The sequence below is a fragment of the Lepidothrix coronata genome, unplaced genomic scaffold (assembly GCF_001604755.1).
Source record: "Lepidothrix coronata isolate B3197 unplaced genomic scaffold, Lepidothrix_coronata-1.0 Scaffold147, whole genome shotgun sequence".
In the NCBI taxonomy this organism is placed as follows: Eukaryota; Metazoa; Chordata; class Aves; order Passeriformes; family Pipridae; genus Lepidothrix; species Lepidothrix coronata.
Window position 1 is genome coordinate 1,979,665 of NW_016690327.1, and position 60,948 is coordinate 2,040,612.

General features: G+C 52.8%; 3 protein-coding genes across 3 annotated transcripts; 1 reads left to right on the forward strand and 2 right to left on the reverse strand.

Moving 5' to 3' along the window:
• Positions 1 to 19,676: 19,676 nt before the first annotated feature.
• On the reverse strand, positions 19,677 to 21,655 carry CUNH1orf109 (chromosome unknown C1orf109 homolog). The gene is made up of 4 exons (XM_017828258.1): positions 21,357 to 21,655; positions 21,105 to 21,284; positions 20,914 to 21,032; positions 19,677 to 20,536 (listed from the first exon to the last, which is right to left on the reverse strand). Exons 1-4 carry the CDS (start codon positions 21,653 to 21,655, stop codon positions 20,469 to 20,471), a joined length of 666 nt encoding a protein of 221 aa, XP_017683747.1. The 3' UTR covers positions 19,677 to 20,468.
• A 50-nt stretch (positions 21,656 to 21,705) lies between these two features.
• Positions 21,706 to 25,513, forward strand: CDCA8 (cell division cycle associated 8). The gene is made up of 11 exons (XM_017828307.1): positions 21,706 to 21,855; positions 22,022 to 22,149; positions 22,224 to 22,352; positions 22,559 to 22,599; positions 22,744 to 22,819; positions 23,175 to 23,314; positions 23,593 to 23,666; positions 23,983 to 24,081; positions 24,291 to 24,417; positions 24,869 to 24,955; positions 25,284 to 25,513. Exons 2-11 carry the CDS (start codon positions 22,068 to 22,070, stop codon positions 25,338 to 25,340), a joined length of 912 nt encoding a protein of 303 aa, XP_017683796.1. The 5' UTR covers positions 21,706 to 21,855; positions 22,022 to 22,067; the 3' UTR covers positions 25,341 to 25,513.
• A 6,827-nt stretch (positions 25,514 to 32,340) lies between these two features.
• Positions 32,341 to 56,979, reverse strand: EPHA10 (EPH receptor A10). The gene is made up of 17 exons (XM_017828259.1): positions 56,487 to 56,979; positions 55,740 to 55,804; positions 53,853 to 54,522; positions 48,800 to 48,955; positions 47,704 to 48,045; positions 43,112 to 43,236; positions 41,364 to 41,526; positions 40,154 to 40,262; positions 40,008 to 40,063; positions 39,134 to 39,259; positions 37,806 to 37,991; positions 37,062 to 37,123; positions 36,771 to 36,974; positions 35,883 to 36,032; positions 35,489 to 35,682; positions 35,240 to 35,404; positions 32,341 to 34,888 (listed from the first exon to the last, which is right to left on the reverse strand). Exons 1-17 carry the CDS (start codon positions 56,977 to 56,979, stop codon positions 34,774 to 34,776), a joined length of 3,381 nt encoding a protein of 1,126 aa, XP_017683748.1. The 3' UTR covers positions 32,341 to 34,773.
• Between the last annotated feature and the right edge of the window lie 3,969 nt (positions 56,980 to 60,948).

Genomic DNA, 60,948 nt, shown 5'->3' on the forward strand with positions numbered 1-60,948 from the left:
TGGCTCGGGCACTGCGGGACTGGTGCTCAACAGGCACAGACCACGCACGCAGCCAGGAACCCCCTTCCAAAAGCCGTCTCCTCCCTGTTGGGCAGCTGCATTTTCATGTTGGGAACCTGGAGGGTCTCAGAGTGAGCAAGAGACTGGGGGACAAGAGGGAGAGATGGGGGACCCCATCTGATGTCCTGGGGCCAAGAGGCTCTCGTTTTCCCTGATTTGCACAAACGTGTCTGAAGACCTTTATGGTCCCCATTGGACACTCATCCTCCCTGCCCACAGACTGCCTATTTGCCACTTCCAGGGCATAGTTTCCCTGTTAATTGGAAGTAATTTTCCTATAAAAATGTGAAATTGCTTCTCCAAACAAGCCGTCAAGCACACGCTGCTCACCAGCGTGGTGAAATGCTGCGAGTGCGGCTCGGCGCTGGCACCGGGGTCACGGGCCGTGGGCAGGCTCTGCCTCGGGGGGGTTTGGCAGTTCCCACCAGCAGTGGCGGCTCAATGGACACAATGAGGCTGGTGGGCCCCAGGGCCGGCACCAGGCACTGCCCCTGTCCCTACCTACGGGATCAATGCGGGCCCTGGCTCTCACCGGCAGGGAGTGCGAGGAAGAAAGACACAAAAGCTTCAGAGAGTGAATAAACTCAATTAGATCGCTGTAATTGCAACAAGAATTAGTGTGGGGGTCGGGCACATGTGCCGGCACAGAGCAGTAATTAAAAGTGCCATGTTTGCCATGCTGGGGAGGTGGCCTGCTGGGTCCCAGCAGTGCCCTTTGAAAAGCTCCATGATGGAGCTTCGAGCCTGGATAAATACAAATGTCAGTGCCTCGCAGCCTGTGGGGGGACTCTCAATCCACACTCAGTGGGAGAATCCCCTGCTTTACATTCCCATCAGCTGGGCTAATTTCAGAGTCAGGCTTTGATGTGCTTTGGGGAGCCCTGTGTGCTACACACTTTCCCAGCAAGGCGTCCTCTCCCTTTCTCAAATGCTTTATTAATTTTCTCCTGTGGTTTTTTTTATCCTTTCTCTTGGGCCTGCCTGCAACTTCTCTTTTGTGCTCACCCAGCAGGGCTCATAGCGGAGAATTTATATCATTCTGAAATATATATAAAGAAGGGATAAAAGAGGAGATGGAAGAACATGCAGAGATCAGAATGACAATCTGTCTTGGGAGCCAGGGTACCCTTCCTCTGGCTACCAGCCCCGTGTGCCCCCAGTGCTGATAACACCAGTTTCCCAGCAGAACCCAGAGCTGCTCCTCCCCGTGTCTGCCATCAGCTCAGGGACAGGATAGCTGATGCCCCGAGGGACAGCAAAGGTGACAGTGGACTGTTAACAACCGTGACACTCCACAGCAGTGGGCAGGATGAAGTGGATGCTCAGAGGTCCCTTGGGGCCCAGCCTTTGCCACCTGCCCGCAGCCAGCACAGAGGGCAGCAGTGCCAGCAGTGCCACCAGCATCTGCCAAGCACTGGCAGGGCAGGCTGTGATGGGCAGGTGATGGCACTGCCGTGGCACAGGGTGCTCCTGGTGCTGCCAGACACAGGATCCTCACCACCCCACCCCCTTTCCAAGGCACAATGGCAGCGCTGGATGTGCCCAGCACAGGGCCCTGCCCACACCGCTGTGGTCCCCAGTGGTCCCCTTACCCCTGCTCCATCCCTGGTGCTCACCCAGAGCGGTCAGCACCCACTGGACACTGTGGCTGAGGCCATGGGAGCATTGCTGCTGGGGTGTGTGGCCTCCCTTCCGTGCTCCTCCATGGAACTCCAGCCTCCTCTGCCCCATCACTCTCCCCTTGCCTGCCCCCACACCCCACCCTGGGCTGCTGCTGGGTGACTGTGACACTGCACACTGCAGTGAGCAGCCCCGGCTGCTCAGCTCCTCCACAACTGGCATCCAGCTCCCTTCCTGTTTTTTATTATCAACTGAATTTGGCATGGAGGGGATTCTCTCCCCACATCCCATTGGCACAAAAAAGGCTCAAAAACCAGCAAAACCATTGTTTGTGCTCGAAGGGTGGGGACCAGGGTGAAGAGAACAGCATGTTTAGAGCCCAGAGCTAGGAACCATGAGAGCATCTGGAACAGTTAGTGGGACAGGGGTGTTACAATTAAATCAAAATGGGCGATTACAGAACCATTCCCTGGCTCTGACACACACAAGGGCAGTTGCAGCACATGCTTGAGCACAGTTAGAGGGGGTTCCTCTCCTACAGGCCCGGAATAAATGGAGTTTTCAACAGGAAAGGCTGAGGTTGGTGTCACTTCTGTGCATGGGACAGAGGAGCACAGTTGCCCTTTGCCAGGACGTGGTGCAGAGGCACGTGGCTCCAGTGAGAGGAGCCACATTCCTGGGGCCCAGAGAGGCCTCGGAGGAGCGGGAACACGGCAGCAGTTCCCACTGGCTGCAGTTCCCACTGGCTGCAGCCGCTGCCACAGCCAGGTCCCCTCACATGGCAGGGAGGCTCCTGTGCCTGCCAAGCTCCCTGGCCCCTCTGAGGGTGCAGGGTGTTCAGCCTTGGCTGTCAGTTTGCAGCTGGAATGGAAACTTCGAGCCAGCTTTCTCTTTTAACAAATCCCCGAAGAGCATTTGTGCCCCATCCCTCCAGTTCCTGCTGTTTGGAGGGAACTGGCAGGGTTGGACAGCGCAGCTTTTGCAGACATACAAGTCCTACAGAAAAAAATCCTACTGTTCAAGGACCTCAGCCCCATCCCCCGAAATGTGCTGTTTTCATTAAAGCAGTGAAATCGGATTTCAAAAAACCCAGGCTTTGGACAGTGGCCCTTGATTTGGGCCTGATGAACAAGATCCAGAAGCAAAACAAAGGCTGTTTCCACAATGGCTGAAGGGAAAGGGAACCGGTCCAATTGCAAAACTTGGATCCTGGCACTGAGGGAGTCTTTGTGTGCGAGACCTGTGGCAATGGATGGCAGTGACTTTGGGAAATTCAATACTCGCCTAGCTCATAAACAGAAAACAAGGAAAATAAACTTGGGCAGATGGGAGGAAGCACAGAGCCAAGCCGTTGATTTCTGCTGGGCTGGAAAGCAGCCTGGCTGTCCCCGGCCACGGGTCCTGAGCTCCACGGCTACCGAGGCCGTGTCAGGGTGCTCGGGGTCACAGTGGTGGGCACTGGGCACCGAGCTCTGGGCACCGAGCTCTGGGCACCGAGCACTGGGCACCGAGCACTGGGCACCGAGCTCTGGGCACCGAGCTCTGGGCACCGAGCACTGGGCACCGAGCTCTGGGCACCGAGCTCTGGGCACCGAGCACTGGGCACCGAGCTCTGGGCACCGAGCTCTGGGCACCAAGCACTGGGCACCGAGCTCTGGGCTGTGCAGCTGCGGGAGGCAGCAGCCACCCCTCCACCGCGGGCACCGGCTGGGAGGAGAGGCCACGGGGAGCCGGGGCAGGAGGGGCACGGCGCAGAAGCGGCAGGGTGGGAGCCCCTGCACCGCCAGACAGGAGCAGGGAGGTGCCGGTGCTGGTGCCCATCGCAGCTCGCCCCGGGGCGCGGTGGAGGCGATGGCGGCAGATTGCCTTGTGTCATTCCTTGTGGAAGCTGGAAACGCTTGACCGCGGCGGTGACAGGGGTGGGATAACCACTTGAATAGAGAAGAAGTTTCTCTGCCAGCCTCCTCCCGGAGCGCACTGGTGCGTGGTGGTGCCGCTGGATCCCTCATGCAAACCCTCTGGTTGTGCAACGTCCCGGGGCAGCTCCTCGTCTCGGCGGTTTCACCTCCTCCTGCCTGGTCCCGGCCCTTGGGCGGAGGAGGGCCGGGATCCGTGCTCAGTGCCCGGGGCTGGAAGTGGAGCCTTTTTGGCTCACACCACTCCCCGGGAACGCCGTGTGGAAGGGGAGCTGCCCCTCGGCGCACGCCAGGTGAGGACGTGATGGCTGAGGATGCGACGGGAGCAGGGAAGGGCTGCGGAGAGATGAGGGCAGCAGTTAAACGTTCAGTGAAAGAAATTACTTTTGAAAAAACTTTTGAGAAACAGAGACGATGACTCCATACAGCCTCAAATCTGCTGCCAGACGATGCCGCCTAGTTCAAAAACCCAAGAGCTAACTGTTCCCTCTTGGCCACAGACAAGAGGAATCAGTATTTAGACCATTTATGGGCCACAAAAGGTCAGCGGAGATATGAAATCTGTGGATTCATTGAATTCCCTCAGTACCACAACCCCACATTTGCAATTACAGATTCATGGAGCTCAGCATCCCTCCTGCCACTGAGCACTGCCTGTAACCCTGCTGCGTGCACAGCCCTGGAGCTGAGCTGGCTGCCCCACGCCAGGCACTGGCCTTGGGTGCACCCCAGAGGGACAGCATGACACAAGATGTTCCGCAAAATCTGGTACAGGGATGCTGGATTGTCCCAAGTCACCCAGCCGCCTCCACAGGAGCAGTGTGTGTGTGCAGGAAAACCTGCAGAGTCTTTATGATAAATTGACTTTCTTTTGGCTTGGGAAGAGAAGCATCTTCCTCCCCTCAATTTGGGCAATTACACTTGGTTATTTCATGTTTTAAACTCCTGGCTCATAACAGAAAACAACCAAGAGGGGAGCAGCACAGCTGAGCTGAGCACACTGGGACATGGTGCCAACACCTGAGACACTGGCCCACCATCACCAAACCAAGGGAGCAGGGTCCAAGCAGGGCTGGCACCACTGTCCCGACCCCAGCCTGCTCCTGTTGGTTTTTGCAGCACTGGGGCCAAGGGGCAGGACCCAGCCAGCCCAGGGCTCTGACTGTCCCTGACATGATGAGAAGCTTTTGCCTGTTCAAACCAGCACAGCCGGCTTAAAGAAATCCAAGCCAGCCACCTACTGCTGCTCCTTGGAAATTCAGAGCAGCATCGTGTCTGACCTTCCTTTCTGACACAGAATCACAGGAGAAATACTAGGGATAAAATACAGTGGATACTTCGTTGGAGAAAAAACCATCATAAATCAGTATGGGAAGTACACTTGAATTTTAGAGGAATATGTCAGATACACTGGCCAGCCATTAAATTTCACAAGTTCAGTTTAAGAACTTCAGGAGATTGCTGGCTTTGCCTGAAAGGGAGAAGAAAATTATAAACATATGCAGGGGGCTCCGAGTGAGACACAGGAATCTGGAGGATAATCCTTATCACTATCCAGGATATAATCATATAGCCACAAAAAAGAATTCCATTCACCTGCCTGGAGAATGACTGACCATAACATCTAATGCCAGCCTAATTAAAGACATTTCTTCAGAGCGAGTGGATCAGGAATTTGTCGACTGCCACAGGTTTGCTTCAGCCTTGCCCGGCCCTTCCCCACCCCAGCTGATCTCCTCCCGTGCCACTAGTCTGCAATGTTGCACAGCCCATCCCGCAGCCCAGCAGCAGAGCTCGCTGCCCATCGTGTGCCCGTGCTGAGAGCCCAGGGAGCCACGGTGCCAGGGCACGGGGACACGGGGGCAGCAGTGCCCAGCACTGTGCAGTCAGATCTGGCCTGTGGGGAGAGGGTGTGTGGGAAACAGGGAACATCACTGTGTGGGGCAGCTCTGGGAGGACAGAGGAGGAGATGCCATCTGCCAGAGTATGCAGAGGAAGTGAGGAGACAGTCACGGTGCTTTTGGGCATCTCTAGGCATAAAACTGGGCCTTTGGGAAAGCAGAGGGAGGTGAGAACTATGGAGCACAGGGCCACGCTGACTCCTGGGACACCCCTGTCCTTCAGATGTTCTTACAACACCCTCCTGCTCAGCCTTGGGCTCAGATGATGCTGAATGGCCACTTGGAGCACCAGGACATGGGATGCTGTACCCAGGGAGCACCAGGACGTGGGATGATGTACCAGGGGAGCACCAGGACGTGGGATGATGTACCAGGGGAGCACCAGGATGGGGGATGATGTACCAGGGGAGCACCAGGACGTGGGATGATGTACCAGGGGAGCACCAGGATGGGGGATGATGTACCAGGGGAGCACCAGGATGGGGGATGATGTATCAAGGTAGCTCCAGGACACATGATGATGTACCAGGGGAGCGCCAGGATGCAGCTCTGGAAATGTGCCCAAGAGCCCTGCAGGTCCAAACTCAGTCCTGGGAATAAGGATCTTGATGGAGCAGTGTCATATGGAAGTGAAGCACTGGGAGCTCAGAGAAGTCCCTGTAGACACAGTGGGAAAGCCGAGAGGCACCATCAGCAGGGACTGTGGAGCTGGAAGCCTCTGGATCCAAGGACATTGTTACTATACTTCAGATTATATAAATAACTCGCTGAATAAAACCACATGTGACCACATTCTGTTCTCCATCCCTCTGCTCTGCCGGCAGCGCACAGGCTCTTGCAACACTTGTTTACTGGGGAGACTGTATATAAAGTGAAAATAATTTGCTGGGTCTTATGTTTCCACTTTAATTCTCAGTGTATAAAAAAACCTGTGAATTTGCTAATGGGCTTTGAAAACGTATTTTTAAAGCAAGGGCAGCATGACTCGGTGAGTTGTTACAAAGGATTACAGAAGGAACAAGGTTTGCTAGGAAAATTATTCCCTTGAGAAAATCTGTAACAGTTGAAAGGCCAGAGCCTGCTTCTTTCCAAGAAAATAAACACATTTCTGCATGCAAAATCAAGCTTCATCTCAGGTATGGATTGTTTTCTGGTGTTTATGTGTTTCCCACAGGCTTTGGTGTTCAGTTTGATGTGTTTGAAGGCCAAACAGACACTCCAGTTCTCTCCCTGAAGGAAGATTCCCATTGCATCTTTGAAGCACACTTTTGGACAGAGATAAATGGCAACGAGCTTCGGGAGTGTCAGAACCAGATGGTCAATTGACATTCCTTTCTACATTTCTCTATTTCAACCCCAGAGATGATCTTGCATAAAAAATATTTTTTTAGCATTAGTTCTGACTTCTCTAGAGCAGGAGAATTTGCAAATGACCTGCTCAGGGGCCACAAACCCTTGGCTCACTCTTTCCTGGTCATTATAACCCACGTGCTTTGGGAGTTTTGTACCCAGGGCCAATTCAGAGCATTTGATTTGCTGGAGGTTTCTGTTAACAACGTCCTCATCCAGGGGAGCAGCTCCTCTTGTCATTGGGAGTGGGGGAATCAGTGTGAGTCTTGCACTTCTACAGGTAGTGAATTGTTACTGCTTACTCACCTTACCCAGGAGCCTAAACCTCCTGGGGAACAGTCCCTGAAATTCTCCACAAACATTTGCCAATTCTTCCTCCAACAGCCAGGAATACTCTGACAGGTGGGAATGCAATAAGTGGGGATCAGATTTATGATTTTACAATTTAATCTTACAAGGTCTGCTGGGGAAATACCCACATCCTCTTCCATCATTCCTGCAGTCCCTGATTGTCTGTGGGGGCTGAGGGGGCTCTGTCCTTCCCAGTGAGGGGACACGATGCCCACAGCTCTGTGCAGAATTGGGGTTTGGTCATAATAATCCAGCACATCTCCTGCCTCCAGGCAGTTTCACCATTTCCCCCCTTTCCACAGCCATCTTGGTGTCTCCCCAGCAGTGCAGGGAACACGCTGGATTTTCTGCATCCTGTTAATCAGAACCAGGCACGACTGCTGCCCCTGGGCTGGCGGGAGAGCAGGAGTTAACCCATCCTGCGGGATGAGGCTGTAATTGCCACTAGGCTCCTAAGATGAATGAGCTTTTAAGGATTGCCAACTTCTGAATGGAGGCAGGAGGACCAACAACAGCACCGACTCAATAACCAGCAGCCAGCGGCAGGAGCACATATGGAGGCAGCGTGGTTCAGCTGGAAATAAACCCCGGAGGTGTCAGGGCAGCGGATAAGGGCTGTGCTGGCAGCGTGGAGGTGGAAAAGATGAAATCTGACTGCTGGGGAAACAACCAAGGCTGCCAGGCTGGACATGCGTGTGAGCCTTGCTTCCCTGCTCCAGCCTGGGGACCCGGAGCCCCTGCACGGGGGTGACTCAGAGGCTGCTGGGCTGGGGGGGCGATCCTGGGCTGGGGGGGCGATCCCAGGCTTGGGGGAGCGATCCTGAGATGGGGGATGATCCCGGGCTGGGGGGGCGATCCCGGGCTGGGGGGATGATCCCGGGCTGGGGGGGCAATCCCGGGCTGGGGGGGCGATCCCGGGCTGTTGCAAAACAGCTGCCGGCTCTCGGCTCCTGCCAGGATACATCTCTGGCTGGGACTTGGATCCTTTGAACCCAGCTGAGAAGCAGCAGAGAAAACCATTAAATTAGGCACAGGGTTTGACCTCAGAAGACCATGGAGAGGCTGTGTGCCCTGGGACCCCACAGAGCAGCACCTGTGTGGGCTGGGCAGAGACCGAGGGCTGCTCCTGCCTGTCATGGGTGGGGTCACCAAGGGGCACCTGCCCTTCCACTGTGCCAGTATCACCACCTCTACACCAGGCCCTGTGGCACAAAGGGGTCCAGGGGACCTGTTGTGGCATTGCCCTGACTCTGAGCAGCTCTTGGAGCTCTTGCACAGCAGCAAACACGTTTAGAACATTGTACATCACCCTGCAAGCAGCTCCCTGAGCAGGGGCAGCGGGGCTCTTGTGGAGGAGTCACAGCTAAGCTTAAGCATCTGGCTCTGTGCATTCCTATATTGTAATAAAATAAGTCTTCCCACAGATTTCACGTCATCTTTGTCTGGGCATCACTGAACTGTGAAGAGAGGAACTTTTTTGTGGTTTTCCAAGGAACAAAGAGATGATCTGCATCTGGTGAGGTGTCCTGGCAGCCTCCTGCACTCCAAGCCTGTATCTCATGCTAGCCGTGCAGCCCGGTGTCCTGGGACAGCTGCCTGGCACACAGCACCCAAACTGCAGAGCCTGTGATCCCCCAGGCCCAGGGACTGTGAGAGAACCTCACTGCAGCCCACAAAGACCAGGAACAGCAGCCCTCAAAGAGAAAGAGGTACCAGGAACACACCTGCAATCTGGATCCCACCTTTTTGGCCCCTGTTCAAATGAACAGGCAACAAAGAACATGAAGCAACTGCTTAAAAACTCACAGTCCCAGTGAAGTCCAGGGAGGACCATTCCCTGTGGCTGACCCAGGCACCCACAGGCACAGCCTCAGCACCCCCTGGGGTGGGCACAGGGACAAAAATTGCATTTTCCCTGCAAAGTACGAAGCTGCTTGCACAGGTGGCTCAGCAGAGGGAGTGGGCACAGATACCTGTGGGGAATTAACAGAGCAAAACTGAAGCTGGATCAGATCATGCTTTGCATGGAACATGGAGCTGTCTTTGTTCCCCAGGAGCAGCCACGGAGCCCTTTGCTCCCACACTCATGTCCCACGGGGTCCTCCCTGCTGCTGCACCATGACTGCTCTGGTGCTGTTTACTTTTGATCATGGCCTGCTGACAGGTGCCCAAGTGGCCCAGTGGGCTCTCTGGCCACCCAGCATCCTGTGAGGACAAGTGACTCTCCAACATCAACAAAATCGTGAAGAGAGTCCCCTTCTCCTAAATTGGTCAATGCAGCCTGTAACCCCTCAGCCTGCTGTGTTTATTTGGAGCAGGCATGTTTGAGAGACCCTGAGCTTATTGTGAGTCTCCCACTTGAGCAGAGAAGACACACCCACAGGGCTGTCCAAGGTCAGGGGAACGTTTGGCTGCAGCCACCCCTTGCGGATGATAAATGGCTGATGGGGGAATGCAGCGGGAAATGGGATGGACTTGGCTGTAAATGTGAGCAGAGAAAGTGCGTCTGATGGAACCTGAGCATTCAAGGAGGGGAATGCAGCCTCCACTCCCAAGTCTCCTCCTCCCAGGGGTCCCTGCCCCTGCTCCCTGGTACACTCTTGCCTGTGTCCCCACAGATCAGCACAGGGAGACCCCAGCCATAAATCTTCAGCAGCCATTTTTCAGTGGGACTAGATTACATTTAGGCCATAACTTACCAGTCTGTTTGGGAAAAGGGATTTCATTCCTTTGCTTCTTCTTGTCAGAATGGATTTACTGATCCCAAACATGTTCCTCGCACTTTATTTAGGGCTTATTATGCATTATTTACATTGCTGAGCTGTCACCAGCCTGTCTGCACAGTACAGGCAGGCAGGCAATGCACTTTCCTGCCCTCTTGCTCTCCCTCCAGATGTGGAGCTGGGAGGATAAGGCAGTTAAGAGATCCCTTGTCAGATGCCATTTGCTTTTTGGGGGTTATTCCACTCCATGCAGAGGTCAAGGCAGGCTCAGCACAGATGGATATCTTCCCCCAGCTACATTCCCAGGAACAAGGAACCTGGAACAGGCAGTTTTGAGGGAGAGGGTTTGATTTTCTCATTCAGGGGTGCCAAGTGATGGCTCTTGAGCCCAGAACCTTTGCCTCAGCCTGTACTGGGACAGGAGGTTCCCCAGTGTAGACAGTGCTCACAGGCCACATTTCCTCCCTGGCAGCCCCTGCTGTGCAGTGCTGTGGGATCTGCCTCCCTACCCAGCACCCAGCATGAGGAACAGGCAGAGATCCCAGACCCCTCCTCCAGAGCCACTTTCTACCTGAAAGGATCCCATGGCTCCTCCCAGGACTCCAGGAACTGCCCTGCTGATCTCTGGGAGCTCTGACAGCAAAAGGAACAGTGGCATTAGATGTTAGATCAGTGATGATCACGTGGGAGGGAAAACACAGTTAGGATTTACATTCTGTTCCTTACGAATGCTTTGGCTGATGTACTAAAAGCTGGATGAAGCATAAAAGTGGAATTTATTCAAATTAAATGATTGCAAATGTCATACTGCATTGAGCCAGAAAATTCTCCTACACGCAAAGAGTGGAATTTTCCTGCTTAAAGCATGTGGGTTTTTTACCTGCTACTGCCCATAGCAGCCTGTCCTGGACTTCTGATCTCAAAAATAAAGAACAAACAGCACCATCTTGTCGTGGTGCCAGGATGTATCCAGAAAGATTTCAGAAAGGCAATTTTCAATTAGATGGCTGAACACCACGTGAATACCAAAGTTATCTTCAGATGTAACCATAACAGTGGCTGTTACTGTTCAGCATTTGCCCTTAGGCTCAGAACCTCTCACTCAGGAAAGGAAAGGGGCATCAGGCTGGTGATTAGGGGGTGCTGACCCCAGTGGGCCTCAAAAGGAACAGGTTAAAGAGGGGAGGATCTCCCTCCAAAAGGAAGACTCCTTTGAGGCTTTTTGAGTGAGGAGCCCAGATAAGAGACCCCAGAGCCTCAGGACCCATGAGGAGGTGACATGTGTAGGATGTCCTCTGTCCCTGGGCAGAGGTGACAATCCTCATCCCTGCTCCTCCTTGGCCGAGGTCCTCTCCAGCCCCGGAGAACACTCTCAGGAACCAGCTCTTCTTTTGGGGGACTCTCGGAGCAGAGATCAGAGCTCAGCACCCAGGGTAGAGCTTCCCGCTGGGGCTGGGCCCCCCATCCTTACCTGTTTGTTTTAGCCCATGACTGCCTGACTGCAGACAACTGGATTATCCTTCTGCCTGCTGTTAAACACACACCAAAGTTCGGCGTGTCCCAGGGCTGCACGTGCTGGGGGGCCAGGCCGGGGCTCTCACGGACACGGGGGCACCCCCAGCTTTCATCACATGTGCCAGAACACGCAGGGCCTGCTGAAAACAACGGCTTGTAAATGCAAAGCCCCATCTCCAGTTACTGCTCCCCTGCATCAGCCCGTCCCCTGCTCTCCGTGAGATATGTTCCAAATGATAGCATTTGTCTTTAATAAATGGGCACTACATAAACTGGCTCCTATGGGAAACCTGGGGGTTGTAAGTAAAACCTGATGTTTCCATTTCATTATAATGCATTTGCTCAGAGATGAATTCCAATCCATTCCCTGTTTAATATCAGCCGAAGGTGTGCAGTGTGTTTGTATTGCTATTTATGAAACTCATATCGCTGGGTTTAATCTGTTTCAGATTCCCCAGCTGTCTCTGTGTCTGTATCAGCTTGACCTGAAACAAGGATGTTCTTCTGCTAGAGTCACTGATATCACCAACATTCAGGGAGGATAAGGGGCAAAGCTACTTCCATGGCTACAGAATATCTGACTGTAGATACAAGGTTCTTATCCAAATGTTTCCTTACGATATCTCCTGGGATGCTTCCTTTTAAGGCAAATTTTGTCTGTATTGGTCCCTACTCCAGAAAGGAGTCTGAGGTGCAGAACCACTTCTGATGTCAGAGCAGCATTGCTGCCACCCTCCTGCACATGCTGTAAACCTGAGGAACACAGCAGGCTGCAGCACTCGGCGTCCTGGGCCTTCCTGTGTGCCCCTTGTATGCCCCTGGCCTTAAACACACTGATCTGTGTGCACAGCTTGGACCTTGACATGCTTCAGCAGAGAAACGCTTCACAGGTCAGTGATTATTTCTCAGCCACTCGACAGACACCCATCACATCACGGAGCACAAAACCCACCCAGAGGATAACAAAACAGCACAGGGAGGAGCATCTGTGCTTGGTTCAAACAGATGGAAACCATGCACTGAGCGATCCCTCGAGTCCAGGGCTTGTGTCTCATCCATCCATCATGTCCTGGTGCTGCATCGCTCGGGCATTTCTGACAAAAGTGATGAGATAATCTCTGCCCCGTGGGAGCTGCTCTGCTGGTATCTCCTGTGACAGGAGAGGGGAAGCAGAGCACTGCCTCCTCCCCTGCTCATCTTTGCAGAGATCCCTGTTCTGACTCAGCCTCAGCAGGGAATGCAAGTCCCTCAAATAACCTCCAAAGATTTGGAAATCAGGCTCAGGGAGGCACCATCGGTTTGTGTCACTGCTGGAGAGGGAAGGTGTTACCTGAAGTTGCACAGAGTCATGAACAACTGGATGAGAAGAAATACATATTGCAGCTGGATTTCTCTGCTCCCCGTTAAAAAACCACCACCACAGAGAGTAAATGACTGAAACCATAGAGCCATTAGCTGAACTCTCCAGCCTCAAAGCTGTCCCACTTGGGAAGGTCTGGACAGGACAGCTGCCTGTGGGGACCCTGCCACACATTGACTCATGAGCTGGCTGCCTTCATGAACCCTACTGAGAACCTGAGTTTAGTTTGTAGCAAATGTCCTCTGGGGATGGAAAAAATAAAAATTAAAAAAAAAAAAAGAAAAAAGAGAGAGAGACTGACCCGTTTGAGTTCCATCTGTTGGGGTTTATAATGTTCTCCTTATAATTGCCAACAGACAATGTGAATTGCAATTAGCTAATTGCTTGCTAACTTTCCGTTCTAATAATAGTCATGTTCCAGTGTTATACAAGCTTGGAGGCTGCTGCTGTTCCCTTGCAACTGGCAATAATAAATAATATCGTATTCCCTCAGCTTTGCCATTTCTTCCAAGTTTCATCCCCATGCAAATTGCTCCAGCATGTCCTAATCCCTGACGAGATGGCAGAGGCATCAACAGCATTTATTTGCAGTTCCCTGCACTGGGAGGGTTCGACACTTGCACGAGGATGTGGCACCAGGAAGCTGTGACTCCCGTGTGCCATTTGTCCCCACTGCAGGGCCAGGAGGTGCCTCTCCTCATGGCAGGGCAGCAGGACCAGGATCTGCACCCCTGGAAATCCAATCCCTCCCATCAGAATGTGCATGGTTACAGCTCTTTGGAAGTTTTGGGTTTTGTTTGGCTTTTCACTTTCCCTCTGCAGAATCAGATGTGGCCCTGGCCCCTGTAGTGACATATTTCATTACCAGTAGCTTCAATAATGTCAGCACAGACCCAAACTGGAGCTTTCAGGAACACACACTCTCCAGCAGCAGAACAAGCTGTACAGTGTCACTGCTGCAGTGATAAGGGGGGACTGGACCCTGACAGGGCTCCTGGGGGGCACAGGGGTCCAGTTGGGTGCTGAGGCCTGGCATCCCCAGGATGGGAGCATGGAGAGCTCCCTTCCACATGGGTGAACTTTTCGGCACCCCCTCTGCAGGCTGTCTGACCTCCAGCTCATTACTGCCGTGCAGATGCAGCTAATTGAGAAGCAGAGCAGCAGCCTGATCCAGTGAAGTCAGGGCCAATGAAATGAGCAACATCATTCCCTGGCGCATGAGGAACTACTGAACAAGGAGCTGCCAGCAGGCTGACATCTCCAGAGCTTACAGACTAATCTCATTAAACTCAACCAAAAAGCCTTTCAGAGCTGGGGGAGCCACGTCCAGCAAAAGCTGGGCTGGATTATTCACCTCAGGGGTTTTTCCACACGCCTGGTTCCCTGTCACCCCACCCCACAGGCAGAGGAGTGTGTGCCCCAGCTTCAAAGCAGCCCAGGATGGGGGGTATCTGCCCAAACCCCACTGTTCCAGGGCTCAGCCTACAAGGGCTCCTGGCTCCCCATATGGGACTTGCACAGAGGGCAGCAGGGGCTCTTGCTCAGGTTCTTCATGAGCAGAACTTTCTGTCACTGCCTCAGGTGCTCTCCCAGCCCCTGCTCCCGTGGGCTCCTCAGCTTCAAAGCTGCTTCAGGCTGTTTGTCCTTTGGACACTACAATCCCAACTTTTCTGCCCCTGACTTCTCCCCTTCCCTACTCCTGTTTTCTGACTCACAGGTAGATATATGAAGTTTAAAAGCACTCTGAGCAAGCCACACTCCATAGCCCTGTCTTTCCACTCTCACAACCTGCTCTCACCCCTCCCCCAGGGCTTGGGCAGAGGTATCAGAACTGTACCATGAAAGGGAATTCTCCTTGGCAAAGCCACACCAAGACCTCTCCCTTGCCTTGCTCAGCAACTGGAGATTGCTGTCCCCTCCCCACAGCTCAGGTGCACAGGGCAGGAGGAGGCTGCTCTTGCTCAAACCAAGTAGCAGGACATGAGGAGCTGGAGGAATCCAGCCAAAGGAACAGCTTTGCTCACTTCTGCTTTGGCTTCCTCTGTGAACGTTTTCTCTCAGTGCTGGTTGATGGGTTTCAGACTGAGGGAATGTTGGGAAATTAATGGGAGAATTCTGTGGCACATTGCATGAGGTGCCAAGGACCGGTGGTGATGCACAGCAGCTGGCAGAGCCCTGGTGTGCCCCTCACCTGGGCTGCCCCCACGGGACCTGCACACCCACGGCCACTGGTGCAGCTCCTCTGCTCACACCAGCACCTGCTGCTCCACACCCACAGTGTGGCACTGGCTGGGCTGTGCCAACGGGACAGGTGGAGGGTTTGTGGCAGAAGCCACTCAGGGCAGGGGATGGGGTGGCAGAAAAGCTGCCAGGGCCTGGCAACTGCCAGCACAGTTTGTCCCCAGGGCTACTGGCACACAGCAAAGGATGGCCCTGGCACGGGGAGGGTGAGGTGCCACTGGACACGCTGCATCCAGGGGAGTGGCCCTTCTGCTACCCCTGTACGAGTCACTGCCAGGTGCTCTTGGACATAAGGCTGTGAGGTTTGACCAGCTTGAATTCATCTCCCGACCTCAGGAGAGCAGAGCAAAGGTCTCGCTGGGCTCAGTGTGGGGCTCAGGCTGGTCCACAGCTGACAAGTGGCCATGGACTACACACAAAATTGCTCTAAAGCTGACAGCACCAAATGTTTCTTCTTCACCTAAAACAGTTGTTTGGGATTCAGTTAGGAACAAAACTGCATCTTGTAGGTTTTAATAAAGCTTTTGGCAAACAGTTCAAACACTCTGGGGGGAAGAAGAAGAGAGAGGTTGAATTTATGAGAGTGGGAGGAGATCATTTGCTTTCTTAGGAATTGGAAAAGATTAATAGTGTGCAAAGGCTCTTGGATTCATTCCTCACATAGCAGAATGATTAGGAGACTTACTGGCTTGATGTTCTTCATTCTGCCTTCCCCAGGTGGCTTAGAGACTGTCTGGGCTGCAGAGAAAACGACCAGGGAGAACAGAGAGACATCCCATATCAGCCCCAGGGAGGAGGTGGCTGTGGCATGCTGGGGGATGGAGGAGCATTGAATCACACAGATGGCTTTGCTGGGAAATTAAATAGGTGCTTAATATTTCTGTAAATGCTGATCTGTGGGAAGGCACCAGCACCTGAGAGGTGGTAGGAGTACAGGTCAACAAGGCAGGTTTGTCCTTCCAGCATATACCCACTCCTGGACCCCGGGGTGCCGACAGCACAGAACTGTTCAGTAACAAGAATCTGAACCTGGAGAAGGTCCTGTCTCTCTCCCACCACCGGCATTTTGCAGTGACCTGGTACTGTGTGAGGTGAATCCTGAAGCAAGGAAAAAAGGAAGGAAAAAGACAGGAATTTCCCAAGTTCTACTGAACAGCCCAAAGGTTCTTTCCAACAGCCAAAACCTGATGCAAGCCTCACTGTGCACAGAGTGCAGGGGAAGGATGAAAAGCCACTGGACGCACATGGGGAACCACAGGACCTGACTTCCAGACAAGTCAGAGGCTGTGCTGGAAAGGCAGACTAGACTGGCTCAGGCACTGCTTCAGTCTTACAAATCTCATTTGGCTCTGGGATGACAGACAGACCGTGTCCCCAGAGACCTGTCCCAACACAGCCTTTAGTGTGGCCCGAGAGGCTGCAGCAGATCCACCCAACAACCAGGACAGGGCACACGGGTCACCTGGAGAGTGTGAGCAACAGGAGCCACTGACCGTGTCCCCTGCCTGAAGACAGTCATCTCCCCAAGAACAAAGTTAAGCTGGAAACTAGATGAGAGGATGGGCAGAGCCACTTGCTTTCCATTGGTGGTCCCAGTCAGAGTAACATTGGATAGATCTCCCAGTTTCTCCATGCTGCTGTAGCGGGGACAGTCCAAGCCAACACCCGGACACTTGGCCGGTACAAGCAGAGCATGCAGTGTTTTCAAGACTCCATAGACATCCCTGGAGCTGTCAGCTACGGAAAATAGGCTTCTGTGCTATTTATGGCCATCTGTTGCACTCCAGTTCAGGAGTGGAAGACTGCAGTGGTGCTTAAAACATTGCACTGGGAGGCGGCAGCAGCTCTTAGGCAGCCACAATCAGTCTGAGTTTTCAAATAATATTAGGAAATATAATGTTTGCTCTGTCAGAGAATGAATGAGGAACTTGAGCAAAACTGCTAAACATGAAAGTTCCTGGACATCTGGAAAAGATTAGTTAAGGAAGGTGCTTGGGACAGGGAGTTCAGGCGAGTTCAGGAGACACCTACTGCAGATCAGTGTCCACAGGAGGAGGGAGGAGGAGCAAAAGGCTGGGGGGAAAAGCAGGAAGGGGGGATTGAAATAAAATCTCTGCAGGATGGGCAGTGAGAACAGGCTCCATCCTGCAGTGACATGCAGCACAGGCAGCCCTAGAGGGTCTGCAGGGGGTGAAGGGGTCAAGGGCCAGACCATAGTGGCAAAGAGCTGGCCAGGTAACAGCTCCTGCTTGAACCCGCAAGGGCAGACATGGGCACTGTGCTGAGCATGTCCCACCTCAGGAAAGCACATCACTGCTTCCTTGCCACGTGTCCCCACCCACCACACATCCATCGATGAGCAGGTTTTGTCCCTCTTGGAGCTAATCGACAGCTCAATAGGGCAAAGGCTGTGACAAAGTCAAGAGCACCAGAGAAACACTCAAGAAAGCTGGGAATGGGGGACAGAGTGACACACCCAGTTCATGGGCCGGGAGAATGTTTGCTTTATTTCGAAGCAGACAAACACTCAGGCAGCCCCTTGGGCCCTGCAAAGTCACAAAGGAGTTCTGCTTCAGGCCAAGACGAAAGTCTCAAAAATGAAAGTCTCACAAAAACCACAGGGGCTTGTGAAACCCATGCTTGGTTTATTAAATGCATCACAAAGCTTTTTATCACATATTTCTGCCTCCGAGTCACTTTACACTTCAGTTCACGTGCCAAATTCTTTGTCTTTTCCCTAACTGTGGACCCTTGTAGTACACTGTTTTGGAATCTGTTTGAAATCCATGAGCTTATGCTGAAGCAGAGCTTTGGGGTTTCTTTTGGAAGCCTGGCATTACTCATAGCAGGTCTCCATTTCTGAGCAGAACTGTGCACAGGCCCCGCTGCGGCAGAAGTCAACGCTCACCCTGTGGGAGGAAACAAACCAACAAGATATAAGTCAGGTGCTCCCTATAAATGTTTGTGGGCCTTCAAATTTAGTAACTGAATATAGTTTGTGCTTCCCCTGTAAGTGAAGAATAACTATTTTCCAATGGAGTTAGCAGGAGGTAAAGCTGAAAATCAAAGTGTGAGCTTTGTGTTTCCTGACAATTTTCCTTTAACAAGGTAGTTCCAGCTGCTAACTGCATTTTATTGCATTCCTCAAAGACAGATCTCCGTGCAAGAACACTTTGAGAGCTCTGCTCCAAAAATAAAGGTACTTGGAGCTATTTTTATGTTAGGCATATTTTACCAGTTGGTCTCAGAGCCCTTGGTGCTGCCCTTACCCAGAGCCTCACTCGGGTATGGCACAGGCTGGAGCCCCCGGCTCTGCATTTGGTTCCCAGGCAGCTGGAGCAGCGGGTGCTGCTCTCACTCACCTCCCTCCTGTCCCAAACTCAGGAAGGTGCTGAAATCTGGCACCCAATGACATCCCTGTGCCACAGCTGTCTCACTCAGCCATGCAGGCTTCCAGGTACGGGAGGAAGAAAAGTGGCCTTTCCACCTGCCTGCTGTCAAGTGCAATGCTGAAAGACTGAATGCTCACCCTGACTGTCTTCTTGGGGGAACCCTCCAACCCCCAGAGACTCCCAGGTGAATGCTGACTGAAGGAAGTCCCACATACATGAAAACCCATGCCCTTGTTAGCAATTGGGACCCTGGCAGCCATCCTGACTGAACATCCGGATTGGAACGGAACGAGCCCACAGCTGATCCCAATTAGAGCACTCTGATGAGGAGATTCACTCCCACCCTTCAGAACACTGCAGACAAATGCAGCTGATGACATGACCCACCAGCCAGGAACAGCACAGAGCAATCAATCACCCCAAAACTTCAATGAGCACCTCTATCATCCCATTTCAGTCAGTCAGAGTCAGGGCACGGCCACTTTCAGTGCAGAAAGCTCCTTCAGCACTTTTAGCAGGGCTGTTGTTAGCCCAAAAACAGACATCAGGGGCCAAACATCTGGGGGAAGCAGAAGGGCCACCACCGAAGTGTGCTGAACACCTTCCAGAATTTAAATCCATTTGTTCTTTGTGCAGATGTCCTGGACAGAGGCTGACAGAAGAGAGGTGTTGAAGGGCTGTGTAGCGTGTGCACATGTAAAGAAAATTCTGCATCCACACACACTGTGACCTACTGGTTTGTGATGATGATACATCAAGGCCTGAGCAAGGATAACACCCCCAACTCACCTGCAGCCATCAGCCTGTGTAAGGAGCACAAGGCTCTACAGCCAAGCGAGCCCCCAACAGGACCTCCAGCCCCCGCCCTGCCAGGAGCAGAGCCCACCTCACACCCACCCTGGGTAAACGTTGGCTCCCTCAGCCAGGACACTCAACTCCAGGAGGGGGACTGTGGTTTTCTTTGCAATTAGAACTGGTCCATGAAGCCCCATCCCATGAAGTCCCTGTCCCTGACAGGGGCACTGGCAGCCCGGCCCTGCAGCCAGCAGCCTCCCTACCTCCACACACAGCTCCTCCCAGCACCCCGATCTCCTCCTGCACCCCTTGCACCCCGATCTGCCCACGAGCCCCGCACGCCCCTCTCCCCCAGCACGCCCCTCTCCGCAGGTCGCACAGTGCCCTCAGGTGGCCGCAGGGACTCCCCAGGTTGGAGACAGAAACGGGAGCACAAACACGACCACAAGGTGTCCAACACAATTCTTTATTGCCTTTGCAGGAGAAACTCCTGTTTCTTACCAAATACGTTATTTACAGAGAAACATCCCACGGCTTCCCAGGAATGAGAGGATCAGTGCTACGGTCAACAAAAGATGTCCCTACAGTGTCAGCAGCTGCTGCCACCAGACAATGAAGTTTTAAGACTGATTTCAGTGGGCCCTGGCAGATGTATCAGAGTAGTGTACTCTGACACCCTTGAAAACTGCCCGTGTCAGAACTCAGGCGTCCGTGCACCTCCACAATTACATTTTCAAGCCAGATTTGCTCCCTCCTCCTCCATGCCCAAGTGGGATGAACACAAACATACTGCTCAGAAGCACATGGTGCCCAGTGTTTGTAAGCCCTCATCTGAGATATTTTCTTTATTTGTAAGGACAGAACTCAAACATCTTTCTTACATGGCATCAGCCTGAAGGAATCTGTGTTACACTTGTGCATCTGCAGCACCTCATGTCAGTAAGTCTCAGCATTTTTTCCATGATACAAAACATCTGCCGCAGGAGAACAAAAGGAAAGTTCCACAGCTGGAAGTGACTCCCTTCTATCCTCATGGTTTGTTCAGCTCAGCCTCTTCTTCAGACACCAAGTCCATTTCAACTTGAAAACAGGACAGTCCAAGCATTTCCTGCTGAGGCCAAGAATCAACTCATTCTGCTTCCAGAAAGCACCAGCAGAGCTCCTTCAATTCCTCGTCCCCTTTGCAGCACTCCAGAACACACCAGGCTGGCAGAAGCCAGTCAGTGTCAGTCCCTGCTGCTCTGTCAGGAGATAGGTGAGCAGAGCAGCTCTTGATGGTTCTCCACAAACAGCGAGACCTTCAGGAGTGTATCTGAGTCAGAGAGAAAACAACAACCTCGTCAGCTTAAGGCACTTTACCTATAGTCTGTACACCCCTAAACCTATGCTGTTTCTAAAGGCAATAAAGAAAAGTGTAAGTAAAACTGACTGAGCAGTGAAATGGATCACTGAGCCCTTGTTACATTGTGAGGATGTTGCTTCCAGCCGTGCCCAGGTGTGATGGTGAGTATTTTCAACTGAAGCTGACTGAGACCTCACAGCAGATCACAAAGATCAACTGAGCAGGATGACCTGCTGCTGCTGAGCCCAGCACAGCCACCATGGCCAGGCCTGTGTGCTGTCACCAGGGCAGGGACAAGAGCACCGAGCCCCAGGAAAAGACCCTCAGGTCTGTGCACATGGAACTACCTTGAACAACGTCTTCCTTGTGGTGCTCCAAAATCCTCTCCCAGGACTGCGGAAGGGCTTCCATGTCTGCCAGGCTGTCACAGCTGAGGCGCTGCAGGAGCAGTTTGCTGTCCAGGTACCTTCGTGCCCGGTAAGGACAACAACGAGAGAACACCCCCCCGGCGTTGCCCAGAGCCCCCTCAGCAGGATACAGGTGCCGGTAGTAGCGTTCCACGTCCTGCAGCCCCTCCAGCACGTCGGCCAGCGAGGGGCAGCGCGGCCCGCGCCGCAGGGCCCCCTCCAGCCCCAGCTCGGCCGCCCGCTCCTCGTACACCCGCAGCACGGCGCCCGCGGCGGCGCCCGCGGCGTCCCGCACCTCCCGGAGCTCCGCCCTGCGGGCACAGCGGGGTCAGCCGGGTCCGCGCCCCCCGCCCGCCCCGGCCCCGGCCCCGCCGCCCCCTCACCGCCGCCCGCCGAGCTGCTCCAGCAGCGCCTCGGCCGCGCCGCGCTGCTTCCGCCACAGCCGCGCCCGCAGCTCCGGGAAGGCGCCGAGCGGCGCCGCGTCCCACGGCAGCCGCCGCGCCGCCCGCATCTGCGCTGCCAGCGCGGCCAGCGCGCCCAGCAGCGGGGCCCAGGCGGACAGGGCTGCTCGTCCCGCCGCGTCCGCCCGCGCCGCCGCCGCCGCCCAGCCCCGGAGCGCAGCCGCCACCGCCGCCATCGGGGCCACAGGGGCCACCGCCGCCATCGGGGCCACCGCCGCCATCACCCCGCCCCGCACCGGTACCGCGTCATCGCTGCGCGCCGCGACACCATTGGCCGCTCGTGGGCGGCGGTTCGTTCGAACGCGCGGTCGCGCCCGCGCCCGAGACTGACGGAGGGAGCGACACCGAGCGAGGGACCGGCTCCGAGACACCGAACACCGAGCGGGGCCTCACCGAGACACCGACAGCGGCACCGCCATCCAGCGAGTGATCGGCTCCGAGACACCGAACACCGAGCGGGGCCTCACCGAGACACCGAGAGCGGCACCGGCATCGAGCGAGTGATCGGCACCGAGACACCGAGCGAGTGACCGGCTCCGAGACACCGAACACCGAGCGGGGCCTCACCGAGAGCGGCACCGGCATCGAGCGAGCGACCGACCCCGAGACACCGAGCGAGCGACCGGCCCCGCCATGGCTCCCGCGAGGAAGAAGGGCGGCTCGAGCACGCGCAGCAGGAAGCTCGCGGCCTTCCTGAAGGATTTCGACTGCGAGGGTGGGAACGGGAACGGGAGCGGGGCCGGGAGGAGGGAACGGTGTCGCCGGGGCTGACGCCGCGTGTCCCCGCAGTGAACCAGCGGCTGGAGCGGCTGCGGGCGGACGGGGAGCGGCTGGTGAAGGAGGTGGAGAAGCTGTACGACATGGAGATCCTGCGCCTGCCGCTGGAGCTGCGCCAGATGAACTGGCTCGAGTACTTCGGTAACTGGGCTGGCGCTCCCTCGGATGACAAACCCGGACGGGAATAAGGGACCAGCTGGGGTCTGCTGTGCGCGGAAATCCCGGGGGGGGGCGGCCCGCGGGCTGCCCGGGAGCTGCTCCTGCTCTCTGAGCGTGAAAACTGGTTTGAGGTGGTTTTTGCACTCTCCCGGACTTGAACTGACTGGTCTGACATATTTTCTTTCTAGGTAAAGAAGGAAGTGGAAAGGCACTGGAGGAGGTGGCCATGGTAGGTTTCCAGCAGAAACACACCAATGCAGGGGCTCCTTGGGCTGTAACGAGCTGTTCTGGCTGTAAAATAGTTAGAGATTTGCTCTACAGAACTCTGTGTTGGCAACAATCCTAATAGTGTCACAACTGTTTTTAATTTTAGGCAGACTTGGAAATAGCAGAAATAGACAAGCGGACAGCAGAAGTTATCAATACTCAGTTTGAAATCGTCAAGAAAGGTCGGTTGGAGCGCTGTGAGGCGACTGGGGAGGTGGAAGCATGTCATGGTTCCTTAATGTGAATAATAATTAAGTTCTTGCTCACATCCCTCAATATATTTAAAACAGAAAAATAATCCAGCTTTTATCCCTAGTACCTGCAGTAGGTCTAATTTGTTTTATAAAAACATTCAATATAATTCGACGTAGTGCTCTGTAACCATTGGGATTGCACTGGAATTTGCAATTTAGAATTTGCAATTTGCTTTAGAAGCAAATTTTTGCCAGAAGTGCTTGTAGTCGTTTGCTGTTTGGCTCTGCTGCTAACTAATAATTTAAAGTTATTATTGACTTAGATAACACTTTCTCTTTCTAGTGGAGAAATCCAAAAGGAGTGTTGAAGCCATCGAGGAGGAAGCAGAGCCTCCGTCACTTCCTCTGCCAAAGAAATCCAGAGTTGACAGCCAGTGTCCTTCAGAGACAGAGGCTGAGAGTGTGAATCCAAGAACTGCAAAGGTAAATAGCTGTTCTGTGGGATGACTTTATCCCCAGGATATAAATTCCTGACTGAGCTGATGACTAGGGCTGTCCAGGATGCTCTGAGGGAGACTTCAAACAGCTTCCCTGAGAATTCTAACGATAGGGGAAGGTCACGAAGGCTTGAATGGTGTTTGTTCTGGGCTCTTGTGCCATGAAAAGGAGACTGAGCATTTTGTGTGGAAGTATCTGTTTGTGTGGACTCAGCTGTCCCATGAGAGGGCAGTAGCTGATGTGGTGAGTGGTGTGTCCTTCAGGTGAAGGCGTCCACCAAAAAGCCGCCCGTGTCCAGAAGACCCCGGTCAGCGAGAGTGAAGCGCACGAGCAAGAGGTAACGGGGATGTCTCTCTTTCATCTCCAGAAATGCAAACTGAGAGTGTAAATATATCTCTTTCATGGGATGGAGTTTGGTTCAGCAGGGGGTCGGGGAGTTGTGCCATGTTACAGTAAAAAATTGACAATCTGACAATGAATGAAAGATGGACAACTGCCTCTCTTGTGAGGACCAGCTGCCCCCAGCTTTACAGGTCACTGATGAGTGAGAACCCCTGGGTTTTGTGGTGATTGCCTTGTTTAAGCCTTTGATAAGTGCTTCTACAATTTGTTAAAGGTCATCTTATGAGCAGATGTTTATTTCCATTTAACAGATCAAGCAAAAACAGCTTTATCACTCCAGCTACTGGGAGAATGGGTGATTTCTGTGCTCGGGGAGGTACCTCCATGATCACACCCAGATTTGATTCTAGGTTTGTATTCTGTCAGGTTTCTCTGTTGGTCTGTTAACAGAGAAAATAATTCTCTTTCCCTTCTATCTCTGTTATAATCTGTTATAAGCTGTTTGCTTTATGTCACCTGTTTCCCACACAATCTTTAGCGGCTCTTTGAACATGAAATGAAAGACTTTGACTAGAAGTGCTTTGAGCAAACACTGCTCACTAATAACTTGTTGTTTCAGGGTGTTCAAGACGCCGGGTTTGCGCACGCCCGCGCTCAACGAGCGCGTTTACACCATCTCTGCCAACGGCAGCCCCCTCGCCGACACCGGGGACGCCTTCCTGACCCTGCCCCTGGGTGGAGGGGAGGTAATTCCTGGCATTTCACCTGCAGGGGCTGGAGGGGTGTACAGGCGAGGCTGAAGCTTTGAACCTCTTGGTGCCTCACCCGCTTCAGTTCATCCGCTCGTGTCTCTTTAGCTGTGCCACTGCAGTTTATCAGAGGATTGATCAAGCTTAAAAAAAACCTTAGGAGACTCTTAGTCAGAAGTGGCAGCTGCTTACACTGGTCAGAACAGAATAGAAGGATGTTTTGCTGTGCATTCAAGTAACACTTAAAGTAGCAGTAGTGGCAGTAATGCATTAATGCACTGCAAGGAGGATGCGAGTTGAGCTGTTGATCAACCTCAATGTAGTTCTCTGCCTGTCTGTGGTCTCCTATTATGCTTAGATGTAATTACTTCTATTTTTTATTTTTTTGCTGCCTCAAGCTACTGCAGCTGACCAAAAGAAAACCTAAGATTTGGGTTTGTTTCCACAGAGCATACGTTTGACAGCAAAGGATTTGACCAAGAAGAATTTTCTTCAGCTGAACCCCAAGGCCCGGGGGCTCATGAAGAAGCTGTCGGTAAGTCTGGGTGTTTTTGGCAGCCATGACCTGAAGTTGTAAGGCACTGCTGTCACTCTGTCATCAGTCAGGGGACTGCTGAGCTGCAATAGAAACCTCTGATTCCCTGCCTGGCCTTGTCTTATATTGTGGCTCATGTCAGAGGTGAAGAAGCAGCACAGAGCAGGGAAGGAGAGGGAGGGGCTTTACATCACGTCTGGCTGAATACACACTGGGGAAAAGAACTGTTGTCAGTGCTCTGGAAAACAGTGTTGTCTGTTGAACCAGAGCTGTGGGTGTTTGGGCTACACCACTGTCTGAGCACTGACTGATTGCTCTTCCCTTACAGGTTTGTCTCTCCCAGGCTTGCAGCGAGGCAAAGAAACCCGTGGATGGAAGTCACTGAGTGACGACATCCCTCTGCAAATACGTGTTACATTTAGGACTGCTACCTTCATTTAGTTCTTCTCATTTGTGTTCCTTTCATTAACTTACAGAATGAAAGCTAAGAGCTAGTTTTTCTGTCTATAATATGTACTGTATGTAATGGAATCAAAATAAATTGCATTTTTTTTTTAATTTTTGAAGAAAAATCAGTCTTTATTTCCTTTAAGGCTGAGACCATGACACAGTTCTCTTGGGTTTGCAGACCAGCAAGTGGGCAGAAAGGCTGTTGATTGGCAAGTTAAGAGCAGTCAGAGCAAAGAACTTGGCTTCTCTAGCTCTGTTTAGTATTTTTTTTCTAAAAATTAGCCTGTTTCTTTGTTAGTTGGTGCACTGTCCTTTCCAAAGGTGCCTCTTTGTCCTTGATTTAAGCCTCTTTACAGGGCTATAAACAAGGATGTTGAGACTTTGGAACTTTTGCTATGTTTGAAAAGTTCTGCTTTTGGCATGATTAGGAAGGGAGATGGGGAGAAGCTGCAATCAGAGCTAACTGAGGCCTTGGTGTGGCTCTTTGGTGCAGTGTGTGGTATAGGAGAAAGCTTGTAGAACAGCATTGATACATGCTTTCCTTTGGAGATCCAAGATGTTACCGTAATGCAGACCTCAGCTATATACCGTGGATTTGGAAATCTATTTAAGAAGTTTTGGCAGGTTCTAAGTCCTAACTGCAGGTGGCAATATAAACCACTCAGCTGCATGTACACCTGCCTTGCTGTCATGGAATTCTGTGAACATATTCATTAAAAGCACCGATTAGTTAAGCTCTGAATAAAAATTTTCCGCATTTACAGACGTGTAAGTCAAGATTCTGCTTTAAACACGTCTTTACCAGGGAAAAAAATTAAGCTAGATTGCTTAGCCTGCCCAGAGAATTTGCTCACGGAGCCGCAGTTACACTCCTGCATGTCTGGGGAACAGGGCGCACGAGGGGATGGGGTGGGAGGTGTTGAGGCCATGACCGTGTGTGGGCTCTGCTCCCAGTGCCGCTGGAGCAGGGCTGTCCCTCCCAAGGGCTCCCCCAGGGAGCACCTGGAGCTGCAGCCACGGTTCCTGTCGGTAACAGAAACCACACTCCTGCACTCCCCGGCTGTGCCAGGGTCACACAGCCCTGCAGCCATCAGCCCAGAGCAGCTTTCCAGGGAAAACTCAATAGTTATGGGTCAATCTTCCCTATAAAGTACAAGCCCTGCTCATGGTGCACAGTTCAGGGCCACGCTGAGCAGGGCAGCACACGAGCTTCATACACAGTTTGAATTTAACTCCTTTGCTGGGGGGTAGTAACGGAATGCCAATAAGGTCTCAGGTGCTGTTGTGACCCCCTCCCTGAGTGGGGCTGGGGCCTGGCTACAGCCCCAGACTGAACACTGCCCTGGGGGAAAGCTCTGAGTCTGGTGCTGTTGGACGTTCCTGAAATTAAAAAAAAATAAATTAAAAAAATTGTGAATTTTCTTCCCACTTATCCCTGAAACGGTCTGAGAGCCCTGAGGCAGGATGGAGGGGTCGGTGAGCAATGGCAGCCTGCAGTTCAGGGTCTCTCCCCTCCCACCGTGTGACAGAGTCAGGGCTGTGGTGGGAGGGGGGCAGGAGCAGGGCTCTGCTTCAGCTGGAAAGCTTATCTCCCACGGAGGGTGACCTTGTGGTCCAGGAGCCTGGGAAGCTGGATCCTGATGGCACTTGATTGATGGGATCTGAGGAGTTGTTCTCCCTCAATGTCAGTCGGCTGCCTCTGCTGACTGCAAATGAAGGCTCGAGAAATGGGACAGTAATCGATGCCAGATGGGAGGTGCAGTTGGAAATGCCCCTGTTTGGAGCGTGTAGCCAGCGGGAGCCTCGGCCAGGACAGCGCTGAGGGCATGGCTTGAGCCCACTGAGATGCTCCTGCTTTGTCTTTCTGTCCCCTTTGATTTCACCAGGGCTCAGGATGCAAAGATGTGCCAGCACAGCCCCAGCACTTTGGCTCAGCCTTGCTGTGCCCGGAGAGTAGACAAAGGGATCACGGACAGAAAAGGTCTTTTTGCTTCTGCTTTTCCACCTGTCACCTCCCAGAGCTTTTCAGAGTGGGGGACAGGGCAGCATCTTCCACCTGCCATGCTTTGAACGGGCCCGTTCCATCCCGTCCCACGGCTTGAGGAGTGACTGTAGCTCCGCAGGGAGGGACCAGAGCTGCTCACAGGGCTCTGGGTGACAAATCACCGTGACATTGTTGAGGGGAGCACGTGCATGCAGTGATGGGGTTGTAATGAATTAAGTGCTGCTAGAATTGCTGCAGGACTGCTGTAAGGAATGTGCATGTGTTGTGAGGAGTAGGACACAGGTGTGATGGATATTGTCCATCAGCTGTGATTAAAAGCCTATCATCCCAATATATATTTTCAAAAACTAATTTAAGGCTGAAAGAGATTATTAAAAATGAGGAGAGGAAATTGTCTGGGATATATTTTAAGTCCCTTGCTAGGTAAGATGAATTCCAGAAGTCAAAATACTGCCTGTGGGGTGAAAGGAATCAATGCAGGTGTTGTGGTGGCTCATGATAAGAAGACAGGGCAATTCCACTGCCAGGGGAGAGCATTTGGGGAAGGACAGCCCTTGTCTGGAACTGGTGTGCTGGGGACCAGAAGGCTGAGCTGATCCCACAGCACAGGGACCATCCTGCAGCTGTCAGCCCTCCTCAAGAGAGTGGAGCACAGCACATCTCTGCCCTGAGCCCGGGGTCCACCTGGTCCCTTCCCACCTCGGTTCCCTTCCCAAGGCTGTGGCCGCTTTGCAGCTGGGCAGTGGAGACACGAGCTGGTGAAGGATCCTGGGGGTTCCCAGGGGAAGTAGCTTCTGCAAAATGACATTTACGAGCAGCCTTGCCTGGAGATGCTCGGGAGAGAAGCCCCCACACCTGGTGCTGGATGGGCTCAGGCTCTGTTCCCCTGCATTTTATTCTCTGTCACTAAGAGGACACATGTCCCTGCACCCCAAGTGCTGTGCCAGCGTGGGTCTAAGGAGGCAAACATGGCCAACCTGCAACCTGCCATGCTCTGGACATCCGGAAATCTGAGTTTTGATCTTGGCTATTCCCTCACTCTTTCATTTATCTCTCTGTGCTGTTCTCGATGACAAGATCATTAGAAACCCGGTTGCTGTTGCTGAGCTCTTCCTCCTGAGCCGTGTGTAACCACGGACGATGCCTGCAAGACAAGAGGCTTAATTGTGTTCTGCCAGCATCGAGGGGCTGTCAGCCAGGCAAATTTAAAGCCAGGCTGGATGGGGGTGGGAGATGCACCTCCATTACTCACCAGCCTGGATGAGGTTTAGCTTTATTGTATCCGGAAATAACCAGAGCCTGGGAGGTGCTGATTGTGCTCTCTCTTCCCAAATCTGCTGTATAGGAGCTGCATTAAGGATCTGGTTTTCCTGTTGCACATTTGGATAGAGACACCTTCCGCTCTCCCTTTAGACTCCTGCTGTTATAAATAGTGATTAAACCCACACACTTCTGTAAATCGCTGGCAAAAGGAACTTGTATCAAATCATGCTTCTTTGGCAAGAGTTTAAATTGACAGTGACAAGCTTATTTCTAGAAGAAGGTTCTATTTTGGGGAGCTTGATTCATTGTGCCACTTGGCAGTTCTGATGCAGTGTGATGTGATACCTGACACATCCTGTTCCCTGCGAGGCAAAGCAGGGATTTATGCATTGCTGTGAGACAGAACCACCCGGCTCTCATCAGGTGAGACAACACTGTTAGCAATGATTTTAACAGGCTCAGGGCAACTCTTATCCTTTTGGAGGTCCCTGAGCCTGTTTTTCCCTGGGGATGTACAGCATTCCTGATGTACATTCCATTACCCTGAGAACCTCTATTTACAGTCACAAACCACCATTTATCCAACACACAATTGCCATCACCCAGGAGCACCTAAATCTCACAAAAACCCTTTTAATTGCCTTGTTAATCTCTTTGTCTCCTGGCATTTAATAGAATTCACTTAAAAATATTTCACAGCATAAACCCCCAGGGCTGAGTGCCATCCCTACAGCTGCCTGGAGGGACAGCCCCACCACCTCCATGCCTGGGACACTGGGAGCGTGTGGCTCCACTGTCCTCTCATCCTGGCTGCTGCCCCACTGCTGCCCCATCACACCTGAGCACTCTATTTAGCCCCCGATGCACAGAGATGCCACATTCCCCTGGGAATGTGTCAGTGGGGAACAAACTTCATTGCGAAGAAGGGACTTGCAAGAAAAACCTGAATTACCCAGTCCTACCAGAAGTGCCCATTTGCAGGGCACTCTGTAAACAGTTGTGCAACAGTCCCCCTGGCCTGATTGACTCGACAGCCTGGTCTGCCAACAGATCACAGCTCATTAAAATGGCCTTTTAATTACTGACATCCTCAAAGTCAGACACCATCCTGAAAAAAAGGGTTGTGGGGGCAGGTGCCTGGGGAGAACACCCTGTAAGTGCTCTTCATTGTAATAGAAACTCCAGAAACCTCGGAACAACTTCCCATCTCTCCTCTTTTCCCTTTGGCTCTGCTGTTGGGGCTCCAGAGGTGGCAGGAAAAGGGCAGCTCCTGCTTCCCCAGTGATGGCCAAGCCCATGCCACAGCAGTGGCTCTGGGACCAGTACAGACCTGCTGACAAAGCACAGCTCCTCTGCTTTTGTCTGTGCCCCTTCAGGGGTGGCAGCTGCCCAGGAGCGGCCGCTGTGCCGAGCGATAACGGCAGCTCTTTGTTTGATGCTGAAGGTGCTTGTCAGCCTCAGCGAGATAAAAAGGCCAAAGACATTTATAATTGTGCAATTAAATGTCTCCTGTGCCTTCCAGGTGGCTGTTGCTGCTGTGCAGATGTCCCTGCTGTCAGCAGGCAGCCATGAATGGAGAGGCAACTGCAGTCACCCATGGCAAGGCTGGTGGGTGCTGCTGGATTGCACCCAGTCCTGTGCCAGTGTCCCACAGCACCGTGCCAGGGTCACCCAGCCCTGCACCAAGGCTGCCTCAACTGGGATGTGCCACAAACCCCAGCACTTGTCTCACCCCTGGCATCCCTCAACAGCTGGCACAAGTGCACTCACCTTGTCCCTGGTCGAGGTGGGTGCACGGCACCGAGGCAGCCTGGGGGGCACTGGGAGCCCATCCTTTGTGAGGCAGGAGGAGCTGAGGGGTCTGGCCGTGTTGCAGCCTGTGCAGGGCTCTTCAGGCACACTGAGACTGTGGGAGGAAAGAAGGATCTGTCCTGGCAACACTTGAACTGAGAGATCCCTGATTACGATGATAGATGGCACCTGCTTTTCCTGGTAATTAGCAGTCATTGGTATTCAAACCTTGCTCTTCCTCCAGAGCCAGGCTCTTTTAACATTCCCTGGGCAGGGGGACACATGCCAGGAAGGCCAGGCTTGTCTGACCCCAGCATGCTGCTGTCAGGGCTGCAGTGGCTTGTCCTGGCCTCACCAGCCATCACAGCAGAGACAGAGCTGTGCAGCCTCGCTGCTGGGAATGTCCAGAAGAGGAGCAGGGAAAATGATGGATTTTGTGTCTGAGGCTGGTGAGTGGGAGTGAGGGGTAAGAGGCTCCTCCTTTGCCCTCCCCAAAACATGGAGCCACTGGTGGGGCTGACCAAACACTGTGGCAAATGCTCTCATCAGCACCATGCAATGAAAGTTTTATTTTAAAAAATCCTCCATATGAGCAGCACCTGCCAAGTGCTGAGGCCATCCCTGACTGAGCACTGCTGCACCTTGGGGTTCCCTGGCTGAGCCATAACAGTTCATTGATCCCCACTTGTCACCAGAGCTGCGTCCTCTGGTACAGTGTGGGGATGAGTGGGGTGCACGGGGTGCAAGGCTGGTGCAGGGCTGGCACAGGGGGGTGCCAGGAAGGTCACAGAAGAGAGACAAACCCATTGCCATAGCCCACAGGAGGCACAGCTGCCAATAACTGGGTAAAATCTGCCTCTGCTTGGCTGTGACTGAGAATTTGCTGTTCGTCACCCTGCTCCAGAGCTCTAATTATTTCTTTATAGTGCCAGTACAGCCCTGGCCAGGCTCCGAGCTGAGGCTGCCTGAATTAATTGACCAACAGAAGGCAAATAGACTTTGCCCATTCTAAGCACCCATTCAGTCCTTTCCCAGCAGCTGTCACTGCTGTCACTGCACCAACCAGGGCTCCCGTGCCTGTTCCTTGGCATTGAGCAGCCTGGGAAAAAGAAAGAGATGTGAACGAGTGAGAGTCGCATCAAATAATTTCTAAATATCATTGTGCAGAGTTTGCATTTCATGTGCTGGCCACACACAGTTCTCATTTACTCAATTGAACAATTAATTACATGGTTTGTGCACGGGAACTCTGCAGCATTTTCCCCTTGCTCAGCAGCATCCCCACACTCACACACCAGCTCCTGTATCAGACTGACCATTGCACTTGAACTGACAGCTCCACACTGCAAGCACTTCCATGGTTATCTGGTCCTTGGGATGATGGGAGGGATTCCCACCTGCCCAAACAGCATCTGGCCCCACAGGCCAGGCCATGCACCTTTCTGTCCACACAACACACACCAGCAAAGCAAAGTAGATGTTTTTGTCCCCACTATGAACTGTCAATAGCAAGAAATCACCCCCTCTAGCCACTCTACAGCTGGAGCACAGGCTCCCACCTTGGCATACGCATTATTTAACAAAACAAGACATCACACCTAGCTGCTATTAAAACTGTCCCTTACCTGTCACCTGCCACCCTTGCTAAAGTGGCACTTCCCCCCAGAACACTGAAATGACCCACACAGACAAGCCAGGGCAGGATTAGTGGTTGGTTTTACTCAGGTATTTAGATATCTTTTTATTGCCATCTTCAGTCATGGTTCAATAAATACAAAATTAACAAAAATGTCAATAGATTTTTATTACATTTATTATTGTTGTTATTATTATTATTGTTATTATTATTATTAAATATTCCAAACCAACTGAGATTCCCTGGAGATGTCTGACTATAGTTCAAACATGAGATGCACACAGTGTCTCTTGTGATATTATATTACATTTATCTCAAGCTTATAAAAATATATATTGACTTCTTGAGTGTGTATTTACAGTATTTAACAGGTGGCTAATGAATATAAAAGCATCTGGAGATGAACCAACTTGATTCCTGTTTGGTTTCATGTGAGGGGGGTGTTGCAGGTGCTGCTCCCACAGTACTGGGACTCTCCCAGCCCAGGGAGGAGGCAGGAGCCTCACGCTGTGCTAGAGGCTGGATGGGAAGAGACCAGAATCATTTTGAGGCATTTCCCTTGGTTGAGCAGCTCCAAAACAGCATTGCTAATTAATTTAATTATACCACTTCCCTAAGGAGAGGGTCTGAGAGGATGCAAGTTAATTTTAAAATCATAACAACAATCTATAGTCTAATCTACTCATTTTGTTATTCCATGTTGGTGAGGAGCTCAATTAAAAGTGTTTACTGTTGCAAGAAACTGGGCTAGGAGCATGTTTCCATTGTGGGCTTTCCTTTCCTTTCTTGAAGGAGAGGCTGGGAAAGCCAACGACTCATGTTCCTGCCGAGTTCGAGCCCATCCCAGAACTCCTCTCCTGTGGGACCCCTGCCCACACTGTCACGGCTGTTTCCCACAGAACCCACGGCCCTCAGCCAACCACCAGCCACTGCAGCCCAGGGAAAAGGCCATGACTATACATAACTGTGCTGAGGTCTATCTCTTTTCAGCTGGGCAGCATCTGTAGGGACAGAGGAGCAGATCCCAGCAGCTCTGAGCACAGCCATGGGTGGCATCCACAGCTGGCCCCTCCTCGCATCCCTAACTCTGGAGACAGTGTCTGTCCTGGGGGGTTTGAGGGCACACATCACTGCCTGCTCATGGCCAGATCTGTTGCCCAGACTGAGGCACTATCACCTCATCACCAAGTCCTGCCTGTCCCCAAGCCTTTTTGACAGCAGCTGCACCAGCCTGGAGCCAGCTCCTCCAGCAGCCACTTCCCAGGGTAGCTCCTGCATCCCAATGGACAGGATGAGCAGGGAGAGGGGGAGAAGACCTGGAATCAAACTGGTTCAACCCCCTGCCTAGAGACCTGTAATATACTTTCTCTATAGATAAAATGTAAACATGAAGAACACATAAATTGCACTTGATCCTTGGGATTGGGCATTTCACCAAATGCAGGGCTCAGTTCACTGCTCTTCCTCTTCGGGGTGGGAAACAGTGGGATGGCAAGTGACCAACCTGACTGGACATGGGCCAGACTTAATTTATTTCTGCTAAAACCTCTAACCAAGAGACATTGGGGAGTGTTGTTTGAACTACAGAGGGGGTGGGAAGGAAAGAGCTTGTTTTGCTCACAGTGTGTGCGGGCAGAACGATCACCGTGCTGGACCCAAGGGCTGCCTCAGGGCCCTTCACTCAATCCTCATTCAGATCCCCATCCTCTGGGAGCAGGCTAACAGGAAGGTCTGACTGGAGCAGATTTCCAGCCTCACTGTGAGCATCTCCCACAGCCTTCATCCCGTTTGTAAATCTTTGCCTTTCAGCATTAATAATTCACTTGCAATACTTACGGATGATAATAAATGCCCTACAAAACTCCGTACAGGGCTGCAAAGACCCATCTAATGAACTAACTTCAAGGAAATTGTATTATTAAGGAGATGCTATTTATGTCTTCGTCAGGGATCAGGCTGCAGCCATGGGAGCTGCCAGTGTGCCAGGTAGGCAGCACTGTGCTCACAAAACAAAGTGTGGATGTGCCCTGGACTGCCTGATGTGCCCTGAATTGCTTGGATGCAGCACCATTTGCTCTGCTCTTTACCAGAGACACCGACTGAGGTGTCAAACACTCAGTGAAGTAACTCTCAGAGAAGAAGAGTGGGAAGGCTGGGAAAGGCTTTCCTTCAGCACAGATGGGAAAGTCACCTCCCAGGAGCTGGGTGAGAGCTGTGCTCTGCTCCCTAAAAATAAAAGCAGTAAAAGCTCCTTGTGGGGTTGCTGGGATCTGTCAGGTTGCATAAAAGTATCCATGGATTCACCAGCAGAATGCTAGATACAGAAACATCAGCTCTGGATTAAGACAGTGCACAAAAGTCCATCCCACCCTATGAACTCAATTACCACCTAAAACGGCATCACTACAGTTTGACTCATCTTACAAAACAGTGCCAGGGAAAGCCACACCCACCCAGGCACACCACATTATCCCAGGAATCCTGGGCTGCCCCGGCTCAGGGGATGGAAGCCCTGCTCTCTTGCTACATGGAATGACGTATTTGGCAGCACCCAGATATTCCCACAGCCCACCTGAGACCACCAGGTTTCACAGACAGGGCTGGCTGGGGCCAGTGGGCAGCTCCTCCCCAGGAGTGCCAGGCTGGTGCTCTGCACCTTTGCAGGGCACTGCTTCACACCTGCACCCCTCGGCCGTGCATCTGGATCACCTGGGCCCGGAGGGTCTGGATCCCACTCAGGATGGTCTTCTGGTGCTCCACCAGCATGATCCCCAGGCTGAGGATGTCTCTGCAAAATGAGCCCCATGTCAGCCAGGACAAACCAGCCCTGACTGCCACGTGCCCCGACACCGACTGCTCCCAGGCAAGGGCAGCACAGATTCCAGACATGCAGGAGTAAGAAATCCCCAACCTTTTGTCCCAGCTGAAGCAATACTGACACTGAGCAGGAATCCCGGGCTCACAGGAGCCTGTAGCATGCCAAGCGTGGGACAGCTCCAACCCCGCCACCCTGTGCTGTGGCACAACAGCTTATCAGTAAATCACACTGGATTGGGCTCTGCTCTCTGGCAGGGGAAGGAAACACTGATCTCGCTGTGCCCACAACACGAGGTTACAGCCAGGAAACAAGGTCACTTACTGGGCTGTCATCCTGGCCACTGACTCCAGGTAGCAGTAGCCCGCAGCAGTGAAGTTGTCTTTGTACCTGCCCATTTCTATTGTTTCCAGCCACTCGCCTACAGAGCTGAAAGATGGGAAGGCTGAGAAGGTTCGCTCGGAGAAGGGGATGGATGTGCCATGGGACCTGCCAACAGAGCAGGTGGTGAGGAGGAAGTGGGGCACGGCACAGCAGTGGGGGGACGAACAGGCACAGCAAGAGAGTGGTCACCTGGGGCACGTGGAGCTGGGGCACTTCGGGGGCTCCAGACTCTGCACCAACTTGCTGAGGACATTGTGGATGTGGGAGAACTTGGGCCTCTGGCTGCGGTCCTTCTGCCAGCACTGGAGCATCAGCTGGTGGAGGGGTGGCTGGCAGTTCGCTGGGGCGGGCAGGCGGAACCCGTCCTCCACAGCCTTCATCACCTGCAGTGAGGGGGACGTGAGGGGCTGGGGTCAGGTGCTGCAATGCAAATCAAAGGCAAACTCTGGGGCAAACTCTGAGGCAAACCTCCCTCCTCACACCCCGCCCAGGAGCAGCAGCAGCTCCTCTGTGTGCCGCAAAGCCACCACACACCATCAGCAAACACCACACCGTCATCTACCGCGCGGCCGCGGGGACTCACGTCCTGGTGGGACATGTCCCAGTAGGGTCTCTCGCCATAGGACATGACTTCCCACATGACGATGCCGAAGCTCCACACGTCGCTGGCCGGGCTGAAGTGGTGATACTGGATGGCCTCGGGGGCTGACCACAGCACCAGGCTCTTCCCACGCTGGACGGGCAGAAGGGCAGGAATGACGCGCTCGCCCAGCGGGACGTGGCCAGTGCTGGCAATTCCCAGGTGGCCATTTATTGGTCAACATGCCCTGCCTGGCACCACAAACCCATGGGCCACGAGCACGTTTAGTACTAAGAGAAAACTTTTCCCTCAATTTGTTTAAAATGACAGTGCAACTGTACACTACATGGGAGTGCAAGCCCTGAAATATTAATGGGAGAGGAGAGTGTCCCCAGGAAGAGCTGATGGCATTTTATACATTAATATTTAATGAAAACCACCTCAGAGCTGCACAAACACAAGTCCTTTTGCCCTGACTTGTTCTCCTGTAATGAACCATCCCCATGCTGGCACCTGCATAGCCCTCTGCAGACACACTTGGGGAAGCAGGTGACAGAGACCACTGCTAATTGTAATTAACAGCGGGGAGACCTTGACCCCAAAGCCACACAGCCCTGCTGCAGCACAGTGGGAAAAGCCAGGGCTCCTGCTGGGCTGTCCATCCTGTGACTCTGCAGGAGGCTCCATCCCCACGGCACACCAGGGCGTGGCTGTGCAGCGGGGCTGTGGCTGGAACAGGCGTGGTGCTGGGCTGCTGCTGTGCAGTTCCCTGCCCGAACACATTGGATTTCTGAGAAAGAAGCTGAAGGTGCAGAGGTCCTGTTCATACCTGAGGAAGGAAATGGGAACTTAGAAAAAGTGTTGACAACTGAATGTGGAAATGCAGCTCACCATGGTGGAGAAGATGGTTTCCATCTTATCTTCTTGTGGCCGTCTGAACCCAGTGATCTTGCACACCAGGCTGCTGCTCACAAGGACCTTGTGTGCAGCCAGGCTTTTGTGCACGTAGCCCATCTCTGCCAGGTACGCCATGCCAGAGGCAATGCCCTGCAGCATGCAGACGAGCTGCGAGCCCGTGAACTGCCCCTCGTGTTTCTTTGAAAGCAGAGGAGGAAAAGCCAAAGGTGAGCAATGGGGACACAGCCAGCAGAGCCTGAGCTGGGCAGACCCCCCAGAACTCACCCTGAGAAAGGAGTCCAGCAGGCCATTCCCCAGGTACTCCATCACTATCATCATGGTGCTCCCTGCACAGACAGACAAGGAGCACAGCGTGAGTGCCACCATCACTCAGGCAGTCTGGACACCACAGGGGTTAGAAATCCAGGTGCCAATCCCTCCATTGCCTTGGAGAAGACAAGGACTTTATCTTGGCCAGGCTGCAAGGAGCAGTGGGTCCAAGGCTTTCCTGTCATTCCCAGCTAGGATCCTACTGAATTCCAGTATCAGAAATTCCTTTCATCGAGACTCTGAACCACATCACAAAGGACAGCACAGCCCAGCGAAAGCAAAAGCACCCAGCTCAGCCAGAATACTTCCTTTCCTAATAAAAAGCCTAGTTAGCACACGTGCTCCAGTTCCTTTGGATTTACATGAATACCCATTTAACTGCTGCATCTGGAGCCTGGTTCAGCACACACATTCATGGGAGAGAGCCAGAGCAGTCAGTCTCATCTGTTTTACTGACAGAACCTCACTTCAATTTGCTTTTATTAAAAGTCCATGGGTTTGGTTGCTAAGCCAGTCCCACTACCTGCATTTATTAATCTAGCTGGAAGCTTTCTATTAATTATCAAAATGCAAAACCAGCTGATACACGTGGGAACATCTGATCTCCCAGGAGCCAAGTGGACCTCCAGCATCAGGTCACCGCTCCAATGCAGCAGCAGGAGTTCATTCCTGCCCAGGAGCCTCCCGGGACCCCCATACCTCTGGTGATGACCCCCTCCAGGCGGATGACGTTGGAGTGGTCAAACTGGCCCATGGTGCAGGCCTCAGCCAGGAAGGAGTGCTGCTGCTTCTCCGAGCAGCCTGCCCGCAGCGTCTGGATGGCCACGGGCAGCTCCCGCTTGCTGGGCAGCTTCAGGCACCCCCGGCACATCTCCCCGAACTCTCCTGTGCAGCAGAGAGATGGGTTAAACAGGTCCATGGCTGCTCAGCACCTGCCCTTCCCGAGGACCTGCCCTAGATCACCCTCGGCCTTCTCCAGAGCCCCTCGGGTGTTCTCTCCACACTCTGCTCCAGTGCATATTGTGTTTTATCCCACAGGAAGAGGATTAACCCCTCGTCACTGAGCTCATGCTCCAGAGCCTGGCTGCTCTGCCTCCCAGCTTGACATGTGCAGGGCCTTCTTTCCAAGGAGCCAAGCATGGCAGGGCCAGAGGGCTCCTGCAGTGCTTGAGGGGGAACATCCCACTGCAGAGCCACATGCTGCACAACAGGAGCTGTGGAATTCCCAACATAAAAAGCCAATATTGGCTTTACAGCAAAAAGTGTGTAGCTATGAATAGCTTTATTGATTTGAAAATCAGGTTCTTGTTGGATCAGCAGTGAGACAAACACACCTCCAAATTCCTTAGATTTAAACGTCTTCCTGACTAATTTATTTCCTGATTTTTCAAACACCAGTTTGATTCTGAAAGGTACAGGGGTTCATCTGAGCTGCTCCATGCCACAGCTCAGAGACAACCCTGTCCCCTCCTCAGTGTCCTCTCCCCTTCAACACTGTCCTTCAGCTGCAGGAAAAGCCCTTCCCTCCTCCCTTTCTCCACCTCTGCTGCTGCTGCAGCTGAATTTCTCTTCAGGAAAAGAAATGACAAAGAATGATCATGTTTCCCACATTCTGGCACACAGTACCCATTAAGGCTCTAAGGCTTGGCCAGGGGATTTTAATTTGCTTTTAAATTTTAGGCAGTGAAGTTGATGAAAATCGATAAATCATTAGGTTCACATATTTATAAATAGTTTTCATGTTGCTGTCAAACTGCCCAGATGCAGGTAATTGCTGATGCTTTCTGGTCCACATGGCACTCGCTTGGCTGTGCTCAGTGTCTCAGGAAAACACCAAGAATGTGGAACCAAGCTCCCAGACAAAATCCTTGCCACCCCCACTTGTAACCTCCACTGCAGGCAGGTGCCCCTGAGACAGGAGCAATGTCACAGCACTGCCATGGCCCAGAATGCCGGGGGCGAGAGGGGAGTGCTCTGGCTGGGCACAGGCACAGCCCCTGGCATGGCCACCACCCCGCAGAACTTGCCTGTCCTGATGATTCTCTCAATTTTTATGCTGGCATTATCCAGCTCCTTGGCAAAGAGGTGCACAGCCTGCATGGGGTCTTCGCAGGTGTCGGGGTCAATGTACGTCCTCCTGGTCGGTATTTTAACTGCAGGAAAGGCAGAAACAGCAGATGAGAAGGGCTCAGCAGAGCTTCCCCCCCCCCATCCCGGGAAACACTCCCAGCTTATCCATTTCCAGGGCTGTGGGCAGGACCAACATGCCACCTTTCTATAAGCAAAGCAAAAGACTCGGCTCTAAGGTTTCTAGGAGGGTTTTTTTGAGATTAAGTGAACCCAACTGCTCTGCTCCACTGTCACAACCCCCGGGTAAAGGAGAGTGGCCCTTTTGCTCTGGTGCAGCTCCCACCCTCCAAAGCCAATTGAAACAGCCAAGGCAGGCTCTGCTACTCCTGAAGTGCTTTGGGGAGCAGAAGAGCACGTGTGCACAGGCATATGCCAGGAATCAAATAAACTCATCAATCCTGACATCTGAATTCCCTCTGACAACTGTTGTCCGTAAAATTATTGTTGCTCAATAATCCAGAGTAGCCCCAGAAAAAAAGGCTGTTTGCTCACGTTTGTAAGAAGCTAACAGAACAATTCCTACACCCCCTGGAAGGCTGCAAATATCCCCATTTTCTCTGGCATGCAGTGATCTGCACATGGGAAGGACAGACACTGGGTCATGGAGCTGGCAAGCCCACAGTCCCCAGAGAGCCTCGCTGTGCCTGCCCCTGCTCTGGGATAATGCAGGACAACAACACTTCAAAAGTGAGGACTCAGGGCTGCTTTGGTGGGAGCTGGGTTATTAACAGCAATAAATTGGGGATCCCCACAGTCACACCAGCCACTTACAGTGGAAGTACAGCTCCTCGTCCCCATCCTGGCTGGCTTTGCTGTACCCACACTGCCTGCAAAGAGAATGAAGATGCATTCCAGCACCTGGGCAGCACCCCTTGCCCCACCTCAAACCCCTCTGGTCCGTACCCAGCCCCGCTCACCTCCTCCAGACCATCACGCCGATCACGGTGGACACCAGCACCGTCAGCCCTGCAATGGCCACCACCACAATGATGAGGACGGGGTTCTGCTCACTGGAGGCCACTGTCACTGTGGGAGGGAAGCAGAGCCGGTCAGCTACGTGCCCTGGGGCAGGTTTGAGGAGAGGGACCACCCTGGTCACTGCTCCCATGGCCTGCCCATGTCCTCCAGCCAGCAGGGCCGTGGGAGCAGCCACCCGCTTGCTTTTCACCATCCTCACAACGATTCATGTTCTGGTTCAGCTTTATGAACTCAAGCTGGTGGGATCAGCCCAACATGCTGGGCAGTGCTGCAGGCACAGATGGAGCAATCCAGTGCTGCTGCACTAGCTCCTGGTTTTCTTAATCAGAGCTGAGAAGATTCCTGTTTATCAGAGGGACATATCAAAATTTATGGCTTACAAATAGTTTTCCTTCATCACACTAGCTCTTCTCTTCCTGCTTTTGCAAACAGGGGTATTAAAAAGCTACATTCTCTATAAAATTTTTATTGGCTTCAATTCATTCTGAAACGTCTTCTGTGTGGCAAATGGAGGCAATTTAAAGCCCTGTTAAACACAATCTGCAGGAGTCGTACTGAGTCAGCCAGCTCAGGCTTGCACTTCCAGCCAAGGTGGGGGATTGTGCTGAAGCCCAACATTCCTCCTCCAGCCGTCTTTTAGTGAAATAAGATGCTTCTGAACCACAGTTATGAATGGGAACTGAAAAGGAAAAGCCCCAGCAGACAACATTGATGCTGACTGCCCTGAACCAGCCAAGCAGAGGACAAGCCAACTGCCTACTGAGCCAGGACAGCAGCAGGGTAGAAGGAAGGGGGAGCAGTCACATGTTAAGCACATTTTTGGGTAATCTCAGCCAAAGAGCAGAGACTGTCCCAGTCTCCACACCAGAGAGCCGCTGCCCTCACTGACACTGCACTGAGAAGAGCCAGGACAGGAACCCCCAGGACAGGCAGGGCACCAAGACCAAACTCATTAAAATCCAACGGGAAAATGCAAGGACAGCAGGTTTCTGGGCAGTACATGCCCTTAGACCTGGAGAGCAGAACCAGAGGAACAGGTGCTGCTCCATAACACCAGGAGCAGCTGGGGCAGGAGCTGTGAGCGCAGCATCCCCATGGCCCAGCTCAGAGCCCTGACAGGGACAGAGACACGAGCCTTGCTGCACTTACATTCTGCCAGCGTCTCCACTTCAATGCCAGGGTTGTAGTTCCCATAGTCTGGAGAGGAAGATGTTCGGATTTGGAAGATATAGAGGGTACCAGGTTTCAGGTTATTGACCGTCACGGCCGTTGATGTGGTTTTCACAGTTGAGTAACTTTGATCTCTCTGATCCTGTGAAATAATGAGATACCTGAGATGGAGCTGGACTGACAGCTGTGCTGCAGAGCCAGCACAGCACAGCCACATCCTTGCCTCTGGGCCCTGTCAGGAAGCCTGTCCAAGCAGCCAAGCTCCAACAGAAACAATACCTTCACTGGATGTCTCATTAACAGAAATTACATGGGAAGGTCACAGGAAATGGCAGCTAGAGCTGGATGAGGTGCTATGAGAACGGGGGAGGATGGAGTGGTGGAGAGCAGCTGTGTCATCCTGCACAGCTCCTTCCCCCTGCACCAGGGCTCAGCTGTGGCACTGTCTGGCCCCGTCCTGCTCCCCTGCTGCAGTCATTTAGTCCTGGAGTAAATCCACATAGACTGGCAAACACTGAGGAATCACAGCTGGAAGGCGGAGCCCCGAGGAGCACCCCAGGCCAGTCTGGCACAAGCACAGGCAGTGTCCCAGCCCCAGGTCCAGCACAGGCAGTGTCCCAGCCCCGTGGTCCAGCACGGGCAGTGTCCCAGCCCCACATCCAGCACGGGCAGTGTCCCAGCCCCACATCCAGCACAGGCAGTGTCCCAGCCCCAGGTCCGGCACAGGCAGTGTCCCAGTCCCAGGTCCAGCATAGGCAGTGTCCCACCCCCAGGTCCAGCACAGGCAGTGTCCCAGCCCCGTGGTCCAGCACGGGCAGCGATCGCTCACTGCACCACTCACATCGCTACCAAATGTGTTTTCCATTTGATATACTTTTCCTCTAGAATCTCCACAGTTAAAGCAAAAGCTTTAAAAGCAAAGATTAGGAACTAAGTTGATTTTCATGTCAGCATTAAGAGCCTCATTTCAGTGAACAATTGCTAAACTATAGTTAAATTTCCTGCCCAAGCAGGACGAATCCTCATTTCATACCCCAAATATTGTGTTGCTGCAGCCCATTTGCACAGGAATTACCATCTCGGGCTCCAGCATTTGCCCTCCCCCACAGATCCCTCCTCTCAAATCTATCAGATGCTGAAAATCACATTAATATGAATCAGCTTCACGGTAGCTGGTTTCTAAATACAGAACACTGACACGTCACCTGCGCAGTGTGCCTGACGTGCCGTCAGCTCCATAACGAGCCTGAGCACACGCAGATAAGGTAATTTGCAGAACTGTGTCATAAACTGCATTTATTTTGATTTACAGCCTTGCCCTTGCTCTGCCCACCGGTATTTCTTTTAAAATTCCCAACCCACTGTACCTGTCAAAAAGCAGCAATTTTTAAAATCAAGAGACTGTCACTCCTCCTGTGTGAAGGGCCACTCACAGCTCACTACAGTGGCAGGTTCATGGCCCTTGGTCCTAAACCAGTGCAGAGCACAAGATCCAACACTGTCCCAGAGAGCAGGCTGGGAACACAGAGGCCATCTCCTCAAGGAATTCACTGTGGTGTCACAGTCCTGTCTGGCTGGTGTCACACGGTGGGTGGGTGACTGGGACTGGGATGGGGGGCACACGCAGCACCCGGTACTGTGCTCCTGAAAGCAGACCTGGCTGGCAAGAGAAGGACCCAGAGTCGACCGGGGCACAAGCAGAGCCCGAACCGGTGCCCAGCACGTACCTTCTCGTAGTACTTGACCTCGTACTCGGTGCCGTTGGTGCTGGGGAAGCCTGGCTCCTGCCACGACAAGGAGACGCTCTTCTGCTCTACTTTATCCGTGCGGATGTCGGTGACAGGACTTGGTGCTGGAAAAGTGCAGAGCAAAGGGGCAGTGACTGCAGTGCTGCCTCAGTAAAACCCTCAACAATTTAAACAGCTGCAGAGCGTGCAGCTTCTGCAGTTCTTTCTCTCTGAATCAGGACTGGAATAACTTCAAGTTGGTGACTATCCAATGGGAGAAGATGGTGGTAAAACACAGTAGCTTTGTAATCTGTGAACAGTCAGGAACACTCCAATGGAAAACTGGCAAGAATCCTAACAGCACCCTCTGCTCTCAGTGCTGCAGAGGCATCCGAGCACTGGCTCACATCCTGAGCTCTGAACCCCTGCTAAGGATTTCTGGGAAAGACAAAATGCACTCTTTGATCAGGAGAGCTGATGGGACATACCAAGGCCTCCTCAGCCACTTGGTACTGGATCTGCCCCATGCCAACAAACAGCTGGGAGCATGGGAGGGCCACCCACCCGCCTGCCCTGCTCTGAGCACAGCCCATGCCCCAGGAGCTGGCTGTGTATTTCTGGTCAGCACGTGCTCCACGCTGCAGCTCCCTCCCTGACACATGTGAACCCATTTAGTTCATCCACTGCAAGATGCACTTGTCAACTACTCCCATTTTAACCAGGTTTGGCTCCAAAACTGTCTCCAGCCTGTGCAGCCTGGTCATGACCCTCAGGCACAGCAAAAGGTGCAGAGGGATGTTGACTGTTTCCAGCTTGTCCCACTTCCCATGAAATCAGGACATTTGCTGGACTGGTCTCTGTCCCACAGAGATGCCTGTGGAGAGGAACAAGTCCCTGGAAAGCAAACTTAAGTATCCGTGAAATTTTGTATTTGTTACTTAGCTCATTAATCTTCACTGAAGAAAAAAGCCCTCCTTATGTTTTATTCATGGTGACTTGCTCCTTGATTCCAAGTCCCTTTGGCTTCCAGTGAGAGTGTGAGTGAAGCCAAAGTGGCTCCCTCCACTGTGACCCACCCTGTGGCCTGGGACATCATCAGACATAACCCCCCAGTGAATTCACTGGCCCCGGAGTTGGCCTCGAAGGAGACATTGAACTGTCCCTGCGTAAGGAACAGGGAGGGAGCTCACCCCCAGCACGAAGCACGGCAGGAAGGTCAGTGATGCTCTGTCTGTGTGCTGGTAAAGGGCCAGCACTGGCAACACCCACCTGTGGTGAAGGTTCCCCCAACTCTTGCCTCAAGTCCAGCTCCTATAAACTAAGCTAAGTGCTCCTTGCTGTGTTACATGATTCTCATCAATAAAATATCACACAACTGCCCTCCTGTACCTCTGAATCCAGCAAATGGACTGGAGAGACCTGAACGTGTGGTCTTGACTGTTAACAAAGTCATCAGGAAAAATCCCACTCACTCAGGAACAGGCTGTAGAGCAGAGCCCATGGTACATGCCAGAAAAGCAGGCACCAGCCTCAAACAGGTTTAAAAAGCATTAAAGAAAATCACACAGGCTATAAAGCATTTCACACTGTGAAAAAAATGTGTTTCCCATCAATATTTTAAGCTCCCCTAACATTGCCTCTATTCTGAAAAAGCAAACATTAAATTATTCACCACTCTGCCTGATTTTATAAACTCCATTCCCTTGTACGTGGGTTTTCTCCTCTTGATTAAGCAGAGCAGCAGCAGAACAGGCATAAAACTAGATGTGGGACCGTGTCCCTCCCTGGAATGATCCACTGTATCCAAAACCTGCCCTCAGTGAGGGCACCAAACGCCTCTGTGCCCTGCCCTGCTTTTGCCCAACAGAGCCACCTCTCCCCTTCCTCACCAGTTACTGACATCCCAACACAGAACACGCCCTGGGCACCATCCCAGGCAGCTCCCACCTCAGAGTTCTCCATTCCAAACCAGAGAAGCTGCCTCTCAAGTCAGCAGGCAGCTCTTTCAGGGCAAAAACCCCAGGAGTGCAGACCCTCACCCCGGAACCAGCTCATCCCACTGCCCCACTGGCCCCTGGGCACTGCACCAGCCCCGGCACACGCAGGGAAATCTGCTTCAGAGGACCGAATTCCAGCCAAAATGCCTTCTCCACTCTCAGGAAGAAGGATGCATTCAAGCACTGGCTGCATTATTAATCTGCAGCAGATTTAAAAGCCCTTTAAGGCAGGAGCCGATCCCTGCCAGAAATACAAATGACACGGGCCCAGAGTGCACATTTACATGGCTAATGCAGCTCTGCTCCTGCAGGTAAACAGCTCTGCTCACTCCTCAAACACTTTTATTTAGTCCCGTGCTGGGGCCAGATTAGAAAAAACACAGTATTAATTTTGCCTCCTGCAGACTAAATTGCATCTCTTCTTTTCCCTGCAAATATGGGGAATGACGGCCAGTTCCCTCTGGTGACGGCTGGAGGGGAGGGGCAGCGCAGATCTGCACTCAGAGCTGGATTAGAGGGGCTAGATAGGGTCCTGTTTCTTGTTTAATTTTTCCTCTGAACCTGCATATCTGCAGCCAGAGCCCCCCTGCTGCTGCAAATGACTTCCAAGATCACGGCATGACAGCCCCCATGGGCTGTTCAGACATCACTGCTGTTCAGGCATCCCTGGAGTCTCCTTTCTCTTGACCTCTGGCCCCATCAGGCATTTCTGTGGTGGCCTCTAATGACGAGGGGCTGCAGGGCTGGGACCCCAGGAGATGGCATGCTCTGCAGAGCAGCTCCACACGCCATCCGTGCCAGCCATGGCTGCATGTCCTGCCTGCACAGGGTCCCCTCCTCACAGTGGGGTCTTACAGGCAAACTCAGCTGCACAGCTGCCTCTCCAGCAGAGGACCTTCTCCCCACCTTCCCCCCCTCTTTGCCAATGGGCACAGGTTAACCATCACCATCACTCCTTGCCCAGAGTGCCAAGGCAAGAGGAGCCAGGGCACCGGTGCCTGCAAGACAGGGCAGCCCCAGCCTGGCATTGCCCAGGAGGGGACACCTTCAGCAGCAAAAACTGTCCATGTTCCAAGAAACTTCCCAAGCCTCAGCTGCTCAGGTAATTCCAAGCCACCATCTGCATCTGGAGACTTGTCAGCTCAATGAGAGACATTGATTTTGAACAGATTACAGGATTAATTATCCACATTCTTTATGTGCATTTCAGTTCCCTCAGGAGTACACAGTGTTGAGTAAGAGGCTGAGATCCCCCCTTCCCAAGGGGAAAAGCTGCTCTGAGCAGCCAAGGTACAGGCTGGCATCACTGACTTGCTGCTTTGCTCCCTAAGAGGGCAGGGCATTTGCTGCCCATACCTGGCCTCTTGTGTCAATTCGGAGCCCCAGGCAAGGAGACAGCTCCGGAGCACTGGTCCCTCTGCCTGCACCAGACTGGAGGAACCGCTCATTATTAGACCTCCCCCTATTAAGCTCACCCTTCCCCAGCCTGTTCATTGGCTCACTGGCCTGATCTTGAGAGGCAGAAGATCTTCCCAGAGCAAAATCCATCCTTGAACAGCCAAGATCCTAATGAGAAATGACACTTCTGCCAAGGAGCAGTCTGCAGCACAGCATCCCCCAACGGATCCACGGGGGTTATGATATGAGGGGAGAGAAAGCAACAACGTGCACAAAAACATTTGATCAAGTGGTGGGAAAATTATTTATAGTAAGATCAAAGTTTAATCTCTTCAGATGAAATTGTTGGCCAATTCCTGCCAAGAGGTATGTGAGGATCGTCTGTCTCCATTAACTGTGGTTTGGCAAAGGGTTTTCATGCAAATTAATAATGTAACTGCAGGGGAATGGACAAGGACACAACAAGCCAGAGCTGACTGTCCTTTGGCACAGCCAACAGCCAAGGAAGGACTGACCCCTCTGGCCAGGGCCCCATCCACAGGCAGCCAGCCCCATCCACAGGCTTCCCCTCACCTGAGGGAACAGAAATGCCAAATGAGAAACAGAAGGGAATAATTATGACAAGAAATTGTGTCCAGAGACCAGTGCAGGATAAAGAGAGAAAATAAATTTTTTTGTTTCCAAAGGATAGGCAACATTTGAATTATCTGGATTAAGGAGGATTTTTTGTGAATGGGCTGAAAATGTTGCTCCATCAAAGGTATTTTTCTGTGATCTGTAAATTCATCTGCAGCTGGATCATGGAGCAGGCTCATCCCTCAGCAGCCCAGGCTGTCACCACACTCACTCCTTGCCTCCCCACAGCACCCGCCATAACCCCCTGAGAGTGCCACGCGTCAGTCTTTGTCCACCCCTCTGCCACCACCGAGCACCACACCTGTGCCACTGGGGAAAACAGTGGAATCAGGGCACTGCCACAGCACAGGCCTGTGGAGCCCGAGGACAGTCCCCACACCACCTCCAGACCCCGTGTGCTCCCAGCAGCAAAGCCACCGACCTGTCTTTGGAGCAGACCCACACATCCCAGAGGTGACGTGCCAGAGCAGAACAGTGCCAGCCACCGCCCCTCGGCGCAGCAGGGGCAAAGCACCGACCCCAGTCCGTGTGTGCCACCCCACACCCTGCCCGTGGCCGTACCTGCGTGGCCGGTGGACACGTTGACCTCGGCGTACTGCGGCCCCGCCAGCGGGCTGACCCCAGAGACGCCGTTGACGGCTGCCACACGGATGGTGTAGTTGACGTGAGGCAGCAGGTTCACCAGGGTGACAGTGCGCTCCACCAGCCCTGTCTGCTGCGGCACGAAGCCCACGCTGCTGCCACACTGCTCACAGCGGCCCCGCAGCGCCGCCGGGCACCGACCACACCACAGGCTGTAGGTCAGGTCGCTGCGGCCGCCGGCGTCGGCCGGGGCACTCCACTGCAGCACCAGGGACGACTGCCGCAGGCTGTACACCAGGTTCCTCGGGGCAGAGGGCGGGCCTGGAAACAGAAGAGTGTCTTTGCACAGGTGCCAGGACAAACCTATGGGTCCTCTGGGAGCAGCAGCACAGGTTGGCAGACCATGAGAGCGTGGTCCTGGACAGTCCCATCACGGGATGGCACAAGGGGACACGGAGGCACTGGTGTGTGCAGCACAGTGGGACGTGGGACAGAGGATCCCTGCTGGAGTGACGTGTGTGCACCACAAGTCACAGTTCACACTGTGTGTGAGAAGCACCCCACTGGACCCAGCACCTCCCCAGGGTTCGGCCCAGGGGCCCAGGAGCGCACCAGTGGTCGGACACTGCCCAGCCACGCCCGGCAGAGCTGGAGGGCTCCTCATTGCTGCGCCAGCAGCTGGACAGCATCCATCATTGAAGCAGCTGGAGTCCAATCCAATTAACTAGAGGCCATTTAATTAAAATCTGTGAACTATAGCGACTAAATGACTGTGCCCCAGTTTTACCAGGGAGTTTGAGAACCCTGACCATGCATCTGTCTCATCAGACTGCAGACTCAGCCTGCGAGCTCCATGGCACAGGGACAGCCCCTCCATCCCCTCCCCACCGCAGCAGCACCCCAGTGCAGACAGGATCCCCAGGGATGTGCTCCCACAGGTGAGGACATAGTGCAGGCAGGGGACAGCCTGGGACAGCCCTGGGTACCCCCCGGCCCTGTGCTGTAGGACAGACACAGTGCCTGAGCCCGGTTCCCTCGCCACAAGGAGTGGCCGCCCCGGTGAGATGAGACATACGTGTGCAGGACGCGGATGGTGGGTCTGACGGAGACCTGGAGTAGTTCTTCTGGCACGAACAGAACGTGGAGGCTTCCTCGTGCGTGAAGCTGTGCTCAGGGCATGGGGAGCAGAGAGGGAGATGGAGGGAGACCTTGTAAAATCCTGGAAGACAAGCTGAAAGAGAGAGAGGAGTTATGGGAAGAGCACCACAAGCTGACTGGGAACACATCTGATGACTGCATTTCCCTGTTTCCTGGGACATCTTTTGCTGCTGCTGGCCAGCAGACACCACCCTCCAAGCTTTCCTTGAGCATCTACATGATTCTGGCACAAAGCAAGGTGTGCATTGGTTTGACCCAGAAGAGACATTTGGGTAGCTCTGCACTGACTTCCATAGTAAATGTCACTCCCTACCTAGGGCACTAGACAAACCAGGAAAAACTATCAACCATTAAAATTATTCCCAAAACTTCCAGCTCCCTCTTTAGATTTGAGAAACCAAACCAAAACTAAGATTACATTCATAGAATGGAGACAGAGCTTGCTTTTTCCTTTAGTTAGGCAGCACTGACCACAACACAGGGCAGAAATATCACTGCATCAGGCAGGACAGGAAAATCAATCCTGTTTACAAACATGACAGGATCCAAGCACTAAGTCCAGAGCCCCCATCCCTTGGATGTGCCTGTCACACAATTCTGACATTTCATCATCGGAATTTGAACATTTCCATTTAGAAGCATCTTTCAGACTGTTCCTCCCTGTTTTCTAACAGCCAGATGTAACTTTACCAAAGTATCTGTCATTAATAATGTCACAAAATGCCCCAGTTTACACATCCCAGGAACAGGCACCACAACCCTGTGCGAGCACATCCCACAAGGAGTCGTGGGCTTTACTTGCTAATTTTGTTCCTTGGCTGTCCAAAACTTGCCCTTGAGAAGAACAAAGGCACCCAGCACATGTGATGCATCATGTGTGTGTCTCTGTTTCTTTTTTCAGATAAACTCCCACCCTTTTCCACCTCGTCCTACGAGTACTTTTCTTGCTCTGTTTTAGGTGTCCTTGTCATTTTGCAGTGCTCATTTCTGCAGTGGGTACGTGTCAGTTCTCGAGAGATCAGGTCATCAATTTATAGAATGAAATTCTCTTTTCTGTACACTATTTTCTATCCTGTTCCTTGTCCTCTGGTACTACCACAACTAAATTGTTAAACAATAAAATTCAATAATTCATTCTCCCAGAGGCAAAGAGAAGCAGCCATATGGGTCAGACGGATCAATCATCTCTCTGCAGCTCCACCACTGCTGACCACAGAAGCTCCTCAAGGCATGCCTGATCCACGTCACTGACAGAGAGAGCACGTTCCCCCTTGGATGTAACACTGCCTGCACACACAGTCAAACCAGCAGCAGAACAAGCCACACTGATTTGTGCTGCAGGTTGGCTGATTACCCAACACAAAGCAACCATGGGAAGGGCTCCTCTTACCACCTCATCTGACACGGCTCCTCGGACGGGAGTGGATGTCTCTGTGAAGAAACAGCAATGATTCCCAGCCTGTGCCATAGGGACAGCAGGGCCAATTGAGGATGCAGAGCTGGAAAATGCATGATTTCCTACTCCTGTGGCACAGGACAGCTTTCATTTTCCCTTCCCAGCAAAGTCCTGCCAGCAGCAGAAGTGCTGCATGTGCCAGCGTGGATCAATAACGACTGTGGCCTCACTCAAAACACCTATACTGGCATCTATAATTAACACCACAACTTGGTTGTCTTCCAAAATCAATTCCTTTCTAGTTTTTGTCATGGAATTGTATCTGACGAAGTTCATCTGCTTTAATGTGTGTTAATTTTCTCTGTTGAAGCAGACATTCATAAAAATGATCTTTAGGAAAGCCACACCTGGAAGAACACGCAGCCAGCACCGGGGGGTGTTGCAGTGAGAACTAGAACAGCACCTGGGGGGCTGAGGTGCCCCAGCAGCCTGACAAGAAGAAAATTAAATACACAAAAATATTTAGTAAGACAGTCTTGAAATATCTAACAGAGTGCATTTGCTGAATCCAGCCAAGACTGACAGAACCTTGTTGCTATTTATGCTGGAATGTTCCTCAAGGACACACTGAAGCAGGCACATCCACTGAGCCAAGTGCAATTTACTGTTGTCTCTCTCAGTTCCCTAATGGATCCACCAAACGGTTCCCAGGGAAGGACTGGCTGACCGGCCTCTCCAGGACACCCCGTACCTGCCGAGCACTTTGGCTCACACAAATCCCTCAGCAAGACACGTCCCCACAGTATTTCAACAGCACATCCAGCATGTCCAGCCAGCAGCCAGGTATCCATAACCTTAACCTGACAGGAATTCTGCAAACTACTTGTGATGCTTATAATTTTTGGAGTAGTTTGCTCTGAAATTGTCATGGAGCAATTTGTGTCTGGCTCTGCCGTGATTTCCACAGCCATAATTATTTCAGACATACTGTGAACCAGTGATGTAAATACAATCCCAAAGCCTGATAATTACTCCCCAGAGACTGAAGAGAGAGCCCATTTTCCACAGGTGTTCCATGTGCATGGCTGATGGGAAGCAGCACCCACCATTCAGCATTACAGCTGCTGCAGGAGGTGTCACTGATGGGCAAGGCAGATGGATATTCCAGATTCATTCAGCAGAAAGCTCTCCACCCCTTTGGACTGTCACTTTGCCCAGGTCACAAAGGGGCTCCAGCCATGTTCTGATAGAGCACAACACCCAAGAGGAGAAAGCCAAAATGTAGCTCACGCAGGAAACCAAAGTACAAATTTCCACAGTGATTATTCCTCCAGTGACAGGCACAGATTGGCTCCCACAGCCCCTGCTCGCTGCCCTGATCCCACCCCACAGCCCCTGTGGTGTCCCCAGCTCTGGCCCTGCCAAGGACCAGCTCGGTGCAGCCGTGCCAACCCAAGCACAGGGCCTGGCTGTGGGATGCCCACGGCTGCATCTGTGATGAAAGTAAAACCTGGGGCTTTGTGCAACTTACAGAGTCCCAGGAGGAAAAATAAACTTATTATGCATAATCCTCCAGTATCAGTCAGCAGATAAAATACACTCCAGGAGCACATACAGGTTTGTAAGCTAATGTATAAAAGATGAAACAAATAAAAAGCCCCAAGTGCTGTACATTTGTCAGAGCCCCTTTGGAGCAGTGGTGCAGGACAGGAGAATGGACAGGAAAAAGCTTGGCTTTCCTGCAGCAGGCATTAGCAGGGTCTGAAGGCCTATTTGTTTTTTTTTTCATCTCTCCTAATTTCACAGTGAGGGCACAAACATTATCTTGGCCCAGCCCTTTTGGCACTTAAATCAGGATTACAGGGATGCCAGCTCTGACCGAGTTCAAACACCTTCCCCAGCTCACCTCCTGCATCCCCAGCTGCGCCACAGCTGCCGTCAGTGCCACAGCCCTGCTGCCACCATGGCCCTGCCACGCCACGGGCACCAGTGGCAGCAAAACCCCCACCACCTCCAGTCCACCACCCAGACCTCTCAGGCCCACAAGAGCTGTGACAGAGACTCTGGCCAAGAAGTTTCACCAGCAGACTTGTACCTGTTGAGCTCTCCAAAGCCACGGGTATGGGACCACAGTGGTGCAACCAGGTGTGCTGTGCCATTACCTTACCCCAAACTCCCACTGTATCCACCTGCCTCCAGTTCACGGGCTTTTGTCCTCACTGAAGAATTTCCACAGCCCTGGCTGCTTTCATCAGAAAGCTTTTAAAGCTATTCACTTAGCACTATGCTAATGCAGGGCTGCAAAACAAACACAAAACTTTCAACCCTTAAAAACTATTTTCTGATATTTAACCAGACATCAGACGCTGCTTCACAGAGAGTGACTAATGACCTGCTTTCTGTGAGAGGGGAGAAAAACTTAATTATGTCCATTAAATTACTTCAAATATTTTTCCTCTGAGAATATGAATTATTTAAACTCAACACAGAGAAACCTGAAACATTAGCAAAAGCCTTCTGGGACTCGCTATGTAAATCCCCACTTGAAACAGATGGGGAAAGCATGGCAAGCTGCCACGCAGCCACGGAAGCAATCAACAGCACCGAGATTTCAATTCGATAGCTAATAAGGTCTTCTTAAGGAGAAGCCACTGTCCGGAGCTCTGGGAAGAGCATCCCACTGCCTGGAAGGAGGAGGCACCATCAGCACAGTGTAAAACTGAAAAGCCTCGAGTTGTTCCTGAGGGACAGATCCGATTCCGCTGGAAAAGCTCACTCTCCTATCGTACCACCCGCCTCAAATGCAGGAGACCTCTACCTGTCTGGGACTTATTCAGCTGTTTTCTCTCAATCCTTATTGGAGGTGAAAAAGGAGAGGTCCAAGGTATCACTTGGACACAAGGCATGGGCAGCAAAGGGTCTTTTCAGTCGTGTTTTACTGAAGAACTCATCCCCTCTGCCAGGTCCCAGGTGGCAGTAAGGTGCCCAGGGACAGCATTAGCCCTGGAACTCTCTTTGTTCAGAGACTCACACACTCCAAGGAGGAGCACAGCAGCCAGTATCCCACATTCAGGGTTGATCACACACCTGGCTCTCACCTGCCTTCAAAAGTGAGATGGAAGTAGTCACAGACCCTGGCTGGTTAGTGGGACACCCATTAAGGCACATCCATCTTTACAGCTGTCATTAAACGTAACCTTCTGAGCTGCAAAGTCACCACATTATTAAACAGTGTCCAAAGCATGACAACAGCAATCTTAATGTTCCAGACTAATTTTAACATTACAGATAAAGCTGTGGGAAATGCCTGATGGCATCCAGAGCTCTAGCACATCTGCACAGCCAGCACCGTGCTGCAGAGCAGCCCCGGGCAGCGTGTCCCATGTTCCCAACCACCACCCTCCAAATGAAGGTCTGGTGGTTTGCTGGGGAGCTGCCATTGCCTAAAGAAACATATTGCTGACAATAGGCAATTCCACTTGTCCAAGCTGTGCTCAGGCACCTGAGTGGTCTGGCAGCAGTACAGACTGACACAGATAAAAAACTGCCAGAGGACACCAACGGCCACCTTTACCTCTGCATCCCCCATCCTTCTCCTCAAAGCCGGGGCCGCACGTGCATTTCCCTATGGGGACCAGCCACTCGCCCTCAGTGCTGCAGTGCATCCGGGGGGGATTATCCACATCCACCTCAGCATGAGCGACACAAGTGCCCTTAACTTCCACCAACGTCGCAAAGGCCGTCTCTGCCACCGTGTCTGGGAACACGGCCAAGTTCTGCACGGTGGTGAGGCATTTCTTGTAATAGACTCGCACAGAGACCAGCGCCACACAGGCGCCCATGTCCTGGAAGCCCAGGTGGAAGCCTCTCTTGCTCAGGTGCCCTATCTCCCTCAGCTCGGTGTTCAGCTTCATCTTGCGCTCGCCCAGGTCCCCCTGTGTGAAACTCTCATCAGCAGCGATGGTGTCGATCTTGGTGTGTTTGCTCTCATGGACGCTCCGGCCCAGGTCGGAGTCAGACTCGACATAGTACAAGTTGAAAGTCTCCTTGCAGGTGCTCATCACGCCAGGGATGCTGTTGCAGTCCCGCAGGGTGAACTTGAGCTCGATGAAGATCCTCTGACCGTCGCGCCTGGCGATCCAGCCCGTCTGCAGCCAGTTGTTCTGATTCGGCTCCATGACATTGCACACCTGGTACGTGCGGATCGGTTTGTAGTTCTCATCCACGCCGCTGATCTCTTCCCACTGGGGACAGAATACAAAGGGCTGTAACAGCTCAGGAGCTGCCCCGGCAGAGACACACCAACCTGTATAAATGTCACCACCACAAGCCTCCCCACCACAAGCCATTATGTCGCAGACACAAGAAGTCCTCAGCCGGCCAAACCCACTGGCTGCAGTAACCCAGCTGCTGGACCACCTAACACCTGAGCTTTCTGCAGAGATGCAAATATAAAGACACAACCAGAAAGGCAGCACTGCCAGCAGACCTTGGAAAACAAAGCCTGATTCTGGACAGATCCTCCACTGAGGAGCCAGAGGCCTTCATCTCCCACATGCTCCTTAGATTTTCTGTCCGTGGAAGGGGACATCCAGACAGCATTACTGCACAGTGTAATGCTGCATGGGCCACCCAGAGAAGTCCAAGATGTCCAAGAAGATGTGACACTAGTCACACCATCATATGAGGACATCAAACATCTTTGCAAACAGCAGCAGCAGCTTCTCTGCCAGGAGAAGTTTTAGCTGGAACAGGACAAATCCTCTGACTGCAAGTGAAATGGTGTTTCCCCAAAGCTACCAGCAGAGATTCTGATCAGTGAAATGATGATTCAACCCTCACAGCCTGAATGACGACCTGGCAATTTCCCAAAGCAATTCTTTCTGGGGGTAAATTTATGCAAAATAGCCAAAATGTACCCAAAACAGAGTTTCTTCTGCAGACAAACAGCTGGGCCACACAGATGACTCCAGGATCTATCACTATTCCCTCTGAATGCTTTATTTTCATTCCAGAAAAGCAGCTGTAGACCGACCTCAGCAGCAAAGCCAGGACCAGATCAAACAAACCCTACATGACACAGAGCTCCTGACAACTCCCCCAGCCACAGCCCTGAGATTCCAAGGGCTGGACTGATCCCCAGACCTCATGCTGGTGTGCAAACCACAACACAAAGCCTTAACTGGCCGGTGTTTATCTGCTTGTTTTAGGAGTGTAAAATCCATTTCGAGGAGGGACTCCACACTAGTTGCACTCAGCCAACACCTCTCTGTTCCCTGGGGTGCCCGGTGACAATTTGCCCATTGCCCCTGGAACGAGGAGACCCCGCGGCTGCCAGTCCCCACCCCAGCTCCGTGTAAGCAAAGTGCTCATACTACAGGACTTCAAATGCTGCTGAGCACCAAGAGGCCAACAGACCCTCTCGGGTGGTGCAGGGGGGCAGTCCCACCATTGTGCTTACCCCGTTTGATGGGTGCGAGGTCCAGCCCAGCTCTGCCTGAGATTCCTTCGAGTCCAGCAGGACAACTGCAGGGAAGATAACATGTTAGCAAACCCACTGACACAGGAAACGCCGGTAAAACCCACCCAAGTCCAACCACTGGGAAGCTCAGTGCCATGCTGTGCTGGGTCCCAGGGCACGGGAGCAGCTCCCGCCCCGACTCCACCAGCCGTGTCGTCACCGTGTGAGGACCGTGCGCTGCAGAGCTCCCACCTCGCAGGTAGCTCACCAGTGCCCTAACGAGTGTTCCATCCCAGGGACGATCCCTCTGACACCGCAGCCAACCCCGCCACTCTGCCGTGCCTGTAGCGTGCGGATACTGGCACTGAAAGGTACCGGCGGCTGCTTTGAAACAGGGATTTCCCTGGCAGACGACACCCTTTTTCCACAAAACAGCCAATTCTTTCTTTGACAGGAAGAGCTATGTTCCTCAATTCACAGCTTCACGATGCTTCCAGGTTGCCAGCCGGCAAACAGCCACAGCCCCGGACCGGCAGGTTGAGCCTCGTCTCGGGCTCACACACCGGTAACGCGGGGCGCGGCAGCGCATCCCGGGCGGCCGTTTCGCTCGGAGTGCTCCGGGATGCTCTGGGATGCTGTTCCCGGCGCCGGGGCCGGGCGGGTCCGTCCGTGGCGGGGCACCTCCGCGCAGACGGACAGCGGGGCTCGAACCGTGAGCCTGTCACGGCACCGGCAGCGGCGCCGCACGAGCCCATTCCGCCCAACGAGCTCGGCAATCGCGGGAACCGGGACGCCCCGGGCTGACCCAGACACTCCGCGGGGACCCGGCCGCCCTCTCCCGCTCCTCCCGCAGGTCCCCGCGCCCCGGACAGCGGCGGCACATCCGCCCCACGACCCGGCCGGCCGGCCCCGGAGCGTCCCCGCCACCGAGCCGAACCAGCCTCTCCCGGTACCGCAACGCGCAGCCCGACCCGCCGCGGGCGAACAACGTCGGGTCCGAGGCGGCGGCACCGGGCGCGCCGAGCCCGCCGCGCACGGGGGACACGGCGGTGCCGGAGCAGCGGGGACACGGGAGCGCGGGAGCCGCCCTCGGCTCGCCCGGCTCACCCTGCTCGGCGGCGGCGCGGGGCAGCGGCAGGAGCGGCGGGAGCAGGAGCGGCGGGAGCAGGAGCGGCAGGAGCGGCAGCAGCGGGAGCAGCGGGAGCAGCGGGAGCAGCGGCAGCGCCAGCCCCGTCTCCATGGCGCCCCAGCCCCGCGCCCCCCGCGCCGCCGCCGCGCGCGCGCTCCCCGCCCCGCCCCCGCCTGCTGAGCCCGCCCCGGAGGCGGGGCCGCCCCCCCCGCGGCCAATCGGCGGGAAGGGGCGTGGCCGGGGCCGGCGCGGGGCCGGTCACTCCGGACCGACTGACGGCGGGTCCGGGTCCGGGTCCGGGTCCAGGTCCCGCCGGAGGAGCACCCGGCACCGGCTCCGGGCTCGCTCCTGCCGGGACAGGCGGCACGCCACGGGCCTGAGCTTTGGGCTGCCTGCAGCTGCTGCCCAGGGCGGGGGCTGCCCGCCCCATGGAAGCCAAAGGACTACTGAGGCAAGGCAGCCCTTGGTGATGCTGAGACGCTGCGGCCACAATTAGCAGTGCTGTGCCGCCCCCATCGCCCAGATGATGTTTGCTCCCTGCTGGTGGTAGCTCTTTTCTGCAGCACAGGGCCCAGGAGAGCAGCGGAGTAAATCTCATTCCTGCCCTGGCCTGCAAAAGATGCCTGAGAATGTCAGTTTTACGTCGAGCCCTCTATCCTGCCTTTCTGGGTTGAAATTTGGTTCACAGCTTCATCCCGAGGTCCTTCAAGCCCAGCAGCTGCTGTAAAAGCAAAAGTGGCCAGAGACCCTGGGAAAAGGCAGGCCCAGGCAGAGTGGGTCCTGCCGGACCCGTGCCAAGGACAGTGCTGTGGCAGCAGGCGCGGCACCGGGAAGCTGTGGGAGAGCTGCCTGAGCTGGGGTGGTGATTCCTGGCTCACTGCAGCCTAGGTACATGCCACCAGGCCCACGGCCTCCTGTTCTGGAGGAGGAACTTGACAAGGTTTGATTACCACTAATTGTAGGTGTTGCAGGTCCCTGCAAAGTTTAGTCAGACTGAACACCTGCCAGCTTCCCACCTGATGGTGGATACCGTGACACCAAAGCTTGCTTATGTAGCAACATTTGCTCCTGTGGGATGTTCCCTTTGCTGTGATTATGTGCTGTCAAATGTAAAACATTGCAAGTCTAGAATAAAAATACTGAAGCTCCATCTGACTCAGCCCAGCCGGGCTATGGCACCCTGTGCATGGCCCCTGCTCACAGGGCTGGGTGCTCAGACCACAGACCAAGCCCCGCTGGACACCTGGAGCCAGAGGGTGTTTCCAGCTTTCCCTTCATCTCTCAGCACCTCTGCAGACAGTCACTACCTTTTCTTTCTGTGTTAACCTGGTGACAAAGTTTCCATTCATTTGTCAATGCTTTTCCCATCCTTGAGACCTCAACATGGGTCGGTGCTTTGGGTGCTGCTGCACCAGCCCTTGGAGCCAGATCCACTCCCGCTGTGCAACTGCAGCCCAGCAGCTCCTGGAACAGCCCTGATGACTGGGGGCACAGGTTCATATGATCAAAACTCTCTCTCCATCACGTTACAGGGCAGGGAAGCAAAAGACAGGGTTTATTTATAATCTTCCTCAAGTGGAAACCAGAAGAAGTGACCCGTTATTACTGGAGATTTCTCAAGCCACCCAGGAAGAAAAGTGATATTTAGTTGTCGTTAAAGGCTCAGAACTGCATAACAATTTCATGCTATGTTAACTTCTAGGTTTTCTTTCGCATATAAATTTTTAAGGAGTAAAATAGAAAAACCGAAGCACTTGACCTTTAATCACAGTTATTTGTGTGATCAGTCAAGTGTGGGAAAAAGCTAGTTTGTGCTTGAAAGATGCCCTTTAAAGCCAGATTGCTCTAATATGACACACAACTCTCACAGTGTAATACAAAGGATCTCGCTTGCCCGCCTGCAGGCACAGGAGCTCCTGTTTAGTATTCACACGCTGGGTCTTGCTGCTGGGACAGTGGAAGGTATCAATGTCATGAAGCAAATCAGTCCAAGCCCCTGGGACAGCTCCATTCACTGCCGAGCCCCACAGGCGTGAACACTTTCCTGTCAGTGAGGAGCCAAGCAGGGAAGAGGATTTTGGATGTATATGGACGATTTGATGTTAGATATGTTTCACTAGAAGAAGGGTCTGTCATGCAAATATAGTACATGGCTTTTCCACTTATCTGAAATATTATTCCAAGCGCTTATAAAATCTTTATATTAGAACAGCCAGAGATATTTTAATCAAGATTTGGAAGTATCATATTATTTTGGGGAAATGATCTCATGAATTTTTCTTTGGCAACACCAGATGACTAAAAGCCATTGCTGGGGTGAAGGAAGCAGAGCAGCCTTTAATGGAGACTATTGGATTTCTTCACTGTCAGGCACAGTGTATGAGCAGGGCCAGGCCTCTGAGCCCAAAGATGAGCCAGGGAGCAGGACAGAGGGGTCAGGGGTGCTGTCCTGGGATGGCACAGCAGACAGCTCCTCGAGCACCAGCAGCACAACAAGGGGCCAGTTTCTGCAGGCAAAGGAAGAGGAATACCCAGATTGCTTCTCACCTCTGCTGCTCACATCCAGCTCTGGGGCTGCTGCTCTGACCTGCTCCGAGGTGCTGCCAGAGCTACAGGTTGAGCCTGTGGAGACAAGCAGGAAAGCAAAGACACCAGGTCATCCAGGCTCCAGATTGCCTGCAATGAGCAGGGCCAGCCCAGAAAACGTGTAATTGGCCGAGCTGAGATATTTCCTGCTGTAAGTGGAGACAGAAAAGTAGTTTTGTCACCACAGTGAAAATAACCCTCCTGGGGAAAAAAAATCAATACAAACACCAAGGAAAGAGAATCAGAATCCAAGACCATCAATTCCTGAGATAAAGAGTTGAAAGTCTCAGTGGGAGGACAGCCAGATCTGGACTGAAAAACAAAACTTTGCTTCTTTTGCTGACAAATTACTTTTTATGCGAAAGGACAAAGGAGCCGGGAGGATGCAGGCCTTAATGTATGGCTGGAAGAGCAATCCTTGACAAAAGACAGAGCAGGCAGAAACCTCATGGAAGCTTTTGCACTTCTCCTTTCTCTTCCACACTTGAAAGGATTTTCCTACAATGGAAAACAAGGGATTTGTGCAATTTCGTACTGTTTTGGGCTTGTCACACAAACATGCTCCAGGACTTTTGTTGCTTCTGCTGTGACAAAGGCAGAGCCAGAGCAGAGGAGGCAACAGCAATACAGCACAAGTGTGTATGGCATTAGGGAATATCCCACTGAGGAAAGTGGCTCAGGTAATCTCGTCCCATTGGCACCTCCCCAGCCCCCACTCCCATCTGATCCCAAGGATCAAACTCCACTTCCCAGGGGCACAACACTCCATCAAAGCCAGTGCCGGCCGATCCCTCTCTTGCGCTCCTACTACCTGGCAGAAATCACAGTGAAAATGAAAGCTAATGTAAAGCTTCCCTATAAATCTCATGTCCAAAGCTGCACAGCTCAGCCTCATGGCTGCAAAGGAAAAACCCTTCTACCTTCTAGGCTGTTTATCTGCAAACACAAAGCAACCAGAGCTGTGCAGTTGTTTTTAATAGCTCAGTCTTTTTGTCAGATGTGTACTCTTTGCTTCAGGATCTGTGCACTATAAATGTTTTGCAGCAGCTCTTTAGCTTTTAAGGTAATCACATAAAAGACCCTTGACTGCATAAAGGCAGCTAATCTGGGTAAATGCCTATAAGCATCTTTACGTTTCTTGCTAACGGATTTCCAGGCAGCCCACAGAGATCCACGTTCTAGAAAATAATGTAAAATAGAGTAACTGTCTAATTTTTTTAAATCCCTCACATTCATCATATACTGAGAAAATTCAGAGCTCCAGGCAGCGTAAAATCATTACACTTACATAAGTCATACCCATTCTGTCATCATCAGTATGAATCCAGCCTTTGGCTGGGGCACGGATCCACTCGACATTAAGTTCCAACTCGACCAGAGACAAATTACCACACATTGCTAATTAGAACCAGACGGGAGGGATCCAGGCAATCTGGTGACAGAGCCTGAAGGGCACATGGAGGCATGCACTGATCTGGGGAGTCGTGTGTGGAA

Coding starts and splice junctions, on each gene's coding strand:
- CUNH1orf109 (XM_017828258.1), bottom strand. CDS start 21,655: ATGGCGGCGGTGGCCCCGATGGCGGCGGTGGCCCCTGTGGCCCCGATG. Junction 21,285..21,356: donor GAGCAGCTCGGCGGGCGGCG/GTGAGGGGGCGG, acceptor CTGTGCCCGCAG/GGCGGAGCTCCGGGAGGTGC. Junction 20,537..20,913: donor CAAGGAAGACGTTGTTCAAG/GTAGTTCCATGT, acceptor TCTCTGACTCAG/ATACACTCCTGAAGGTCTCG.
- CDCA8 (XM_017828307.1), top strand. CDS start 22,068: ATGGCTCCCGCGAGGAAGAAGGGCGGCTCGAGCACGCGCAGCAGGAAG. Junction 22,353..22,558: donor GAACTGGCTCGAGTACTTCG/GTAACTGGGCTG, acceptor TTTTCTTTCTAG/GTAAAGAAGGAAGTGGAAAG. Junction 24,956..25,283: donor GGCTCATGAAGAAGCTGTCG/GTAAGTCTGGGT, acceptor CTTCCCTTACAG/GTTTGTCTCTCCCAGGCTTG.
- EPHA10 (XM_017828259.1), bottom strand. CDS start 56,979: ATGGAGACGGGGCTGGCGCTGCCGCTGCTCCCGCTGCTCCCGCTGCTC. Junction 48,956..53,852: donor GAAGGATGGGGGATGCAGAG/GTAAAGGTGGCC, acceptor TCTCTCTTTCAG/CTTGTCTTCCAGGATTTTAC. Junction 37,992..39,133: donor TGAGAGAATCATCAGGACAG/GCAAGTTCTGCG, acceptor TCTGCTGCACAG/GAGAGTTCGGGGAGATGTGC.